Consider the following 72089-nt stretch of genomic DNA (forward strand, 5'->3'; position numbering starts at 1 on the left):
TAGTTGTTCAAATGACAATAACTACATTTTCCTTTGCTTTTAATTTTATTTATTTATTTATTTATTTATTTATTTATTTATTTAATATATTTTATTGATTTTTTACAGAGAGGAAGGGAGAGGGACAGAGAGTTAGAAATATCAATCAGCTGCCTCCTGCACACTCCCTAATGGGGATGTGCCCGCAACCAAGGTACATGCCCTTGACCAGAATCGAATCTGGGACCTTTCAGTCCGCAGGCTGTTGCTCTATCCACTTAGCCAAACCAGTTTTGGTTTTAATTTCTTTCTTTTTTAAAAAAATTATTGTTAAGTTCTTCCCCATGAAAGGTAAGGATTCTGTTAATACAGCCAAGAGAGTCCTCTGAACTCTGATAGGAACTCAATATCCTAAACCAAAGTTTTGCCTCCACTGACAGATTATTATACTACCTTATGTTTCTGTCCCCAAAAAGGACAACTATGAAAAAAAAAAAAAAAAAAAGGAAAGCTACTCCTCTGGTATACCCAGACATCCCTTTACTTTCAAAACCTTGCCATTAGAATGAGAGTTATTTGAGTGGTCCTCCCACTAATTTAGTGTTTGGGGCAAATCGCCTAATGGGAAAACATTCAATTTAGTGGCTAATGAGAAAAATCTACTTTAAAGCAATTCCTAAAGGGAAAGTTAAAGAAGAACAGCTAAAGTTGTGTTTGTTTTCTCTTCCCGTGGCAAAGCAACTACAGTCACTAATAACCCACTCTGCTTCATGTCTGAGTTCCATAACCCTCACACATTTCAAAGGGGGGAAAGTTCTTAATTTTCTATTAAGTCTCTTAACCTTTCCTTTTTTCCTATTCCCCACAGCACCTTCCCCTCCTGACATGGTAGATTATTTGCTTATTTAAGATACTCACTTGCTACCTGTACACACATAAAAACACTAAAACAAAGGTGAGGACATTTGTCTAGTTTATTCATTAACAAATCCTAAGCCCTTGCCGAAACCGGTTTGGCTCAGTGGATAGAGTCGGCCTGCAGACTGAAAGGTCCCAGGTTCAATTCTGGTCAAGGGCATGTACCTTGGTTGCAGGCACATTCCCAGTAGGAGGTATGCAGGAGGCAGCTGATCGATGTTTCTCTCTCATTGATGTTTCTGTCTCTCTGTTCCTCTCTCTTCCTCTCTGTAAAAAATCAATAAAATATATTTTAGAAAAACAAAAATAAGCAAACAAACAAACAAACAAAAAAATTCTAAACTTCTTGGCACATAGAAGGTGCTCAATTTGTGTTTCTTGAATTAATCAACCAAAACTTCTTGCCATTTTTATTTAAATTTAAAATTATATGGGACATTAACCAGTTTTTAGTTTCTGGGGGCCCTATCCTCTCTAATAAAAGAGAAACATGCAAATTGACTGTACCGTCACTATACCCACAAGCCACACCCACCAGCCAATCAGGATGAGTATGCAAATTAACCCAACCAAGATGGCGGTTAATTTGCATATCCAGGCCAGAGACTGAAGACAGGGTAGAAAGAAGCCAAGAGCTGCAGAAGGGAGTGAAACTGCAGAGAAGCACGGAAGCAGGGTGGGAGAGAAGGGAGAGAAGCCAGCAGGGCTGTGGAGAAGGGAGGAAACAGGGGGGAGGGGGGGCAGCGGAGACTGTAGTAGGAAGCCCTATTGCAGGAATCTTCCTGCAAGAAACCTCTAGTATTTAATAAATGTGAGTTCATAAAAGTGTCTGAAATCTAGATTATCATAGAGGTCCATCCATGCAAGCACAACTTAAATAAATGATTTCCTCCCCGAGGCCTAGCCAAATATGCAAAATAAGTCAAATGTTCAAGTTAAAATATACTCATTCTTAACTTGCTATTTGACTCAGTAGCTATGTAAGAGAGTAAATGATTCAAAAAATAGGGAGGATATAACCTGGGGTCCACTGCATTACTCCAACAAGGAAAGGAGATTTGGGGTTAGTCTCCTATATTTACAGATTTTCATGGCTTCGCATTATTTTTTATAAAGGAACTTTACCCAATACTTTTAGCTACTGGCTCTTTCAGTTTCTACAGGTTTATGCCCGTTTTAAACTCCCAGTACTTAAGAGTATTCAGACTTCTGAATACTGGAGAAGTACATCAGATCAAAAAACAATACAATGTGTTGGAAAGGACTTAAGAGACATTGAAGTTTAGAGAACTAATCTTACTGGCCTTGAAAAAGAGCAGGGGGAAACAATCTGAAGAAGTAGTTCTTTTCTGTATTTCTTTGTCTGCTTATTTCCTTTTAGAATTAATAATGTTTATATATCAGCTGGAGTGAATCAAATGATCCCAAAACAATTGGCCAGCATTAGTGTGAGCATTTGCAAGCAAGCATATCTATTTGAAAATTATAAGCTACATATGGGCCAAGAATTGCAAAGTAATTGAGTGCATTAAAACAAATAAACAAATTATGGTGGCGAACAGGACAAGGAAAGCAAACAAACAAAAAACCCACTCTGGCGAAAACAGAAATGCAGAATAAGGACTGCTTACTTACCAGTGGTAGTATTCTGTCATTGTCAGCCCCGCCCTGACAATTATCTACTTGACCCTGGGAGAGTGTCAGTATCTACTCAGTTCTCTATTTCTGCTCTACAGATGAATAATTTGAATTATATAAAAGGATTTCCATTTAAAAGTTCAATATATAAAACAAAACAACAGAAAAGCTGAGGGCACCAGAGTTGGACCTGCTTGCTTCTTGGACTCTCACTTCCGGCTCTCCCTGCACCACCTACGCGCCCCCCACGTCCGCCTTATGTCTCTGAGTAACCTTCAGAAAACCTTTGGATGCACTTTGTAAAATCCTCTGTAAAGAATGGTGTCATTGGACCGCCATGTTGCCTAATGCTCTTATTCTCCATGAAATGTCACAATACGGCTGGCTATTGATCATCAACTTAAGGTTTATCCTATTCTCTACATCATTTATAATCTATTATCCTGCATTTGCAGTGGATATCAGCCCTAAAGAATAGCAATTTTGTACTTAGCATTCTTTAGGATAGATATCACCCCTCAGGATAGTAAATCAAGAAAGCTTTGCATTTTTCACCACCAGGCAACCAAAACACATTTGCTTGTTGCTTTTGAAACAGAAAATCTAAACAGACAGAATAAAAAATCCTCTGTCTTGCGATGTAATTCTAAATTCCTTTCAGCTTTAAAATTCTGATTTTAATATTAAATCAGCTGTTTAGTCAATATTATACTCTTTCCAATACATCTTTATTTAATAACATGTAAACACACACACACACACACACACACACACACTTTCAGATACACATAACATTCAAAATACTTCCCAAGAGCAAGCTTTTACCTGAGGGAGTATATTTGATGTTTTTAGATTAAGAATAAAAAGGAGGGGTAAGTTTAGAACGGGGGCTAGAATGACAAAAAGCTTAAATATGAAACTGTTAACCAACTGAAATATCTTCTTTATACCTGCAATAAAATGTGGAATTTAGCTGTGTACACTGCCACCTATAATTCACCGAAATAAAACACGTTCTTCTGAGATATAGGAAAACGATTCACAAGTACTCACAAACACAGTGAAAATTCAGCAGAAACTGCATGAGCATCAACAATTTAAAATTGTCATACCATATTAAAAAGATAACCTTAAATTCCATAACCTAGTTTTTTTCTTTATCCATTTTATTCATAATTATTAGAGTTAAAATAAAACTAGAACATCAGTAACATTTCTTCCCGTATATGGAAAGCTCTGATTCACCTGTAGGTAGAAGGGGTTCACGTTTCTGCCTCTGCTGTATGAATCAGATCTCATGCTCCCATGCCTGTCCTTATTTTAAACATGTAAATATTATGAGAGCACTAAGCTAACCCCAAACCACTAACTTTAAGGAGGAGAAAGAGGAGCATTTTTGTGAAAGGGGCACTCATTTTAAAATCGCAACCAAATTTTCCCTTTCAGCATAGCTTAATTCTTATGTACTATGAAAAAGAATCATGGTAAAGACCTATAGATTTTTTTTAAAGTAAATACATTATATGCTCTAGGCTGATACCTATTCATTCTTTGCCATTTTAATTGTAAGAAAGATCCAGTAAATCGGGTAAGGAGCAATATGCTAAAACATAAATAAGCAACGAAGCAAAAAACTTTTTAAAAATGACTACACTCTATTTTTGTAAGAAATAACCATGAAACAACCAGTAAGAGAGTTTTCCAACTATCTGTGTGTGTTAGAAATAAACCTCACTGTTCCAAAAATCCCTCTCCAAATTGGAATCTGAAAAATGCGTTACTATGTAAGGACTCTCCAAGTAAAAGAAGTCTCTTTCTAGGGTTTATGGGACCTCAACACCAAGAAATTGGGGTTTTTTTGTTTTGTTTTGTTTTTTAATCCTATTAGTGAGGTACTTGTTGAAAGGCTAACGGTCTTACCTGCACCTCTTTCTACACCATGGTCAACGGGGACCACATTGCAAAACAGACAGGTGGGAAACTCTCAGGCCTGCTTTCCTCTCCTGGAATTTTCCTCCTTCCCCGAGGTTTCAGTGGCCAGGGGCTACCCAAGCAGCAGTCCCAGGAGCGGGTACTTGTGTCATGGGGAGAGCTTCCCACGTCTGCTGTCTCTCAAATATCTGTTTGGGAGCTGCTGTGGTGGTGGTGGTTGTCTTCATCTGCCTTCAGAAGTCTACCTGAATCGCTATTTTAGGCCCTTTTAAGAAATATATCTGGAGTGACAACATATTGGGTACAGGTAAGGATCTCAATCTAAAGCGGAACTAGAGGATAGGAAATGAAGAATCACACGCATTTGCTCTCAAACAACTGAGAGGCTGATTTCCCTCAGTTGCCTGATTTAGGGAAAGCTGGACATTTTCTCTTGATCAATAATCATGGCCCAAGTACCTCCCCCTATCCTCAAGCCAAGGAGCTCACTGTAATGCTCTGGCTGGACTTCCCCCTCTTTGCACTCCTTGCCCATAAATACGGCCCACCCCAATCTCTCAGCAGGCTCGCCTGAGCTTGCTACAGTTAGTATTGACAAATTAAATTCCTTTGCTTTTCCCAAATAAACACAATTTCTGGTCATCTGAGCTTGCCTCAGTTTATCTCTTCATTTAGGTTGCCAGATACTAGTATAAGTGTAGTTATCCTATAGCTTTATGTTTTTAAATAAAACATAGTCCACCTGGAATTCATTTTTTGTATAGTGTATAAAATTAACAACTAACCCTTGGCTTTCATGATATGAAACTTCTCCATTGTAGACCAAGCAAGTGTCTGCATACAGCATCTTAAGACTGTGTGAACTCTCCCTTGTTGCTGATAACATTTATATTTCCTATGCCAAAAACATAGTTTAACTACTTTGCCTTTTTCTTACATGTGTGTTCATGTATATACTTCACATTTATACTTAAACCTTTTTATTCTGGCCAATTAATCCCAACTTTACTAGCCTGTGAAAGTCACACAGGGGTACTCTAAACCTTGTATGTATAAAATAATTGCTATCTTAATTACTTAAGTATTTTCAAACTCCATAATATCTAAACCACACATTCCATGCGCCTGTTATGGAATAAGAAAGCTGGAGAATAAGAAGAGAAAAAGAAAATGTACTATGATGACCCAGAGCCCTTTTTTTGAACTGACAGACCTCCATTTCAGGAGATTTGAAGAACTGCTAGTAAGAAGACAGACAGTGTCCCATCTGGCTTGAAATTCAGGACAATGCTTTTAATCAACCAGGTCAATCAAGCTTTTGTATCTCTATATATAAAAGGTTAAGTGACCATCCATCCGAAACAACCAAAAGGACAACTGAACAGGCTGCATGGGGCGACCAGGCTGGCAGGGATTAGTGAGGGGCAACCAAACGACTGAGCAACAAGCTGCATGAGGCTACCAGACCCGCAGCGGGGGCAGTTGGGGGTGACCAGGCCTGCGGGAGTGGGAAGTTGGTAACTATGCCAGCGGGGGGGGGGGGGGGGGGCAGTTAGGTGTGATCATGCAGGCAGGCAGGTGAACAGTTAAAAGCCAGTAGTCCCAAATTGTGAGAGGGATGTCTCACTGCCGATTTAGACCCGATCCTGACAGGGGTCCTGGATTGGAGAGCGTGCTGGTTGGGCTGAGGGGACAAACCTCCCACCCCCATGCACAAATTTCATGTACCAGTCTCTAGTATATATATTATTTCAGAGAGGAAGGAGAGGGAAAGAGAGAGAGATAAAAACATCAACGATGGAAAAGAATCATTGGTCGGCTGCCTCCTGTCCACCCTACACTGGGCATTAAGCCCTCAACCGAGGCATGTGCCCTGACCAGAATTGACCAGGACCTCCTGGCTCATAGGTTGACACTCAACCACTGAGCCACACTGTCCAGGGTCTTTTTAACTTAACCCTCCAACATGCTTCCAAGTTACATCTTCTGATTCTAAGACAGCAGGTGTCCTATCACTGGAGCTATGTTTACTCAGATCATCTAATTTTCTAATCACAGAGGAATTCTTAGCTTGCCATTATGACCTCGTAAATGGGGGAAACAATTCAGAATACCTGTCAAGGTACAGCTGACCCTTGAACAACATGGGTTTGAGGATCCACTTATATTTTTTAATAAATATACAGTCTGCTTTCCGTCTCCCTGGGTTCTCATCCATAGACTTAACCAACCTGGCAGGTTGGGAATCCTCGGATGTGAAGGGACAATGGTTTGCATTGTTCTGCACTGTTCTGTGTAAGGGACTTGAGCAGCTGGATTTTGGTATCCGTGGGAGTCCTGGAGCCAATCCCCCGTGGATCCCGAGAGATTACTGTGCTTACTTTATCCATATTTATCTACTCAACCTAGTACCCAGGACATAAAATAAAAGTTAGAGAAAATCATGAGATGCTAGATCATAGTTGAGTATTTGTAGAGAAAAGGAATGCATTTCATTAGTTGTAAGAGATTAAAGTGTGTTTTTTTTAACACACTTGTCATGTACAGTGGATTTTCTATCTTAGGTAAGATTTCTTTGAAATAAGGAACTTAAGAAAAACTTTCTCAAATACAGATTACTAAAAACACATCTTCTGGAATTAAGTATAATGGAAATATGTTTTAAGGTGAATAATAATCCCTATAGATATGGGGGGAATCTTATAACTTATGTAAAAATGCTTGGTGCACGTTGGGTTTTTAAAAGACTTTAGTCATTTCTACCTAAAAAACAAACTGGAATTTCAATAAAACAAACATTTTACAGTGTAGCATTTCCGAGATATTTAAGTAAGTGATCATAAAAATCAAGTTTCTTATATAAATAGTTATATTAACCAGGCAGTTGAATTTAAAGAAAAACTTTTTTTATTGATGCACCTATTTATCTATTCTGTTTACTATTAAATTCTAAAGCTAGTTTGATATTCTTTTCATGGTCTGTCTGCAATAACAGTGTCAAACTCTTCATAAAATAACACTATGATTTGTAACCCTAGTTAGGATTTAGGTAATCTCATTATGTATTTTAGAAAGTCAAGGGGCTTCCTCTTAAGAATACAATTAGTACTAGGCTGCTACTATAAGAAACATACCCACTGAGGATGAAAAAAGAGAGTTCTAGACTCATTTTCTCTTACTCATATAAACTTATTAAGGGTTTACAATTAATTTGTGAAATTGTTCTACATCAACCTTAATTTCAAAGCTTCATTTCTACCTCATCAGTAACTTCACACATCATCTCTGTTAACAAAGCAACTGGCTTTTTAAATGTGATGTCTCATAGTTCTTATGTACAATCCTAATCACATCATTGATTTTAGTAATCTTTCAGTAAGAGTGATTATGAATGCTGTCAAAAACAGAAGCTGGGGTTCAATATTATTTTTTTTATAAACCTGTATAATTAGAGTAAGCCTAATAATGTGACTCTGGAGGCCTCTGGGTAATTAGTACTTTCCTGTGGTAGAGTATTAACACAGTAAAGACACTGTCTTCACTTAAAATTCCACACACACTCCAAAATGCTTAGTTATACAAGCCACAGATGGTTAAATAAAAATGATTAAAAAATGATATAAATATTCACTCATCACAGCACACAAGTGACTAGATTTTTAAAAGTTTTTCAGACTGCAAAAAGAACCATATAACATTTTACCTGATTGATTTTTCTTCTGTAATTTAACAGCCATCAGATGTATTTTGTCTATAAGGAAAAAAAAAACACAACTAAGGCTATCACCTTTTTACTAACTCAAGGGTGTCTTTAATACACTATGGAATTGAACAATGTTCTGAAAAGCAAAACAAAACAGGATAAAACAAATATGAAAAGGATAAAGACATTTTGGGAAATCAGATTTTTCAATATCCAAAGTAATGAAAGAAAAGTGTAAGATGAGGTAATGCATTTGGATTTAGAGAAAAAAAAGGCCATGATGTAATAAAGATTGTCATTCTTAATCAGATCTACTTATTTGATTCTGAAGGAAAGTGTGGAATAAAACATAAATCCAAAGGACTATTTATTTATCACTAATAGAGATAACAGGAATGTTAGTATGTTCAATGTTCATCACTACCATACCCATACTCAAGAAACACACACAGTTGCAAGCAGTATCAAACACCATTGCCTAATTTAAAAATATTCTTGGACCTCTTATTGATCAATATCTCTTATAGGAAGGGTGAGAGTTAGCATCTGAACTGAAACAGTACTATTAGAAAATGATACAATGAGCATTAGGATGTATAATTCATGTTGCTTTCATTTGCTCAGACCATTGTAAAAATCCATAAATCATCTTCTTGTTCATGTATTGCTTAAGTGCAATTTGTCATTTTGCATTAGAGGGCTGCTTCAGCTCATCAGTGTTTTTAATTCACTGTCTAGAGTTTAACAAAATGCTGGCTCTGTCTGATCACTTGGAAAGACACTGGAGCATGAAGCCACACCAGCATTAACTAGGTTAAACAAAATAGAGAACGTTTCTATTTTGAATATCAAATAAAACTTCATGGAATATCTAGTATTCTCAGTCCCTCAAAACATGGTTGGGTTCAAGCCTTAGAACACAGTCACTGAAGAATTATCCGAAAGCTTACAATAGCACAGGCTACACTCACTCTTTAGAATAAAAGCTAACAAAATCTATGGTGTTGGCTCCAAAGCTCTGCCTTCCCACCTCTTGTTAGGTTGCACTGCTACAAACAAACCTATTGCATGGCCACCCTTTCAAAGATGCAGTGCAGCCCAGGTCCTTTCCCTTTGCTCCCTGCACTCTCCTTGCTGGAAACGGCAAGTGCCCAGAACCATCTAGCTCAATCCTGGACTAGCCTGGAGTTTGAAATACTCTTTATTGACAATTTTAATTTTTTGTCTTCCATTTCTTTAAAAAAAAAAAAAAAAGTCTCCTCTCAAGGCTCTGGGCACACTGCAATAACAAGAGGATTTAGAAACAAATTGCTTTCAAGTCAAGTTAAGTCACTGCAAACACTCATTTATCCAAAGGCTGGTTCACAAACCTGTTTCCCTCCCGCCTTTTCTAGAAAAGGGTAGGGAGGAAGGCAACCTGGTTACCTAGTTCCAGAGTTTGCAACTAGGAATGTAAAACACATGTGCAGGATCTTAGCACCCCACCCCCACCCCCCACAAACACACACACACACACACACACACACACACACACACACACACACACATTGCTGCGGCACTTAGAGCCAATGAAAGAGAGGAAGGTGACTTATCGCTCTCATACACCAATAAATTGATTTTGATAACCTCCCTCCAAATAATAACTACTTCCCCCTTCTGTTTTAGAATGGAATTTGTTTTGATCCAGATGGTTGGCCCTCCTGGAGGGGCCCCGGGGCTTGGGGGACTAGAGATTGATTCTCCCTTTTCCTGCCCACTGATGGGGTGTCCAGGGACACAGCATTATATAAAATCCTGCGCTTCAAAGGTCGTCAGCTCACCACTGAGGCTTTTTATGTGCTCATGGCCTCACTAAATTCCGGGTCCACCAAAGAGAGTGAAAAAGGAAAAGGGAGGGGAGGGGGGATCTGCTTGATTGGCACAGCAAGAGGGAGAAGAAACCAGTTACCCTTAAGAAGCGTTTTTTACAAAAGGCGAATTGAAAGTGTTGTTTTGTTTGGTGGGTGGCAGGGCGGGGCTGTTTAACGGTTTGGGGTTTAGGAGGTAAAGAAAGCTATCCATGCCACTCTCTGAATCCTGGTCCCCAGCAAAATGCTCTTGAAATTGCCCTTGGCCAGAGGGAAGCGGGCGCCTCTGGCAGGAGACCCCGTCATCACCCCGCCGGTTCCGATGGTACCTCGGAGAGGACAAGTCAGAGAGGCGAGACCTCTTGCAGGTCCCGGACAGGGGTTACCCCCCCCCCCCCGCCCCCCGGCGCGGTCACAGGCCTTTGTGACCCAAGAAATCCTGCTGAGCCCCCAACAGGCGAAGCCCCCAACAGGCGAGAGAGAGCTCCGAGCGAATTTCTCCGGCTTGCCCTATGCTCCTTTGGCCGCTAGGAGGCGCTTGTAACCCACGTTTGCAGTGAGAGAGTCCTGATTCAAACACATCTGCTACTACAAAAAAAAAAATAAAAAGCGGTTCCAGCGTTCCAGTGGATGTAGTGGTTATTCACAGGCAAATCTGACCATCTCTCCACAGCCTCCTCTCCACCTCAGGAAGCCCTTGGGCTCTCAGCGAACGCCCCAAGTCTGCTCAAACTTCACCTGCATGTTGCAAACAAACAAAACAAAACAAACAAAACAAAACAAAACAAAACCCTTTTCCCCCAAATTCTGGATCTGCATTGTCATCCAGCCGCAGGGCGCTCACACGCAGACACGCACGCACACGCGCGCGCGCGCACACACACACACGTGTTCCCACACGTACATAGGAAAACATGAGAACATTACCGTCATTTAAAATAAAATTTAAAAACTGCACCGGGATTCTGATGAGTCAGCTTGAAGAGCTCAGAGCCTGTCCTTTCCATCCCGCAGTTGGAAAGCAAACGCAGGGGTGGGGCGTGTGAAAGTGCAGACTGCAGTGCCACATTCGCGTTCAGATAAAAACTATCACCTCCTTTCCATGGATCCACAGGTCCCTTCTCAGTGGCGGGACGTGACGCTCGCATCATTGCAACGGCAGCGGTTTGCACTTGGCTTCGGCCAGTCATCAATTTACTGCAGCTGGAAAGGGATTAGCCATGTTTGCTGGCATCCTTCCCTTCCAGCCGCTCAAAGGCAGGACCGACACCGCCACAGAGCTGGAGGGGGCGGGGGGGGGGGGGGAGACACACAGGGCAGCAGGCTCGCACTCCCGGGACAGGTAGGGGCATGGGCTCAACCTGCAATCCAGTCCTCGGACAATCGCCGTCCTTAGTCCTTCGTCCCCTGCTAGGCGGGAAAGGCAACAGCACAGCTTGAGGTCCAGGGGAAAGGAACCTCCTTTTCTGGAAGGTCGCGGCGGTGTTGCTCTAGGGTCATTCATGGCGAGGAAGCCCCCCAGGGACCCTTCTGTCTCGTGGTTTTGGAAGGAAATTGAACTGGGGCTGCTTTCGTGAATCCACAGCCCGCTGAACAGAGAACTGTGTGTGTGTGTGTGTGTGTGTGTGTGTGTGTGTGTGTGTGTGTGATGTTGGAGAATTGGCATGCCACCCTCTCTCTGGCGGGGATGCGTGCGCGCTGGATGGGAACTTCACAGGAGCTGGGCGTGTGGACGCCGCTGGGCCCCGCTCCGGCAGTGGGCACCGGAGCTCGCCAGGCGCCTCCTTGGGGACCCGGAGTGGGGGCGGCGGTCCTCTGGGACCCACACCGGGCTGTGGCGCCCTGGCTCAGGGGGGACGGCTGAGAGCTCCCGCAATGTGCCAGCGCCGGCCGGGACCGCACAGGCACACACACAAGCACGCACACACACACACACTCACTCACACACACAGCGCGCTCTCTCTCTCTCTCTCTCTCTCTCTCACACACACACACACACATACACACACAAGCGCTCTCTCTCTCTCTCTCTCTCTCTCTCTCACACACACACACACACACACACACACACACACAAGCGCTCTCGCTCCCTCTCTCTCACACACACACACGCGCTCTCTCTCTCTCTCTCTCTCTCTCTCTCTCTCTCTCTCTCTCTCTCTCACACACACACACACACACACACACACACACACACGGCCCCGCGTTTTCGCCCGGTCCACCCCGCCCCCCCCACCCCCCACCCGCGTCCCCCACTCCCAAGTTCCCAGCCGCCCCTGTCCCCATGCAGCGAGCGCGCCAGCATCGCCGGGCACAGAACGGGCGCCGGGTCTAGCCCCGGGGCCGGGGATGGGTGGGGCGGTGGGGGGGATGGGGGGGTGAGGGGTGGGCGGAGGAGGCGGGGGAATGTTGGGTTGTCAGAAATAAGGCGGAAAACACACAGCCTGTGCGCGCCGCCGCCGCCGCCGCGGAGCGCTCGGCGGGGAGAGGGAGGCGCGGGCTCCCCGGGCTCCTGGCAGCGCTCAGGGCGCTCGGCGCCCGCAGCCCGGAGGGGAGCGTTCTCTGGGCTGGAGGCAGGCAGAGCTCCGAGGAAACGAGCCCCTCAGCCCGTGCTCCCAGCGCTCCCAGCTCAACCCAGGTGCCCAGACGAATCCATCTGTGCAGTGCGAGTGTGCGGGTCTGCAAGGGAGACGGCGGGAGGCGAGTCCATAGAGGGTGCAGGCCCATCCGATCGGCCTGACCTCCTTGGGATGGGACTCACCCCACGGAGGTCAGGCCGATCGGATGGGCCTGCACCCTCTATAGCTTCTGCACCCTCTATAGCCCCTGCAGACCCCACGCTCCGTGTGACCCAGGCCACGTGAGATGCGGTGTCTACATGCCCTGCCCGCCTCTGCCGGAGCCCCTTTACTTAGGTAACACCCCTGCCGATGGCTGGCCGCCCTCTGCAACTTTGCCCCGTCCTCGGGGATGCATTTCCACCATCCGCAGCCTGGAAAATACCTTCCAGGGAACAGGAATGTGAGCGTCATTGGAAACCCCGCTCCTGGGAGAGGATACCGCTGCCGCGGTTGCTATTGTGGTTTCGCAGTTGCTGATGCAAACGGGGGAACCTCTCTATTCCCTCCCCGCGGCCTGCGGCTGGGGACCGGGAACTTTCCGCGGCAGAGTCCCCGGCGGCGCCTCGGGACCCGCGGGCCCGGCTCCCTCTCACACTCACACTCACCGCGCCCGCCAGCCAGCCCGGCCGCGGGCTCGGCCCCGCCCCGCCCGGCTGCCGGGTGACGCGCCTACTTGACGGCCGGCGCAGCCAATCCGCGGGGGCGCGGGGGGTGGTGCTCCTCGGGGATTGGTTGGCAGAAGGAGGGCGCTGCGCAAAAACAGAGAAGCGCTGCGCTCCGAGCTCAGAAACTGCCAGCGGAGATCGCGGGCTCCGAGGCTGAGCCGGAGGAGGGACAGGACTGGAAGGAAGAGAGACTGACGGCTTAGAGGGAGAGAGGCTTGGGAAGACAACAGCGGGAAAGAGACTGCTCATCACACCTACGGAGAGGCAGAAAGGCCGGCGGGAGTGAGGACGGAGAGAGAGGAGACTGGGAAAGCCAAAAAATACAAATAGGTCGGAAGAAGAAGAAGAAGAAAAAGGAAAAAAAAAAAAAAAATGCCTAGAACAGCCACCCGGAGAAATGAAGAGAATGAAAGTTTCATGCTGCAGAGCCGTGAGATGCTTTTCCGGCACAGAATCCTCTCCCTGCTCTTGAGCCCTTTGGCATTTGCCCGCCGTTGACATTAAGAGGCATGTTCAGCGGTGCCGGCAGCATCTCCTCTTCCTTCTCCTCTTCATCCTCCTCCTCCTTCTCCTCCTTCTTTCCCTCCTCCTCCTTCTCCTCCCATCAGCAGGAAGACAAACCGAGGACAGTCTTGAAATATCGAAATTGCCTCCTTGGGATTTGCCAGCGTCGCGCTGCGCCAAGACGGTGGGAATAAAAGGACGCGGACTGTTGTATTATTATTTTATTAATCGGTCACTGGGAAGATTACAGATGAGGCAAGGGGACGCCTGCCACTCTTCCTGCGCTAAGATTGAAAAATGAGGCTGGACTGGGGGAAGCCCTGACATGAAGCAAAAAGAATAAGGTTTTTTTTTTTTTAAGGACAGAAAAGCCACAAGACCCCCGCTCCCCCTTCCCCCCCCACACACACATACACAGAGAGAACACTTTTATTTGTATTTAATTTTTTTTTCTCTCGTGCTGGTGGGGGAGGCGATTGGCTGGCTGCGGGGCGCTGCTTCCTTTCCCTTTTGGAGATGGTTGTGCTATTCCTTTTTGCCTGGCTCTGGATGGTGCGGGGAGTCCTTTCCCAGCTTCACTACACGGTGCAGGAGGAGCAGGAGCATGGCACGTTCGTGGGCAACATCGCGGAAGACCTGGGCCTGGACATCACCAAACTTTCGGCTCGCAGGTTCCAGACGGTGCCCAACTCCCGGACCCCCTACCTGGACCTCAACCTGGAGACCGGGGTGCTGTACGTGAACGAGAAGATCGACCGCGAGCAGATCTGCAAGCAGAGTCCCTCCTGCGTGCTGCACCTGGAGGTGTTCCTGGAGAACCCGCTGGAGCTGTTCCGGGTGGAGATCGAGGTGCTGGACATCAACGACAACCCGCCTTCCTTCCCGGAGCCCGACCTCACGGTGGAGATCTCCGAGAGCGCCACGCCGGGCACCCGCTTCCCCCTGGAGAGCGCCTTCGACCCGGACGTGGGCACCAACTCCCTGCGCGACTACCAGATCACCCCCAACAGCTACTTCTCCCTGGACGTGCAGACCCAGGGCGATGGCACCCGCTTCGCCGAGCTGGTGCTGGAGAAGCCGCTGGACCGGGAGCAGCAGGCGGTGCACCGCTACGTGCTGACCGCGGTGGACGGGGGAGGAGGGGGAGGAGGAGGAGGAGAAGGGGGAGGAGGAGGCGGCGGCGAAGGAGGAGGAGGAGGAGGAGGCGGAGGGGGCCTGCCCCCCCAGCAGCAGCGCACCGGCACGGCCCTCCTCACCATCCGAGTCCTCGACTCCAACGACAACGTGCCCGCCTTCGACCAGCCCGTCTACACGGTGTCCCTGCCCGAGAACTCGCCCCCGGGCACGCTGGTGATCCAGCTGAACGCCACGGACCCGGACGAGGGCCCGAACGGCGAGGTGGTGTACTCGTTCAGCAGCCACCTGTCGCCGCGGGCGCGGGAGCTGTTCGCGCTGGCGCCGCGCACGGGCCGCCTGGAGGTGAGCGGGGAGCTGGACTACGAGGAGAGCGCGGCGCACCAGGTGTACGTGCAGGCCAAGGACCTGGGCCCCAACGCCGTGCCGGCGCACTGCAAGGTGCTGGTGCGGGTGCTGGACGCCAACGACAACGCGCCCGAGATCAGCTTCAGCACGGTGAAGGAGGCGGTGAGCGAGGCGGCGGCGCCCGGCACGGTGGTGGCCCTGTTCAGCGTGGCCGACCGCGACTCGGAGCAGAACGGGCAGGTGCAGTGCGAGCTGCTGGGCGACGTGCCGTTCCGCCTCAAGTCGTCCTTCAAGAACTACTACACCATCGTCACCGAGGCGCCGCTGGACCGCGAGGCCGGCGACTCCTACACCCTCACCGTGGTGGCCCGGGACCGCGGCGAGCCGCCGCTCGCCACCAGCAAGTCCATCCAGGTGCGGGTGTCGGACGTGAACGACAACGCGCCCCGCTTCGCCCAGCCCGTCTACGACGTGGCCGTGACCGAGAACAACGTGCCGGGCGCCTACATCTACGCCGTGAGCGCCACGGACCGCGACGAGGGCGCCAACGCGCGGCTCGCCTACGCCATCCTCGAGTGCCAGATCCAGGGCATGAGCGTCTTCACCTACGTGAGCATCAACGCCGAGAACGGCTACCTCTACGCCCTGCGCTCCTTCGACTACGAGCAGCTCAAGGACTTCAGCTTCCAGGTGGAGGCGCGGGACTCCGGCAGCCCCGAGGCGCTGGCGGGCAACGCCACGGTGCACATCGTGGTGCTGGACCAGAACGACAACGCGCCCTCCATCGTGGCGCCCCTGCCCGGCCGCAACGGGACGCCGGCCCGCGAGGCGCTGCCCCGCTCGGCCGAGCCGGGCTACCTGCTCACCCGCGTGGCCGCCGTGGACGCGGACGACGGCGAGAACGCGCGCCTCACCTACAGCCTCGTGCGGGGCAACGAGGCCAACCTGTTCCGCATGGACTGGCGCACCGGGGAGCTCCGCACGGCGCGCCGCGTGCCGGCCAAGCGCGACCCCCAGCGGCCCTACGAGCTGGTGATCGAGGTGCGCGACCACGGCCAGCCGCCCCTGTCGTCCACGGCCACACTGCTGGTGCAGCTGGTGGACGGCGCCGCGGAGCCCCCGGGCGGGGGCGGGGGCGGGCCCGGGGGCCCCGGGGAGCACCAGCGCCCCCCCAACCGCTCCGGCGGCGCGGGAGGAGGAGGAGGAGGAGGCGGGGAGACCTCGCTGGACCTCACCCTCATCCTCATCATAGCCCTGGGCTCCGTGTCCTTCATCTTCCTGCTGGCCATGATCGTGCTGGCCGTGCGCTGCCAGAAGGAGAAGAAGCTCAACATCTACACGTGCCTGGCCGCCGGCGACTGCTGCCTGTGCTGCTGCTGCTGCTGCGGCGGCGGCGGCGGCGGCGGCCACGGGGGCTCCGCCTGCTGCGGCCGCCAGGCCCGGGCGCGCAAGAAGAAACTCAGCAAGTCGGACATCATGCTGGTGCAGAGCTCCAACGTGGCCAGCAACCCCGCGCAGGTGCCCGTGGTGGAGGAGGCCGGGGGCTTCGGCGGCTCCCATCACCACAACCAGAATTACTGCTACCAGGTCTGCCTGACCCCGGAGTCCGCCAAGACCGACCTGATGTTCCTGAAGCCCTGCAGCCCCTCCCGGAGCACGGACACTGAGCACAACCCCTGCGGGGCCATCGTCACCGGCTATGCTGACCAGCAGCCAGACATCATCTCCAACGGGAGCATTTTGTCCAACGAGGTAAGGCTGAAGCGCAAGGACCACCATCTCTCATCTCCTCCATCCGAAAGCCTCCTCTAACCTGGCCCCCCTGTTGTTTCTGGGGGCACTGTGTATTTATCTTTTAGGCTTTTAGCTTATTTGTATCTTTGGGGGGGGGGGAGGGTGACAAGGGGTGAGGGATCCCTCTCTCTTCCACCCCTCTGTGTGTAATCTAAACTCAGTGTTGTCCCTTAGGTTTTTGCGCTCCACCCCCCTGCACACAGTTTATTTTCACTTCCCACCCTTGGTGCCTTGCCTCCTTGGACTTCCTTTTTTCCCTCTGGCATCTTTGCTTTAAAATCCCCACCCCTTCTTCTCAGTCCTTTCCCTTCTCAGAAACCTGGGAATGAATGGGCAAGTGGGCGGGGACAGAGGGAAATGGGGTGGAGGCACTTGCTGGCACTGGCAAAGGTCTCTCTCTCTCTCTCTTTTTTTTTTCCTCTCTGCGTCTGTCTCAGGCGTTAATAAAGTTCATTGTTTTGCCCTGTTTAATCGATGCTTTCAGTCGCGTGTAAAAGTAAGCTATAGATTGTCTTAACGCTGCACAGTTGTCTAAACTCAAATGCATGTCGTAGTGAACGAGTTATCAGATTCCTGTCCCCTGAACTCGGGTTGCAGAAAAGCCTTCAGTTCTGTCCTGGACAGCGTTTACAGAAGCTCTTGAAGCCCAAGGCCCACACAGTGTGAATTTGAATGAAGTTGCTTTTGGCACTAGCCCCTGTAAGCATAAACTAAACGGAAGGCTTAAACAATTGTTGTCTTAAACTATATCTCCTAGCTAATAATCACCTTCTTGCCACTGTTTTTGATAAATCACTGCTGTTGGCTTTCTTCACCAAAGGATGTGGCTTGTCAGTTCTGATTTATTCTTAAAAGATGGAGAAGTGGCAAAGTTGGAGGGAAGGGGAGGGGAAGAGGGAGAAGGGAGTTGATTTATTTAAAAGAAAGTTTGGCCAGAAGAGGTGTATGGGTGGTGGAGGTGGGAGGAGGATGCAGAGAGCCTTTGGAAGGGGAAAGATTTTGGCGGGAGGGAAAACTATGAACTCCTTTCTTGACAGGTTATTTTATTTATTTGAGTCTTAGATATTATTAATTGACTTTCATGGATATTTGTACAGCTCATTTGTATCTTAAGCACATTTTGAAAATAAACAACAAAATAATTCCATAAAACATCCAAACTTTTGCTTATTGAGCGTGCTGTCTTTCTTGTGTCAACCAGTATACACCTAAAACACTTTTTTAGGCCATTGTAAGAAAGACTACAGAGCATAACTAGGTTGACTCTGTCCTAGATGATCATTTATGAGCCCCAGCTATGAGGTGATTTGCATTTTCTCCTTAAAAAGCACTCACACATGTAACATTGGCCTTTTATACCTGCGTTTGTTTGTTTTTTAAACCTTTCCTGGAAATCTAGACTCAGGTGTCTTTTCATATCTCCGTGCCCTTACCCAGCAATTGGGCTGAGGTCTTAGGACAGCATAGAAATTCATAAAAATGTACACCATTACTTAAGCTGGAATTAGTTTCTAACCTCGAAAGCAGACTATTAGTTAACCCTTAGCATTCAAAGGCTCTTGATTTATTTATTTTTTTTCTAGACTAAACATCAGAGAGCAGAGCTCAGCTATCTAGTTGACAGACCTCGCCGAGTGAACAGGTATGGACTCATGTTTTACTTCCTAGCTATGTGTGTGGACAATCTACTACCTATTGCAAGCAAGAATTAGGTATATTACTCAATAATATAACATAAAACATATAAAGTATTTCCAATTCAGGCAGGACATAAATGCTAATTAAGTTGGGTTTCCTACTTAATACATTAAAATATGGGCATCTTATTATATACAAGGTTCTAAATATTTTTGGATAGTTTTGTCAGTTTTCACCCCTACACTGTTTCTGATGGTCTCCCTAAGGGTTCCAGGTATATATGCACACCTGCCGTATAAAATGATATAAACATATGCTTAGCCCCAATCATAGAATTTCTATTGCCTAAGCTTTCGGTGCCTTCCAGGGCTCAAACTGACTGCTGATGCTCAATTTTTAAAGAGTTAGGGTTCGGCTTATGAGAACAAGCTTTATGCAGAAAGATAGCCAGCTCAGAGGTCTCCGAATCTGCAGCGCCACCGGCGGCCATGTGGTGGCAGAAGAATGTTTTGTGTGTCACTTCACCTTTTTTTATTCTAATGTTCACATTCTTGTGCTTCTAGTTCTGCATTCCAGGAAGCCGACATAGTAAGCTCTAAGGACAGTGGTCATGGAGACAGTGAACAGGGAGATAGCGACCACGATGCCACCAACCGTGGCCAGTCAGCTGGTAAGTGTGATCCAGAGAGCAATCTAAATGCTGGCTTTTAGAGTTAAAAAAAAAAAAAAAAATACTAATCTAGAAAAGATGATGTCCTAGGTAATTTTCTTTTTCTTTTTGTAAATTAAATGTTGCTACCTCTAGGGAAAAGGTCTGTGTCATCCTAGGTTGATAAATATATACTCAAAGAGGATTATAAGAATCCAGTGTTCCTTTGGAGAGTTAACGTTGGAAATGCATTGTGGGATATATCAGCATTTGAACTATTTCTTCCTTATGGAATGTGCTTTAATGAAATTATAATGCATGCAAAAAGCCATGGATCTCTCACCTGGGCCAGTCCCCAGCCTTCAGTCAATTAAGATATGATTAGACCTGTTTGTGGATGAGGTAAGTGAAGATGGATGAAATTGATTGACCTGTACAAGGTCAGGAGAGGCTAAGTGGATAACCGGGGCTAGAACCCACAGTTCTTGCCATACAATGCATTTTGCATGCCACCAAGTAGTGAATGTGGGAACAGATGGTGATTAAAAGACAAATAGGTTTGAAAGCAGGATTTCCAACCCTGGGTTTTTAGGCTTCAGAGCGTTAGCAAACATTTGATAGTGTGTATTCCCTGAAGTGTGTTAGGTTTCCTTGTATTTTCAACAGGGCCCATGACCTGTCAAAGTGTTGGACGCCTTATATAGTTATACGTGGGCTTAATGGTAGTCACTGATATGGTCGCCATGGGCTACCATATGTTTTATTTTATTTTGCTTCATCTATTTTGCTCTAGTTTTTCCATGTGAATTTATTCTTGAAATTTTATAGGACCCTGATAACTCTAATTACTATTTCATAAAGGAAACACTTAAGAGGAATACAATGTGTACCATAACCTAATGAAAATAACCTCATAACGTTTGGATTTCCTTTCCCTTTCATTTGCACTTCAACTAAAAGGGCGCTTGTTAATTTTGCTTTCTCTTACTTTTTATTTTCTGATCAAGTTTTGTGTTTATCTGACACGTAAGAAAATGGAAAGTCAACTTTTGTAACTTCTAACAACACCCATCCTTGGAGATCATGCCTGGGTTCAAACTTCTTTGGCTTGCGATTTGAGCTTTATTCTGATTGATGGTGTAAGCATGGAGTGATGGGTCCTTGTCTTCAAGGCAGCGTTGGTCCTCGAGAGCACCCATTCCTCAACGCACTCGGTGCCCCTCTGAATGGGGCTGAGGCAGCGGGTCAGAGGGCGGGACACGCCCCACGGTCGCCTGGCAGCCCTGGTCTCTGCCAGCCAGAGACTGGGCTAATGTGTGCTGTGTCTGAGGCTGCCTCAGGCTTGGGAAACACAGGCGGGAGGAGGTGGGAAAAGGCTGCTCAAGGGTCTCTTTATTTGGCTGCAAGTCATTAATATGCAGACCTAATGAGACTTGAGAACTGCCAAGAATCCCCGGAGGTCCCTGCCCCTTGCAGGCCTTCACGCTAAGTGAACAGAGCATCTATTTAGTGTCTGGGAACCTGACAACAAACCAGATCTTGCCAGAAGTTTATATTGGAGTACAAAGTTCCCTTTCATTTTTGGCCTATATGTGGCATATGATTTATTGTTATCTTTAAGAAGCTGTACATTTAGAATCATGCATTCCTATTCTTCCCTCGGAGTGTCTGATTTTAACAGTCAGCCTTTTAAAACTTTTAAAACAAAATCTTTAGCATGAAAAACTGAGTGTCTGCTGAATGCTCCCTGGGGTGCATTTTATACCTTTCCAACTCTTTTGTTTTGTTTTTGTTGTTGTTTTTGTTTTGTTCCTTTTTTCCCCCCTGTGGTTCTCCAATCTCAATAAACATTTCAATTAGTTTAGTCCCTTAGACATAATGAGCTGTAATCACCTAACCAAAGAAAGAGAAATGAATAAACACCTGCAAAAAGCACTGAATTTGGAAGGTGGACGGGAATATATTCCTGCCCATGCAACTTCCAGTAGCTGTTTGATTTCACAGGCACTCAGTGTTGCCATTTTGGGATGTGTCTTCCCACTGTTTGAGATGTCAAAGCATTAAAATGAAAATGAAAATACTCAACTGTGTTCTGAAAAACACTTTTTAAAAGTAAGGCACTTTTTCTTTTTCTTTATCAAAATGGCCATCCCCCCCCCCCCCACATCCTTATGTTTTTAAACATGTAAAAGTAGCACAGAATCTACAATCTGTATGTGTCATTAACAGTTTATAGGGCAGCCACTACCTACTGGGCACATGAATAGCTGTTTCAGAATTGGAACTGCACACTTTTATTAAGAAGCAATCACACCTTTGTGTGAGGAATTGCAGTCCATTTTAATATGTCTCATTTCACTGTAAGAATGATTTTGAATGTTTTCCTTTTAAGTATACAATCCTAAGTGCAGAGAATTAGAATGCATTTACTTAATGCTTTTTTCCCAGTCAAACTGATATTGTGTATTATAAACCCACATAAAAAAAGGCTAAAATATTTTCTATAAGTTGAGCCCATTTCAGTATATCCATTTCATTTCATTGAAAAGCCAGGTATTATGTTGTAATATTTAGGAAACATTCAAAGCACATGCATTTTCAAGTTTCTGTTATTAACACATTTCATACTAATAAGCAAATCTCACTCAGCTGGATTTCAAGGGGGAAGAGGTTAGATTAGCAAGGGAAAATAACTCTGGAAAGATACAGAAATCTGAATTTTCTCCTTTAGTTTGCACTACATTCCATACTCCATTTCATACACTTTTTGGCTTCACCTATTTAAACTTCCTAACTTCTTCTTTATTCTCACGTTCTTTTTCTATGTTAACATTGCTTTATATGCACTTATTTAAATATGCCTTCTATTTATTCTCCTATGAATAGTTTTCCTTTTTGATTCCCCCCCTCCCCCCACTTGTCCTCTTTCTAAGCCATTTGAAGTCACAATCTTGTTTATAGAAGGGCTTTAAATACGGAGGCAGCTGCACAGAGAACCACATAAGCTTTTGCAGCTTTCCACTGCACTTGGATCCCTGTGTAAAACTGCTCGGATTGACCACTGCTCTGTGGAACTATTTTTTTCCTCCCCTATAGCCTTATCAAGGTGCTTTCCATGTCTTTTTTCAGTGCACTATTGATGTATTGGTCAGATATGGCAAAAGTCCAAGGAGATGTGGTAAATGCATGCATAAGTCATCACAAGAAGCAAAACTGATTAATCACAGCTGAACTAGCCAAAGGAAGTCAAGGTGGATTTTAAAATAAATATATTTTCAATTTTGTTCATTTTATCATTAGATTAAAAGATAGGCTTTTTTTTTTCTCTCCTCATTTATACTACTAGTATAATATTTTTTGTTGTATATCCTCAAACATTTTAATATTATTGGAGGTACAATTAAGTTGTAAGAAGTTGGTTTTGAATTTAAAATTCAATGTGCATAATACTAGAATTAACTTCTGAAAAAAAATATATTGAAGAGGAGAACCCTAATAAATGATTCTGTTCTTGTTACTTGTTATGGTTTATCTCAAAATGTCAAATGGTTCTTAATTTTTTCAGTTATGAGGGAACTTAGCATCTAAATGCATTTATTTCTTAACTAATTATTATGAGATTGGTACATAATACATGGTCAAATTTTGGCTATAAATTTTTAAAAAATGATTTGAATTATCATTATAAACTAGTAAATAAATTATATCATGAACTGTATTAACATTAATAAGAGAATCCTTAAATTACCATAGATGTAAATTTCCCTTTCCAAAAATTCCAAGAATTTAGAGACTGGAAAAATTTGTGGCTTTATAAGTAAATTGAATTACACCATTGTTTGCAAAAACCCACTAAGGTTTGTAGGGAAAGTCTGAGCTACAAAGATTTGTAATTAGAAAAATGCATGACAAAATATGGAGAGAAGATGGAAAAAAATAAACATTTTGAAAAATAGGTAGAGAAAAATTATGATAGACATGTTTTGAATTTTATGTTTGAATTATGTTAATAAATATCTGCCTCCAAACCACATTATCCTAAAAATTATAGCAATTTTTTATGGTCATAATTAAAATCTCTTAGTTTCCAGTATTATGTGGTCAAAGGAAGACTAGAAATTTCCTAAAAAAAATTAAGTGTTGATTTTCTTTAAAATTAACTTATCATGTTTGAAAATAATAAACTTTTTTTTTTATGAAGGTTTGGTGCATGAGAAATGTACACATAGTTTTGTATTATTACATTCATCAGGAAGCTGTACAAGTTAAATACAAATCTAAAATCTTTGAAATTATAATTTGTTCTCAGTGTTAATAGCACTGTCTCCAACTATAAGGGACAAATTACTTGCCAGTTATAAAAGACATATTTTAAAATTTGTCTAAATATATCTGTGCATAACAGGCAGTCTATCACATCAGCTGTTAGGCCTTGTAGAACAGATTATTTCTGAGAAGTGAAGAAAATAAATAAGTAGAAGAAGAAATTGCAAGGGAAAAAAAGACACAAATATATGTATGGAAAGAGATTTCTTAGAAACTACCATAAATTCAAAACTGAGGCTTATTCTGCACTTTTCTGCAATACAAGTCCTATAGGTACTACAGTAATGGCATTTGAATGAGGACAAAAACAAAAACAAAAAAAAATCAAGTTAAATTTACTTTCCCTTGGGACTTCGATTTGAGCCATTAAAAATTTCCCCAGGCAATGTGAATGTCACTATGTCATTTTACCCTGTCATATGGTAAACACCTGGCATTCCTTGCATCATATTGTCATTTATCACAACAAAACTTAAATATACCTCTGCCTACTTGGCCATTAAAATAATATTTAATAGAGCTAGTGGTAAATGAAAAAATATAAAATAATGTTAGTCTTTCAATGGCTCCCTAAGATGAGGACTGGTTATGAGGAAATTTTGCTTCTCAAACTATATATAAAAAAAGAAAAAAAATTCATTTTCAATAAATATTTTATTAGTTATTTTTAATTTATTGATGTACTATTTGTGTTATTAAAATTATGACATTTTTCTTATAATGTGTACACTTGCTTTACCAGTAAAACTGGTAGAACATATTCGTGCATAGTTTGTGACACCTTGTCTTTCCTTCTAGCTATAGAAAGCTATGTGTTATTACTATGGTAGTTCTACTTGAAAGGATTAGTTCACAAATTTCTCAAGAACAGTATCTACAAGTTGTTTTCTTTCCCCTTCAGTCAAGTAAGATTCTTCCAACAAAAAAACTTTATCTTATTCCACCACTGTTCTTTTTATGCTTATGTTGTATTATCTGTACAGGTTCTCAACTCATGGAAACTTATTATATCGTCTTAGAGACTTTTAACTACCTTCTAATAGTTGAAAGAGGCAGAACAGCATACACTTCAAGAGAACAAAATGGGCACAGTGGAGTATAAACTACCCGTAAAAACAAATTCTACTGAAAGGACCTCCTAATATCATCATCTGCATAGTGATGTTGAGAGACCAGTTTATTCAAATTCCTCTGTGTAAGATTATTATATGCATAATTATAGGAATACTTGGGTCCAGGCCTTCAAAATAGGTGAAAGATTGTTAATAGTCTCATCGTATGTTTAAAACGGTATTTTCAGTCATGTGATGAAAAATTGTATTAATTCTAAATTTTGCATAAGGTATCCAACTTGATCAGGATCCAATAATACAATTCTATCTTAATATTTGAATAATTTTATCAACTTCCAATTCCATATAACTTGAATTTATTTTTAAAAATAAATAATTTCTGCTAATAATATAATAATTTTAGTCTTAATGGCAGTTCCATCTATTATAAATAAAGCGCCCCCACCACCATGCACATTATTAATAGGGAGCATTTATAGTTTAGTCTGTCAATATACAAGTCTCTCTGGTTCTCTAGCTTCCACCTACTTGGTATTTCAATGCACCAGGGGCATTCTTTTCCCTCTTCTCTTTTTCTCTGTACATAGCTGCTTGCAGAAATAGGATTAAAAAAAAACTGACCTCTGATGTCTAGGGAAACACTGGCATGTCTTACATGTGGAACTTATCCTGGCTTCAGCTCACGTTTTTGTTCCTCAACAGTTGACTGATCGGTAATTTACTTGCAGGCTTATGCACAATAACTGTCAATGGGATGCTATAATTGAAGTTAGACTTTGCATTATGTTTAATTTAAATTTAAAAAGTCATTATAAAGTGAGATTCACATGTGATAAGAAGCTTGTTGTTATTTCCTTCAACATAGTTTATGTAATCAATTACTTATAATTCATAGATAACCTATAGGGTTAGTAATTTTAACTATTTATTCTCTTTATTTTACATATACAGATGTTAACATGTACATGCAGACAAGTAAATCAGTCTGTGACAGAATGCCATCAGGAATTTAAAACCTAAAACTTGCTCAAGAACTTGAATCACTTATGGTGTTTATGAAAGAAACTATCAAGTGTGTTCATTAAATACATATTACTCTGTTGGTTAAACAAACAAGAAAAACCCCATGCAGACCAGGCATGCATTTGAGTTTCTTAAGTACAGACCAATTCTACTTTGGTTATTCTCAAATTGGCCGTGTTTAAAGATATATTCAATAAATGTGTTACTATGTTTAGCAAAACATTAAAATGCTATCTTGGTTTATGACTTGCTTTTCTGCATTAGTGCTAATTATAAAACTGAATATCAAATAGTATTCTATAAGGCTCAAAATCATTATGCTTTATTTAAGAAACTGAATGAGATTTCTCAAGCCATAATCAGGTAATATGTAATAGTCTTGTCAATCTATAGAGTACAACGAAACTTGAAATTGAAATTTGAAATCTTGATACAGCAAATCCTCACTTAACATCATTGATATTTCTGTGAAGTGACTTATAATGAACCAGTTATAGCATAGGCCAATTGATTAGGGAAAAAAAGGGTTACGTTCCTATGACATTTCATTGACATTACAATGAAATGATGAGACATTATCCGAGGACCTGCTATGTATTCTAGGATTAGTAAGCAAACTGTGTGTTGACAAGGACCAGTTTTTTCCAATATAGAACAAGTAATAAGGTACTTGTCAATAGTATCGGCAGTTGACTCCCATTGCGCTTGGTTACCTTGGTTTCACTAATTACAGTCATTTGTCCTGAATTGGTCTACGCTGGTAAATGATAAGCGTTTGCAGTAACATGGGCTACTGGAGTGTCATGGAGAATTACCTTTTAGGGCGTAATTTCCTGGGAAACTTGGGAAGCATGTTCTTGGCCGCTCATGAAATCTTATTTCATTCTTGTTATGTCCTGGTTTATCAATATGCACGCCGGTTTTCTGTTGAATTTCTCTCTTTTGTTTCATGTTCGGATTTCAAAATCCAAGTATCAACCTTCGTGCTTTGCATATTTCCTCCCCCCCCACCCCCTCCCATGTTACCTCTAAGAAAGAAATGCCAGATATTTATCATCATGAGAGATTGTGGGTTATGAAAACCGAACACAATTTTTTTTTCTGTTATGCACGTCACCAGAGATTTTTTTTTTAAAGCATTCATTTTCTTTCTACTCCCCATTTCCAAATTATTTTTAAAAAATTGGAACAAAAAAAAAAATTTGGAGCCAGTGTATTTACCCCAATACCGTGAGTAGTTGAGAAACATCTGCTCCCGACACCTCTTTGCCAAAAGCGTTATCCTTCACAATGTAGTCCGAAGAGATGTGGGGCCCATGGTAGGTGGAGACGGGAAAACTGGGAGGACCAGACATCACTGACATCACTCTGGGTGCTGCTGCCTGGAACCTCCCAGGGCTCAGCAGCGGGGCCCGCTGGGGATTCCTACATCTGCGGTCTCTCTCTCTCTTCCCCTGCTCACAGGCATGGATCTCTTCTCCAACTGCACCGAGGAGTGCAAAGCCCTGGGCCACTCGGACAGGTGCTGGATGCCTTCCTTTGTCCCCTCGGATGGACGCCAGGCTGCCGACTACCGCAGCAACCTGCACGTGCCCGGCATGGACTCCGTCCCGGACACCGAGGTGTTCGAGGCCCCGGAGGCGCAGCCCGCGGCAGAGCGGTCCTTCTCCACCTTCGGCAAAGAGAAGACCCTGCACAGCACCCTGGAGAGGAAGGAGCTGGACGGACTGCTGTCCAGTACACGAGCGCCTTACAAACCACCGTATTTGAGTAAGTATTCTGTCAAAGGCTGTATCAAGTTGTTCCCTTTGAGGGAATAAAGCTCACCACGCCGTTCTGCTTAGTCACCGCAGAGGCCAGGTGGTCCTCGGAAACAAGGCTAGCCATTACTCCAGGATGCAGGCAGCGCTTTGCTCTGGGAAACGGATGCTGGACAGGCAGGCAGGGGGCTGTGCTAGGACATGGCTGTTGACAGCAATCCAAGGCCACAGTTTTGAGGTTGTTGAAAACATTTTTTTTTTTTTTTCAAACGCTTCTTCGTATTTCCTTTGGATAGTCCTCTCTTGCTTACTTGGTTTCCATGCTGTGTGAGGGGCTTCATCAAGGTAGAAAGACATCTTCTTCACCCTGGAGTCTCTGAGGGATCTCATTTCTTACGGATGGCAGCATTAGTGCCTAATCACCCTTTACCACAGTAGCATCGGACACATCACCCCAAATTCAGAAACCAGTGCAGCCTTTCCTTTGACCATTCAGCATGGGTGACAAAGCAGTAGGTTGGTGTGGATTCAAGTCTGATTCGAACCAGAGGCACCACGTGATGAGCACATATCAGTATAGAGATGTTCTTCATTTATTTAAAATAATAGATTCTTCTAACCCTGAAACTTAGATAATTTCACTCATCTCTTTCAATTTTGGGACCATGTTCTCTCTAAGTGGTTTATTTTATGCAGCCACTTTGAAAAATAAAAATGCTTTGAGATTCTCTGCAGTTTATTTCCTTTGAGGATCTTAGAAATGCAATTATACTATTTATTGTCTACCACATAGGAGTCTTTTAGTTAGTGGATAATTGCTACTGATAACAATATTTTGGTCAAACCATATGAACTAATATTTCATGAGGATGCAATTCATAACAAGTCAATCAAAAGATGATGTTTAGCTTGTATAGCAAAGCCATCATACATGATGTCTTCTTACTGTCTGTTTTTATTTATGGTTAAAATAAAAATAAATGGATCCTGGAACCATAAGTTAAAAACATAAGATGAGATAGATTGCAGATGACTTTTATTACTTATGAAATGGGAGGAAAAAAGAAAAAGTACTTAAAGATAGAAGAACGCTTATGTTAGTCCTGATTAATATAAATGTGAAAGGCATGGATTGAATGCACCCAGGATTTGGCTACTATTCTGGCCGTTGATAATAAGAATACACAAGTGTCATATAACTAAAGATCTGCCATTGAATACATGCATTGTGATGGCAACAATCAAATGTTGTTTAATGAAGGATCATGCTCAGCTTTTCAAATTATTTAGAGATGCAATTACCCTAGTATGATATAGCAATTTTGGATTTCAGAACCAAAGAATTGTGCCTCCTACAAATAATTGATAACTGTTTTGATTTATTTTTTATAGTTATAAAATACAAGGAAACACAAGTACTTAAGGAAAGTATTGAAACATCTAATCGAATAATGAAGATGCAATTTGAATGCTAGCGTACTAAAGTTTAACTCACATACCGTGTTTCCCCAAAAATAAGACATCCCCTGAAAATAAGACCTAGCGCAACTTTGGGAGAAAAAATTAATATAAGACACTGTCTTATTTTCGGGGAAACAGGGTATCTACACACACTAGTGATTGAAAGTAGCCTAAAATTAAATTTTAACAAAGTAGGACTATTACGCAGTCTTTTGCCCCTCAAATTGAATTCTGGATTTTAAATTTTGTTATCAAAGAACAAGCTTTTCCAAATTTTAATCAATGTATTCTCAATTTAAATTAATAACTCACACTATAGAGATACAGTATCAATGATTTCAACACAAAAAGTCAAAGAGCATATGATTCATAGTAATTCAAATTTGTATTTCTAAATAAATACATGTATTTACTTTTGCTATATATCGATTGGTAAGTCTGCATCAAATATAGTGAAAAAAATAAATGCACCTTCTTTTGTTCTTAATGAGTACAGATTTTGAAGTTTTACATTCAGAAGTGAAAATTTAAGCATTTACAAATGTCTTTCTCCACTGACTAGTTTTTCTTTTTAATTTCAAGTACCACAGTAACAATTTTATTAATGCAAATGTTAATGCTACTTATATTTTAATGAAAATTTCTCTAATTCCTAAGAATCTAGTGTTTCTGTTTAGAAATCTGATTTTAGGGATTATGAAATATGTTAACTGTTATGTGTGTTGCTAGAAATCAATGACTGTGTCTATTATATTATCAAGAAAATTGCATTTGTTTGCATATTATCCAAATATGTATTAGGATAAATTAGTTTTCAATAACAATTTATTTTTTTCTGTTTAGCCAGCTCACATTATTCAAAATTTAGGGGATAGGATGAATTGTGACCTTGATGAAAAATAAGTTGAACAATAGCTATTTTGCTCTTACTTATATTGTCCTTAGTTCTTCATATAATTTTAATCATGTCTGAATACTTTTAAAACTTCTAGTGTTTCATGTCATCTTAGACTCACACAATTATCTTTAAAATTACATCATGGCTCTGATTTAATAGGCATAGTCAATTTTAACCTAATAATGCAAACTATAATCCAAAACCATTCCTGACCACTTTGCCCTCCAAAGTCACATGATAATAGTTGTTAAAAGATGTATCATTTATCATTGGCGATGGAAATGCCCTGATCTTATAAATTGAAAAGCACATCCCTTATGGAATTAAAGAAGCTAAAAATTGACACTAATCATTTGCCTTTAATCAGAATGTTTAAATAATTATTGAGGTAGCAGTTTTTTCTTTTGCTAAACTTGCATTTAGTTTTATGATGAACATAATATACATTTTGATGTTAAGAGCAGTAGCTGTATAATTAAAGCTCTAAAAAAAAAAGCTCAATGAGGCTACTGCTGTCATTTGTGAAATGATGACATGAAAATAGTGACATGCTTAATACAAATGAGATCATTTTCTGTGTCTATACCTCTGATTGCTAAGGTTAATACTGAAAATGGCAGGAAACCAATTTCTACCCAAAAGTATGCATTAAAAATTGTATTTTGTGTTTATAACAGCATACCTAAACACAGTCATGTTTCCTTTTGTTTAAAGAAAAGGTTCATGAGAGTATGCATGATGTATTTAATGAGAAAGAACCCATTTTTTTTTTTTTTTAACTAGGAGTAATTTTGAAAACACATCTCTTAATACTTGCTCTTTTAGTCATGAGTGCTTTGTGAACATGCTCTTATTTTTGTTACAACGTTGGCATTTGCTAATATTCTGATAAGGATCAAAGGGACACACTTAAAAATTGAGAAAGGAAATTTAAACATGTAGAGTATATTTCTCATGAAATAAAGTCGACACAGTGTTTAGATTTATCTTAAAATGCTAATGAACTTTAGTTTAACCTCACCTTAAATTTTTATTAGAGTAATAAAAATACTAAAATCTTACTTTAACTTTTCTTTTCAGAAGATATCTTTTTTATGAGCTGTCTCCTATGTCACTTTATGATATTTCTTCTACTTGACTGTATGATTTTTTTTTTTTACATCCCCAGCATTTAAAAAAAAATTATATTGTTGAAAGTATTATAGAGTCTCCTTTTTTCCCCGTTGACCCCCTAACCAGAACCCATGGTTAGACTCTTAGGTTTAAAAATATCCTATTTTTATGATGATGAATTGAAGAATTAGATTATAGTCATCTTTTTAAAAATAACTTAGTCTTTCAAATGACACAATAAGTTATACATAAAACAATCTGGATTGTCTCTGCAAATAAGAACAAAAATAATTTTAGAATATAATTGGTAAAGTTATTAATATAACTTAGAAAAAACAATAGTTTTTATACAACATCTTTAACATTATTTTTCAATTATTCTTCCTTATAATTTTGGCTTCAGATTTTGATCAGATCTTATAAGACTTTTGTCAGTAAATAAACATGTCTTTCAGTAAATAATCAGCCTAAACAATACAGAACTAATGCTGTAAGTTTTAGAAAAATTTTTGATGTTTTTGGTCAATAAACATAGTCCCAAAGAAGTGAATAATTAAAGACAATCATAAGATAAACAATCAAATAAATTTTATCTAAAATATATTTGTGAAAATCTTTCATTTATTAAAATCATATAATAGATTAAAAAGAATAAAGTGAGAAAAATATACATTGATATACTAATTTTTAAAATTCTAAATCCATGACATTTCCTGCCTCAAAGCATACCACATTTAGACTAGTCCATGTGTGCCAAAATATCATGCTAGCTGCTTCCTGACCTCACTTTATTTTTGCCTACTTTTGAGCCTTTTTGAAATTTCAATGCTACTCATCCATATCATAGCATAAGAAAATATGTAGAAGTTCAAAACATTGCATTTAAAATATTGTTGACATTTTATTTAGACTTTGTTTTTAGTAAGCCTTCGATTGGGAAATCTACTTTGGGCATCTATGTTAATTCTAAAGAGCACTTGAAGTTTTTATTTGATTGAAATTGTAGAGTATGTTTTGTTTAGTCACATCTCTTCCGATCCCTTCATGACTTCAGGCTTCCTTCTGTACGTTTTCATGAATTCTTGAACTCAATAGTGTGACAAGAACATATGTAGAATTCAAAATAAAATGTCTTATTGATACACATTATCCTCATATTTACGTACTCTTTTGTAGGGTTTTCTCTGAGATTTGTATATTCCTCTAATGTCATAAAGATAATACGACTTTATCAAATATTGAAGTCCACAAATACGTATTTTTATACACAATCTTTTCAATATTTCTGTCTCATAGACTCATACATTACTAAATGGATGGACACCTTTTCTGGATTTTTGTCTTTTTTCCAGCAGATATGTTTATTTCTGTTCACTTTTTCTCCAAGATTTGCTACTCATTTTATAATTACCTGCTTCTGATATTTTTGTTCTCTCTTCTTTATAAGTATATATCTAGATTCATAAACAACTGTATTTCTCACTTTTTTAGTGTATCTCATTGTGACAAATCTTTGGTCTTTGAATAATACCAGTCTTTTGATTTTTCTATTGAATTCCTTTTCTCCTGAATTAGCAATTAATCTCACATAATCAAAATCATTTTCTCTCCTCACCTTTGTAAGCAAGAATAAATGATAATTAAAGATAAAAAAGTACCCAACTCCAATTTATATTCTCTATGTATCTACTGTATAATTTAATGATCCCTGAATTTTATGATATTTTACCTTTTTTGGAATAGTTCACCTATTCATATTTCATATAATTACTCCAGTTAACTGATTCAGCAGCTGACTGAAACCTCCCTAAAACTTTAGATAAATGAGATATAATAATGTTACCTCATTTCTTATTCATTAGTTGTTGGTTAATGGTTTATCTCAACTAGTATGATTTAAAGTGAAAGCTATAAAAGTCTTTTCTAAGGTGCAAATGTGAAACAGAATTTTGCACTTCTGGCAATGTCTGTAGGCACATGTTTTACTTATTCAGACATCAGTGCTTTTGTGACATTAGTTCACTAAAAATTTGTGCCTTTGAGTAAGTCAGAACTAGTAGTAATCAATACTCTCTTGGTGTATTGAGACTGATTACCCAGTTATATATATCATAAGTGCTAAATAATTATTGATGAGAAACGAATGAAGGATAAATTAATGAGTGCTTTTGAAGTGCCCAAAATTTACTTAATGCTGTCCTCATACTTCCCTTGACACACACACTTTTTGATATGTCAAGGGATACTTTTTTTTTCCTTCAAATTAAAACATGTTTTAAATTAGTTGTTTTTATCTCCAGCTAATTCCTATTTTTTTTTTTTTGTGAGAAGAAGTAGCATTTGAACACATTCAAAATATTAAAATGCACCTAACTAGGGTATTTTGTAAAATATGAAGTTAATATGAAGTTTTTGAATACTTTGAGATTTTAAATTTCCTTTGATTTGTTCTAAGAACTTATTTTAATCCTAAGAAAGAGTTAAATTTGTTTTGTATTTCTTGACATTCTTAGAATTGTAACTAATCCCTTTTTTACAAGGTCTATGAGACAATCTTTTTTTTTTTTTTTAACATATCTTATTTACCAGGTACGTTCGTATTTTAGCTTCCATTTTTCATTAAACCAATAATTATATACTTCCCCCTCAATTAGTCACTTATTTTTTTTTAATTTAATACCCATGCAGTTCATATTTACTTGCATATTCCTAGTTACATTATTGAGTTTTCATTGAGATACTTACCGTTAAATACACTATTGTACATTTTTTAAGGGAATATAGAGAAGACCATTGATAAAGGTAATTTATATCTTTATTCACTAGTTTACACTTACTGGTATGTGAGTCTTCATCTATTATTTAAAGCAGTTTATTTATGCATACTTTGCATATTTTTGAGTTAACATTTCACATATTAATTATATACCTCATTTTATATTACAGATCATTTTCATCCTCTTTCTTATTTTGCACATTGGAAATAACTTCATTTAAGCATTTGTCCATCATGTGAGCCTAACAAAGGAAGATTTAGCAATTTAATATAAGTAGAATTATTCACTGAAAAGGAATATTTACTTGGGAATTTTTCCTGCCTCATCAAACTGAAGATTTATGGGCCTAAATTCATTAAGTTATAAAGATATTGTAAATAGTCTGGAATATAAAGATTCAATTGCTTATAAATATCATTAAACATCGTTTAATACTCATTGTGCCAGACTTTCTTTGGATGAGTATGCGTCTTCTGAAATTATTTTAATAGAAATTAGATGGTGTCATTTAGACAAGATAGCTTGAAAACTGCTTTGGTCTTCGAGGTTCAAGATTGAATAATACTACTGAATAAAGATTTACTAAGCATAATGAGTCAATTAAATGTTTCCCAAAGTATAATAAAAACCAGGGTAGTTTTATATGAATATCCAATAAGAACCTCTAATTGGTGATCCCTAATTATCTACATCAGTTTACATGGGGAGAATAGAGGAGATTTGAAAGAAAAAATCCCCAAATGTAATTACATACAAATGGATAAAGATAAAAGCAAACGGTAAAATAGAAATTTTGTGAATAAAAATAGGAAGTTTGTTTCTGATCCCTATAATTGGTACGTTACATTTGACATTATAACACTTGATATTTATATATTATGCCTAGACGCATAACTGTATATTTTGTCCTAGAAATACATTTTTTAACTCTAAGAATTGAAAAGATTATATATGAACTTCATTTCAATAAAGTTTCTATAATCTGTACAACCGACTTTTCTAAATTACCAATGACATCCTTTTTGTCATTGAGTTCAACAAGTGTTTATAAATGTTTTCTGCGTTCTATTTTTGGATTCCATCATATGGACACATTTGCACATATTTGCATCATGTATAAAGGCATTATGTTTTTAATTTAATTTAATTACATTTATTCATTACCAGAGAAAGATGATTATGTTTACCACAAGAGTTAGTTTATTTAACTAATTTCATTATCTGAAGCTGTTAACATGACAATATGGTGCTTGATGATAAACAGATAAGAAATAGAATTTTAGTCTGTTCCTTTTATATTTAAGGTACTGGTTCTATTTTTGAGGAACCATTAACAATGCAAATTAGGCATGACACTAGAAGAAACAGAGGCTCAGTTCCAGTGTTTATGTATTATGAGGAAGACATTATTTTTGCTACTTATAAAAATGTTGCAATCACTAGGGCTTTTTTCTTCTTTTAATGTTGTCATTAGCCAAAATTCTATACTAGATCCCAATATTGTAGGTAATATTGTTGGATATACTATGGTATAGGTATACATACTGGAAATATGACTTCAATTTGTTATTAAATATTTCAAGTCTAATAACTATATTGCAGCTGAAAATTAGATAATGACTACATTATTTCATAAAAAACATATTTACAAATGTTTTTGTCAAAAATTTTAAGCACATGTTTTAAAAAAGAAAAGACCTAAACATAGAAGTAATATATTAATCAAGTCAATATCAAACATATATTTCCTGGATTAAATTTTGAATCACCTCAATTAAAGAAATAGCCAAAGTTGAGGAGTTTCTCTTATCTTATTAAACATATCATTGGGTTTTGACACAAAGTGCAGCACATAATAGAAAGAAAATATTGATTCAACAATGACAACAGTAGATAAAATGCATATAATAGGTTGTTTTGATGATGTATACTTGATGATATTTGTAAGATAAAATATTTCACATGTAGGTTTAATAAAAATGGTGGTAGGAATAGATATGAGAGTAAATGTTACAGTTTGACCGTTGCTATTATTTTATTCTTTAAAAATGTGTAGAAAACTTGGAGTTTAAATTGGTATTAAATTCTTGGCCTGGCCAGTGTGATTCACTTAGTTGGGCATGATTCCGGGCATGGAAAGATGAAAGGTGGCCAGCTGGATGCCAGGTCAGGGCACAAGTCCTGATTTCAGGCTCGATCCCCAGTAGGGAGTGTGCATGAGGCAGCTCTCACACTGACCTTTCTCCCTTTCTTTTCCTCTGTCTCTAAAAATGAATAACAATATTTTAAAAAATAAAAACCAAAATAAAATTAGCATAAAATTCTTGTTACCCCCCCCCCCCACCACTAATTAACATGATGCCAAACCTAATCCCTTTGCAAGGCACAAATAGTGATATTTTAAAGGTTTATTTGCTACAGAACTAATTACTCGGCAGATGATTATATTGACATCATGAAATCTAGATATATTTTGGTAGATATATTTTGACTTATCTCAACTTTTTTATTAGAACAATGACAATAGAGAACAATATTAGAATGATATTTATTTCTGAATTATACTTTTTAAACAGTTTGAAAATAATTGAAAAATTTAAGGATGTACAAAACAAGAAGAGAAACTCCATTTTCTCCAGTTTAAACAATGATCAGTTCTTCGCAAATTTGTTTCATCCAAATGTTAATACAACTCCCACTTCACTGAGATTTTAAAGTAAATTCAGAGATCCCACTGTTTAATTATTCATATTTCAGTATATGTTTATTAAAGATAAAGTTTATTTTTAGCATAACCACAATACTTTTCTTATTTTTTTCTATCCTTATTATTCACATTACCATAATTTTCTTATAAATAATATTTATATACTTACAGTTAAGTTGTTGACTCATGATTAAAATAAGGTTCATAGATAGCAACTAACTTTTAAACTTTTTATTAAAGATAATATTATGTAGAAAAATACAAAAGCATAGAAGCATAACTCAAGAAATTTTTACAAAATGAGAATGCCTGAATAATCACTGACCAAAATATCACCTAGGCGCTATGTTCAGTTGCACAAACAGTACTAAATATCTCATTAAGTCCAGAATTTCACCCCCTTCTACTCGGCTACTGCTACCCAAGCAATTACCACTATTCTAGCCTCTAACCAAAAATAGTTTTTTGTGTGGTTTTAAAATTTATATAATTTGACTAAATGAAATAGTGAGTATATTTGAGTCTCATTAAATTTTATTAGCCATTTATTCTCTCTAGTAATATAAGGAAGCAGTGAGCAGAGCCCATATGTACCAGCACATAAACTAAGGACACCTTAGTACAGATGAGTTCTCCTTGGATCTAATTTTTCTTATTATCTTTGGAGTTCTCAAGTCTAGTTTTTTAGAAGTGTTTGATAATTGTCTTTACATCTTTCTTACTGCTTGAAACATAATATGATATTTAGTGCTGTTTTATAGAAACAAATATTTCAATATGTTAACTTGAATACCAGATTATAACAAAAGAGTAGAGAAATTCAAATGTCTGTGTTTCACATTTCTTTCAGCCTAGATTAGAGGATTGTGAGAAATTGGAGGCTCTGAGGCTTAAAAGAGACTGAATAAAGTAAAGAGATTAACATTTCGGAAAAGAGCTTATCTGAAGAGAGTTTAAAAGGATCGAGGAAGGGGAAATTGAGAAGAAAAGGGGGAGGGGACATAACAAATCTTAAGAGGTTAAACCAATACTACACAGGCAGATAGTGATTCATCTGTCTTTATTGAGAGCAGAGAAAAGAGGAAATGGATCTAAACTGCCTCCTGAGAGACTGAAAGTACGCATTATAGAAAATGTACCGCCCCCAGCACTGGGATTTGCTCCTGAGATGAGGAAACACTTCACTTGGAAGCATAATGTTACAAACCGGGGGCCTACACCTGTGCCCTGTGATGCGGAGGAAGAGCGCTCACCAGCCCTGTGATGTATTTCCCACAGGATGCTCTTCCCAACCAGGGCCTGATAACAGAGTGAGGCTTCATTTTACCGGAGGACGAAGGAAAGGCAATTAAGAAAGCCTGGTGGAATTTTTTTTTTAATAAATTAGTTATTTTTAATAGTTTGCATTCAAACATTTTTTTGGTGTTAGTTTCAGGTGTACATCACAGCGGACAGACATTCATATGGGTTACAAATGATCCCTCCCATAACTTAAGAGCCCACCTGGCACCATACATAGTTGTTATATTAACTATATTCCCTATGCCATGGTTCACATCCTGCAAGCTTAATTTTGTAACTAACAATTAGTATTTCTTAATCCCACCACCAAGAAAGCTGTGGTTTTTATATATTTCCTTTCCTTTATGTGCATGACTTATCTTTCCTACTTTGGAATTTTGAAGATTAAAAAATTTGGTTTCTTAAACCCTTATTCCCCTTCACACATTGAATTGCAGAGGATGATGAATGTCTAGGAACAAAAATGAAGAAATCATAGTTTTTGGAGAAACTTGGGGAAATGTGTAGAGTGCAAAAGTTGGGTATGAAATTGCCTTTTGCATGTATAAGTAACAGATTTTGTCTATTAAAAGCATAGATTACAACTTGGAGGTGTAAGACTTCTTATCCATGATAACATGTATAAGAGAAAGACAGATGATTATAGATTTAAAAAGTGTAATTTTATTTGTTAAGTATTGCATCGTCCCTTTACTGTGTTGATTTATTTCTTTTATAATAAGAATTTTCTACTTCTGTTATTATATAATCCTCTGTGGAATTTTGAGGAAAATTTTCGGTTTTTCTCAGATACTGTGAAATGGCTTACAATTAAGCAAAAATGAAATAGCCATCATTAATAATTCAAGGCCAATTTGCTTACTTTCCTTAAGCCTAAAAGTAATAGATGCTTTCTTAATTATTTTGGAGGATATAATAAGCAGGATATAGATGATTATTATGTTTTGGTTGAAATTTTGGAGAGTAAATTAAAATGTAATTAGTATTATTTTGGTAATGTGGAAGTTTAAATTAATCATACAGCTAAAAATATAATGAAAGGGAAAATAATTTTTAGCTAAACATTAATGCTAAATTTAATAATAATAATATTCTACTACCGAGTGCCCATTTCATAGGCATGAGAAAATGAAATAAGACATAAACAGTTTCAAAAATACACAACTACTGTTACAAAGTGAGAATTATTCTCATCTTTCAAGGATCATGAAATAAACCCTATGAATTTTAGGCTAGGCTACAGTAAATAATTTTAGAGTTAGATACATTAATTTTTTATTGTAAAATAAATATATCTAATTTTATATAGGCAAAGGGGTTGTTTAGAATTAGACAACATAGTACATTCTAACTTTTTTGAACCTGAATTAAGCTAAGGGTTTATCTAATTTATATTATGGAATGGTGTGGAAATAATTGTTTCTCAAATTATAACAGCAAAATATTGTTTCTTTTTTTCAATTTTTTCGATTCTCAATTTACAATCAGGAATGAGGTGGCATATTTTCATTCCATAAAAATCTATTATTCTCATGCAGCATTTACAGTATTAATTTAGAAGTATATTTTAAATTTTTAACTACAGATATCTTGTTTAGCTGACTCAAAAATATTGTTTATGATTGAAATTACTAGAAAAGATAATTTTTTAAAAATGCAGGTTTACATTAGAATTTTTTTTTTTTTTTAGGAAATACCTGACATTGAAATTTTTAATTTTCATCTCTCACACTTAAACTTGACCTTGAGTTCTGGAACATAATCTTTGAGAACTTTTAAATTTATGTTCTTTTTTAATCTTTAAAAATTAATACATTTAAGTAACTTTCTAATTTCAGAGGGATATCAATAGGTTCTATTACTTGTATTACTAATGTTTATTGCAAAGCAGCGACATAGTAATTCAGAACTGAAAGTTTTTATTTTATTTATTTATTTATTTATTTATTTTTTAAAATATTTTATTAATATTTCACAGAGAGGAAAGGAGAGAGATAGAGAGCTAGAAACGTCGATGAGAGAGAAACATCAATCAGCTGCCTCTTGCACACCCCCTACCGGGGATGTGCCTGCAACCAAGGTACATGCCCTTGACCGGAATCGAACCTGGGACCTTTCAGTCCACAGACCGATGCTGTACCACTGAGCCAAACCGGTTTCTGCTGAAAGAAAGTTTTTAACCAGCTGCCTTCAGTGGTTAAAAACTACTGACAGTGTGATCCATATTAAAGTATACTCACGGTTGAGCATGCACAGTGGTCTTCAGTGTTGTTTGCCCTGGAACTTGGGTATGTAATTGCTCTCAAGGCTCACTGTATAGGAAAATAATTATGGCTCATGAACATATCGCAGACCGAGGTGAAAATACGATCAACATCCCTCAAGAGCATCAAAATGCCTCTGAGAGATATCCACAAGGAAATGAGAAATACCGGTTGAGCATAATAAAAAGGGCATGCAACCAACTTCATTATTAGAGATCACCAATAGCCTCAGTCACCCTCATTTAATCAAAGGATATTGTACTTCCTACACAGATGAAAATACTCATCAGGTCATTTCAGTGTAACCTGCCCTCATTGTCATAGAAACACGCAAAAGCATTTTTAATTCTTAATATCCTCTGCCTCAAACCTCATGCAAACCACGAGCCCTCCTTTAAGATAATTTTGAAAAATATGAATAAAACAACCGCAGGCATATTGCAGTACTAGTGAACAGTTTTCAACCCTCTTGCTGATGTACATGGAACACAACCTGCTTCTCTGTTGGATTGTGATGTCCTTAGTAAATACTTGAAAAAACACTCTAGTCATTATTTTCAGGATAAGTTCTCCTAAGCATCACTAATGGCACTTGTTTTTGACCTAAAGACAGCTTGGAACTTTTAGAAGAAAATATCATTTACTTTCACTTGGACTTGTAACCTACTACAGAATTACAGCAATGGGCTTCGTAATGGCCCTCATGTCAGAGAAGTGATGTAGTGTAGTATGGGCCAGTCTACCAGGGTTCAAATACCAAGCCATTCTGTTACCAGCTGCTTGACGTCGGTCATTTCTTTAACCATCCTGTAACTCATTTTCCTCATCTGCGACATACATCTTCAAAGGCTCATTGTGGAACTTAAATTATTTAATGTATTTAAGTTTGTGAGTATCTGGACCGAAGGAAGCACCCATTAAGTGTTCAAGGCAACCATATATTCAGTTAAAATTGGAACAATGACATCAGCCTGATACGGAGAAAATTTAAATTCTGGGCTAAAAGAGAACTAATCACGCTCTCTTTTACTCTCAGGGAGAAAGAAAGAAAGAAAAAAAAAAAGACTCCAAATGTTCATTTCAAAATATATCACTGTTTTACATCTGCAGTATATATTCTTTCATATAATACGTGTTTTAAAAGAACAGTATCCCTAGTCTACCTTCTCCCCCCCCTTTTTTATTATCAGTGAAACAAATGGAATAGACACAATACAATCAAAGGTGTAATGCCTAGAAATATTGTTTTATTTATGATGATGTTAGTCACAAAGCCTGTGACACATTTTTAATTTTATATTTTCATTATTTTACTTCTGCATTTACAATGAGTGATGATACTTGATTATGTACAATAAACGGTAAATGTAAGCTGACAAAAATACTCTTTTTTTTTGAAACAACAGGCTTTTATGTTAGTATAGGAAGCAGCACATTGTATGATGATTGAAGAAAAATTTTAAAAAGTTATTCTTCAGACTAACTAAAATGTTTAAAGTGAGACACATGGCCATATTTAATTTGATTTAATCTATATTTTTCCAATTGTCCTGGCCTATTAGTGGACATTCTGGCCTTGGACAGGATCTTGTTACCTCAGAGTTCCGATATCCTTAACTGAGGGTTGCTGATGCCCTCAAATCATCACACAAAGTAAGTAAAAACAGTCTGTGAGTGTAGAAAATTGGGCCTCTCCATATTTTGTATTTTATACGAAATATATATGTCTGCCATAAATCAGTATTTGAGCAGAAGCTCAGATATCTTCTTCTTTCTTTTTCTTCAATAAAATTATATTATCTGATAAGCATGACTGTCACAGTCAGCCTTATATTTATATTTTTGAACCATTGTCTTTCAAAGTCAGATAAAACTAGTAAATGACGTCAAAAGAGCCCATTTAAGAAATGCCTAAAAAACTGCCCGAATTTAACTTTCTGATACCGTTTATTCACTAGACTCTCTGTGCAATTCCCATGGTGTTTTGATTCTGCGTGTCTTCTATATTCTGCCTTTTCATGTCAGTTTCTTCCAACTATGAAAGAAATTAAGTTTTAAAACAAACTTGTTGTTTTTGTATTTAACATATCTGTGAATAAAATTACACTTTCTTTTTGCCTTTTTTAGCTTTTCAAAAGGTATTTTTATTGAGGGCTTACCATGTCCCCAGCATATTCTTTACAGGTTCACATTTAATTTTCACAAAAAATTTTTTTTTCAGGGAGTTATTGGTATCTCCATTTTATAAAGGAGAAAGCTAACTAAGGGAAGTTAGGATAAGTAGCCAGGAAATGGTGAAATTGAGATATAAACCAATCTCTATTCTTCTCCCCTGTCAGTCTGCCTATTGCAACATAACTTTTAAAATGGAGATTATGTTGTCTTATATTCTGCTATTTTAAATTAACACTATGTGATAGAATTATCATTTTTAAATTTTTAATTACTACTACACTTACTGAGGTAATACTGGTCCATAAGATTATATAGATTTCAAGTGTACTTATTGCATTGTGTGCCACCACCCAAAGTCAAGTCATCTTTTGTCAACTGTATGAAGCATTTTCTCTGTTTATCAAAATATGCAGGTTTTCAATGATTCCTTGTACTTTTAAGTTCTTCTATCCCATTCAATGAATATTTACTTTACTAGAATAAGATGTCTCTAGTTATCTTTAGGAAGGATCCATTAGAGGGCAATCAAGGTAGAATTTTTAAAAGTCGACTTTGAAGCCAAAATCGGAGCACGGCCACAGGGTTTTAAGTGATGGAGAAGAAGGGCCCCTATGGGTATAGCATTGCCTGAACAGAATTGTGGAATCAGAGAGAAAATTAACATGGAGAGGTGAAGATTATAGGTTGCCAAATCTATAAGACAAATTTAAGAGGAATACTGGAGCTTTATGTTTGAAAGTTATGTTTTGGATAGATTAAGACATATTTTGAATAATAATACCAACAGTAAATAGTTGGTATTACCAAAAATTAAGAACTTGTTATGAATCTGGCAATATTTAAGAACTTTTCAGACATGAATCATTTAAACCTTACAATAATCAAACAAAATAGGTATTCTTACTATCTAAATTTTAAAGATTATAGAATTAAGAAAATAGATAACTTGCCCATGGCCTCATGACTAGTAAGGGAGAGCCAGGCTTTCATTTGAAGCCATCAGATTCTAGAGTAAGCATTTGTAACCAATCCACTACTTGAATCCCAGGCTAAACAAATTTGGGCGCTATTCAGAAAGAATTGGTAAGTATTAGTTGTATGGCGTTGTAATTTTGTTTTTGTTTTACTAGTATGGTATTTCAGTTGGCAAGCTTTGTGGTCATAAAGACCTGTGTACCCAATAAAACTGAAAGGGTTATTATTAAAGAAATTTTGAAAAAAATATCTATAGTATTAAAAATCTAAGCAAAGCAAAAAAAAAAAAAAAAAAAAAAAAAAAAAAAAAGGTGGAGAAAGCAGTTACTATCAGGAATGGTTCTCAGATCCAGAGACTGGATGATTGGGAGAAGATTGTATTCTCAACACTATTACTATCACTTCTACTACTATTATTACTACTAACAACAATGATAAAGTTTATGTGCTGAGAGGAAATTAGTTTTGAAAGGAAAAAATGTACTTTCTTTTTTAAATTAAGAAGTTAATTTAAGTAAAAGGAGGTATGAAGATAACTGAAAATACTAGTAGATTGAGACAGATGATAGACAGATAGATGATAGATGATAGATAGATAGATAGATAGGTAGATAGATACATAGCAAGGATTATTCATTTTGAGATAGGAAAGTTTTGATCAAATATACCTGATCTAATCATTCAAAATATGTTCTTTTGAATGCCATAATTAAAATCATCCATGTGTCTTAACTATTTCTGTGAGTTGCAGACCAGATGTTTCATAGGGTGAGATTTATTTGTATGTCTATCTATGAAAGAATTAACAGAAAAACAATATTTTATTGTTTTAAGGAGTTTCGGTTTCACAGTTATACAATGAATTTAATATTAATTTATGATCAATATCTGCCTTATTTTTTCTTTGTTAAAATTTGTAGGGAAAATCCTACCGTGTTTTTCTCCAGGTTTTTATTATTGTTTTTAATGCTGTTGACACTCCCCAGGGCTTGAGATAATGGGATAGAATCACTCACTTCCCTGAGCAGCTCATTTTACCCTTTTTTTTCTTTCCTTTCACAATTATCTTTAGAATTGAATTATCAGCCACAAACACCCAGGCAATCATTTTGAGTGAAAAGGTTTTGTTAAATTTGGAAGCTTTAGGGTGTTGAAATGCAAACTATTTCCAGATATGTAAAGTATAAACCCTGGAGCCACTCTGGGCTCTGTCAGAAGACCAACTTGCATTATCCCTTGTGTTCCCCTGTCTGGCTTAGCACCAAATCAGCAAAGACCCCACTCCTTTGGCACCGGGCTTTTCTGTCAGATAATTAGAGTATTTATTTGTATCTATAGACACTTGACTTCATTATTCCCTTTAAAATTTTTGAGAGGAATTCTTAAAATTATGTGCCACCGTCATGTTTACATTTTTACTTGTTTTAAAAGTTTTGGCTCATTTTTTAATTTAAAATCTGCTTACAAGTTTTGCTCTATGTCATTCAGTAATTGCCAGCTTCTTGAAACACAGGTGTTCCAGGCCCTGGCACTTGGCCACATTCTATGATATTCTCTCTGGGAATACTCCTCACCACTCTCCATTCAAGGCTTTACCTTTTACCTTTGAGATCCTCCCCACACAAAGATAATATGCATTCTTCTGGTAACTTCTTTTAGATGTCTTTATACAGGATTGCTGTTTTATTATTTTTTTAAAAAAATTCTTTATTGATTAAGGTATCACATATTTGTTCTCATCCCCCCATTCCCATCCCAAACTCCTCCCCACGCATGCCCCCACCTCCCTGTTGTCCTTGACCACTGGTTAGGTTTATATGGATGCACACAAGTCCTTTGGTTGATCTCTCCCCCTTATACTCACCCTCTTCTACCTTCCTTCTGAGGTTTGACAGTCTGATCAATGCTTCCCTGTCTCCAGGTCTGTTTTTGTTCATCAGTTTATGTTGTTGATTATTTCCCCTAGATGAGTGAGATCATGTGATACTAGAAATACACAGGAGATTGCTGTTTTAAAGTATCTTGTAAAACAACTGTTTGCTTAGTGGACTGTTAAATCTTTTAGAGAGAATACCTGTGTATTCATTTTAGAGTCTCAAGTCCCAGAACACTGCTGGAGCAAAGTATACACCCATAAACGCTTATAGATAGCATCAATGAATCAGTAAATGAAACATCCTGAAACTAAGGAAGCAAGTGCGTTTTTTCCCCCCTTTTTTGTAATATAAGCATATTTCTGACTTTTATAAACTAATATAATTATATCAATCTCTGAATGATACAACAAAACAAAGAACACCCAAAACCTAGCCATCTCTACTCCTAACATACTCCACACTGATCTCATCATCTTTCAACCTTCCATGACTTTTACGTTCTTTTTATTCTGACCTTGGCCTTAGTTCTTTTATTCTTCTAATTGATCACTTTTACTTTAACAAGTCCGTAAGCCTCATATTTCACCATCACTGACTGCTAATTTTACTAATCAATGTCTTTTGAATTGTCTGTCATGTATAACTTACAAACATATATGTAAACATTAAGTATAAGGTAATCTTAACCATGAATATAAAGAGGATCATTGTAGATACTGATTATGGGCAGGAGGTTTTTGATAAGGGTAACTATGGCGAGAGGCAGTTTATCTGATTTTTCCTTTAGGTTTCTGGGCTTTTCATGTAACAGTTTTTAAGAATAGGAGTTTTTTTACTCATCATGATTATCCAATATGTTATTTTCAATGTTTTTTTTTCCCCTTAGATATGTATGTGTTTTTATGGCTTCATGGTACCTAATGAGAATCTCATACTTTAAAAAAATAATGATACGAAATGTTTATTATTTTGGTGATAACTTTATGATAATATATGTAGGTGGGTTTATATTTTGTCATATTTTGATAGTGACATAGATATTTTACATATAAAAAATACACTGCAAATACTATTTAACCAGAATCTTTTACTACTCCCAACAAAGGTTGATTACTTAAAATTTTAACTTTTTCCTAGATTGATTATATTTTTCATAGATAGTTCATATCTAACATAACAAATATTCTTATTTTATTATATGATTAAGTGTTTATAGTAATTAAGATGAACCCAATCAAAAACAAAGTTTAAAATTCTGGAATGTAATAGAAATATTTAAGGATCTAAATCTCGCCATTTAATTAGAACATAACTAAAGTAATTTTAAACCTTAACAAGCATGATATAATCTTATTTCAACAATTTAGCATTTTTTGATGGTTTTTAAAACTGAGTTTGATTCACTGCCTATCCATGCTCAATCTCTAATTATCAGATGTTATATTAAATTGAAAAGTAAGAATTTTCTAGGATATTACTAAAATTTATATATATATATATATATATATATATATATATATATATATAATATATATGGTTAGAGTTTAGAATAAATAATTTAAAATTATGTTCACTATGCAAAAAGAGTGAACATTTCATCTAGTATGTCATATTTATCTCATAAAATCAAATAGCTCACTCCAAACAAGGTTGAAATTTTTAAAAATAATTTAAATGACAATTTAAATGTATTCATGTATGATATATAAGCAATAAGTCATTGAATATAAATTTATATTTTAGGCAATTTTATTTCTTTATCTCCTTTTGAATTCTGACATTTTAGTATTTTAAAATATTTTTGGTAGAAATATGCATGACATTTATTATAGGAACTATGGTGTTACAAAATAATTAGAAAATATAGTGCCACATTTTTCTAGAAAAAAGTAACATTTGCCTTAGTGGTGACTAGCCTGTCACCTATGGGGCTGCCTTGAGGACAGGTGGCCAGTTTTAACAATATAGTACATGACACCTAACTATTGCATGGGGCATATGTATACTAACAAATCAGTCCTTATTTACCTGAAATTCAAATGCAGCTGGCCATCCTGCTTTTTATCAGGCAACCTTTCTCAAGGAGTTATTGCAGCCTGTATAGTCACGGTTTCTAACCTGCTGTAGTGTGGGAGTGTTTTTCTCAAAACAGAAAACAGTGGTCAGCTTTTACTTCTCAGTGTGTCAGCATGTCAGCATACACTGAGCCAGCGATTCCTGTTTTAAATCTGTTTGTTTTGACACATGAAGTGACTGTAGTACATTCGGGGAAATCAAATCAAGTATATGAAATAAACAGCCATGCTTTTGCACACAGTTTCTAAGTTGTTTATGTTGCATGTTTTTTAATAAACATATAAATTATAAGTATTTTATTTAACAACCAAATAGATTTTCCATTTGTTTCCATGGCTTTATTATCTAAGCTTTTGTTTAAATTATTTTGAAACGTTATCCCTGTTTAAATAGGCTATTAGTAGTTAATAAATTCGATTCATGGCTATGTAGTTTTTAAATGAAGGTTTTACATATTTATTCTTGTTTTTTATCTTTCCATGACAGAATTCATGCTTGGTTTTCATACTAGTTAACTAGGAGTTGGTCTAATATTGCGATATGATGATGTCATTTGTTCCAAATAGATCTTTATATGCAACATTCCTATACTTATCGGAATAATCAATCCCATTCAGGAATCTTCCTTGCCTTCTGCTTTGAAAACTAATGTTACTTTCATCATTACAGGAAGTAAATAATTTGATCTCCTTATAATGTTGTTTTGAAGTAAAATACTTGAAATACAAGTATCTAAATGTCAGTAAATATTATCTGTTCCATAATTATCAAAGGAAAAAATAAGGACCAATTATAAGGAACAGATGGCTATCTTCTTAGAATCTTAGATACTAACTTAAGTAAAAGTATCTTTGTCATTATCAAAGTAACATATATTTACAATGAATTGTCTCCAAACAAAATTATAAGGGTACTTATTTGCTATGTGAAATATATGATTTCAGTGGTTTTGGTACAAATCAGAGCTTAGTGGATTATGGTATAGAATCTCAGAAATTTTTTCTATGGCATTATAAATACATAGAGCAATATATATTAAAGTTTCATTTCCTAAATATATGCCAAATTAGGAGTGGAGCATCTACAAATTAATCCAGTCTCCAATTTTCATTTTAAGATACTAGGAGGAAAGGAGGTTATGTTTATCAAGGAGAACTTGGTATAGTGGCAAAAGTGTTCTAGAGAGGGCTACATCCTATTATTTATTTTTTCCCTTAGGGAAAAAAATGTTAAGCTTCTAAAGCACAATCTAGAAATGTTTAGAATAGATCCCTTCAATATATAGAATTCTTTATAAGTGAAATATCATAACAGGTTTTGTAAACCAATAATTTAAGAGTTTAACATTTTTAGTGTTTAGGAAAGATATTGCCAATTCTTATGCCTCAATGAAAAAGTAATACACGATTACTGTGCCTTTGGAAATCTTACTCAAATCAATTCAGATAATGATAATCAAAATGTATTGTTTCATTAAAGGCATTGATACACTATCACTGGTTTTTGTGGTAGAGTTCAAAGCATTCTGAATTAACATAATTATTTAGAGAGAAATAATTTTAAACTGAACAAAATTGAGTTACTATAATTACACTATCCTGTTTTAAATATTGGTGGCAGTCTACATGGCCACAGTAATTCAAAATAGATATTCCCTTTCAAACCAGTTGCAAATGTTCCATTGCTTTTGTGAAAAGGTAGTTTTACATCACACACACACACACACACACACACACACACACACACACACACAGGGATTTATAAGAACCTTTGGCTCTTCTCTTTAGAAGGAACCCCGTGATGCTTCTGTCAGTTGTGATCTGCTTTTTCACAGGGAACAGAGAGCAGGTGTTTCTGACTTCTCCAAGGGGTAATGGGCTTAAACTCGTGCATGCCAGATTCGCCTTAGATATAAAGCACGGTCCTGGTGTGAGGCTCATTAAAATGTGGACGAGCTCCGGAGTCCGTTACTGATCTCAGCCCCTGATGTGTTTCACTGTAGTGGAGAGCCTCCGTTTGAAGGCCGTTCTTTCTTTCAGTTGCAGAAATTGATTAGATCATCTCACGAGCTTTATTTATTGCTTTAGCTTCTATAGTTTACACTGTCAAAAAGTATAAAGGCTCTTTTGCTTCCTGCTATGCAAGCATAGGAATATGAATATTCAAATTATTAAATTGTCATCTCAATATACTTTTCCAGGCTATTATGTTACTATACATGATATAAATAGGATATCAACATTTAAAATTGTACAATTGTTTTGCAACCTACAGTATTTACAGAGTCATTCTCTTGTCATTCATCTGAATGTTTAAAAGTTCCATAATTTAACATCATACTTTACAAAGTGTTCTATAGATATTATCAAAGGCATAAGAGGATTCCATAATATAAGGCAACACAATGCATCATGAAACTTTCTTAAAAATTATATATAATGTTAGATGTATATGTAATATATACACTAAATATACACATATATATGCTAAATTATAAGAAGGTATATATTTGAATATCTCTTTTCCACAAAGAATGATTTTTATCTGCAGTTCAGATAGTAAGATAAACATCTTAAATGTAGCGTTTATATGACTCACTATGAGGAGTAAATGCAATGAATGAATAATCAGAGGTAAAAATAAATACTAACAGTCTCTTTCTTATTTCTTTGGATTTAACCAAAAAGAAAATCTTTCATCCACATCAAGTGACCAATTCCCCACATATGTTAATAGCTAGGGGAAAATGCATTTGTGAATTCTCCAAGTAGACTTTGTTAATTCGAAAACATATAGAATATATTAGAAAGCAGAGAGACTCAACATATTTGACCCACTCTTTGCAGCCTGAAATGCTTCAGCAAATGCAGTCATCGTAGCTAACACTGTAGAATAACTGTCAGAGGCATGAACTCTAAAATGTAATAACACTGATTTAAAAAAATATATATTTGTGTGTCCATTATTAACTCATACAGTCCCAAAACAATAATGATTACTCAATATTCAAACTATTCCTTAAAAACCTTGAAAGAAAATGTGTGTGAATATGACTTTAGTAATATTATCACATTTCATTTTCTCTAGTTTATCTGACAGTACTTCATATTTGGCAAATCAGCTTCTGTAATGAAGAAAATCACCTTCCCCATTCTAATTTGTACTGACCTGTTTAGATTTAGACTTTATTAAATTACATATACAACAAGTTGTCCATAGATATTCTATTGTAGTATAAGAGCCACCCATTTTTTAATATTCTGATTGTGTGTGAATAGTGAAATGGGGGTTGATTCATACAGGATTTTAAAAAGTTAATCTCATGTAATTGGTGGCTGGATAATAAACTATATATTTCCCATGCAAAACTAGTTTGTAAAATTGTTAAAACTGTCATCTGCAGAAAGCCCAACAACAGAAAGACTAGAATCATTAGAAAACCAAGGTAACACTGAAAGATTTTGACATGGGGGGGGCGGTTTGCCGATGGCGATACAAGTCATTTCCATTGTATTAGCGTCTGTTACACTTAATGCTCAATTTTAAACACCCAAAGTCAGGCTCATTTTCTTAGAGTATTTTCTTTTTCTTTTTCGCAGCACGGAAAAGGATATGCTAGTCAATTCTACAGGACTTCCCTGAAGCAGCATGATTTGCACAAAGTCGACCAACAAAAGCATCAACTTTTCAACTTCATTATCTTGGCCATCCAGTTAGTTGTGTGTAACTGAGTATTAGATTGCCTCCGCAGTCATCATGGCCAATCGTAGGACCTACTTGCTCTCAGCAGGCCTGAGAAATGAGTTGAAATGTGCAGAACTGTAGAAACTTTAGGCAACTGATTTTGCCTCTCCGATCAGTGTGTGCCTGTTTACAGCACTATATATCTTACTCTCTCCAAATGTCACTGAGCCCTTTAGATGTTTATATTCACCATGAGAAGCCAGTCATAAGGATAAAGGAAATTTGTGCATTATAAATGCAATATCACTGTTTTAAAGTCGACTGTTTTATATTATTTTTGTGTGATCAAGTGTTCCCCAAGCTATTCCAACTTTACAAGAAAAATTGTGATCATGTTCTTTTCACCTGTGGGTTACAAAAAAAAAAAAAAAAAAGTTGTATTCTGAAGACCCACAAATTATCAAAGACATTCTGTAGTTTATACACCGTGTTGCAAAGTGTTTACTGTACTATTTCAAAGCTTCTAAATAAATATAAAATATATATATTATATTATATAATTTTCCTAAAATGTGGTACAACTCAGCTGGTTTTTAAATGGATTCATACAGTCCACATCATACAATAAAGTAAGAGAAAAAAAAAAAGGGTAATTCAGGGTCCCAAAGATGAACTTACTAAGAAAAAAATAAGCATTAATAGCTTCCTCCCGGTTTTCATCTAATTCAACCCTGTTTTTCCTTGTTTAAAAGAAAAAGAAGCTCTAAGCTACAAAAATTTTGTCTCGAACTTGTACTGAATTTTCAATGCCAAAGATATAGCTGTCGATGTTATCAGAGAAGCACTGAACATGTACTATCAAAATACCTAACAATCTACATTATTTCGATTCTATTTCTATGGCTTTGAATTTAGAATCATTTAAAACTTTTATAAAGACTCTATATATTCATCTGTATTGGTTGTTAGAAGAAAAACACTGGGTGTCTGTACATTTTGTGGTGTAAAATATGTTACTGAAGATTACTATTTTAAGAAGTCCTCAATCATAGAACTCACGCAGAATTTTATTTTACATAGTTTTGCATAGTTTTGTGACTTCAAATAACACATGCATATAAAATCTATTTATAACTCTATATGAACATATAGAGATATATAAATCTCTGAACTGGTAATGAATAGCTATAACATATAAAGAATCTCTAAATTTAAAGCAAATTTAATAAATTTGGAGATAGAAACATGGTACATTATTGTTTCAGTATTATCCTACGTGTGAAAATTTTATAGCTTAAGTGTAGTCAGTGTTGTATTAATGAGAAAATTCTTCATGTGTCAGCCTTGAAAACTGAAGCTTGCCTTTTACTTTATGTCAAAAGGGTTAATTACTAAATTCAGTAGGATACATTTTGTCTCTATATATATCACTTTTTTCTACTGTTTATTGCTTATTAAAATATAATTGAGAAAGAGAAAAATTAGAGGATGTGAGATAATCTTCTAAACAGGGAACAGAATTTGTCACAGATTCTCATTAAACACACACACACACACACACACACACACACACACACACACAACCTTCACCATTATAACTAAAGCTTTGCCCAATCTAAATTACAGACCCACTTTGAAACATTTCCCTTAACTTTTAATTGATCTTATTTTCAATGGTAGTTTGAACTATGCTATGTTATTGTATACATAAATGTTTTCCAACTCATTTTATGTCATTTAAATGGGAATAGTTTCATTAGATTTAACATTAAAAAGCATACATATGTTCATAGGTCCTTGATGTGAAGAGTTGAGTGATATCTTAGTATCACTTATTTGTCTGTCATTGAATTAGATATTTATGTCAAAATCATAACCAGTTTATATAACAAAATAATGTGTGCATTGTTCCAGTCTTTTGGGGACCCTTTAAAAATATAAAGTTATTTCATCATATATGACACAAAAAGCACATATATTCACTAAGTGCAGCAGTAAAAATTTATAAAAAATTTGGCATTACTACATTAATATTTGGAATGATGGACTATTATAGTAAGACTATGTTTCTATATAATTTAACTTTTAAAAGTGTGTTTGTTATAATTACTTTTTTAAGGAGAAAATGAATTTTTTGTTGTTGTTGAACCACCTCGTTTAAATTAAAATTTTTCATTTATCATTTTACAATTATGGGGGAAAACCCAAATCCATCTGCCTTATTATGTGCATTGAAAATAAGGTTATACTCACTTTATATATAATGGCTATATAATTCATTTGACTTATTTTTTCTTTAATTATTTAGCCCTTTCTATCATTGTATGTAATCTCTTTTGAACTAGCTTTTTATATCTGATATTTGTGCATTAGTTTTTAAATATATCATATTAATCAGTAATACTAATTTTCATTTTATTATAATGCTACAGAAACAAAAACAACAAAACTTTTACCTAATTGTGAGACAAATAGAATTATTTAAACATGACATTCTAACTGACTAGGTTATTAATCAACTACTACATCCGGAGTAAGTCAGAAATTGCAACAGAATAAGGTATGATTTTAGTACATTTGGCTAAAATGTCACATTAATGAAGGGGACTACTTAATAGAAAATGCAACCAACCAATAATTTAAGGTTTCCAAGTAAGCATTTCTTAAATTCACATGCAAAGAATTGTACAATAGTTTTCTATTTACTCTAGTCATCCTAATATCAAATTTTCATAATTTTATATATATCACATAAACAACATTCAAATTATAACACAGTATTTCATCAATAATTTATTTCAGAAAAGAAAAGTATGATATTTACTCCTTGTTAACATAGTTTTAGAGTAGTAAAAAGTCAAAACATTTTCCTGTGGAAACAGTGTCTTAATGTTTCAATGGTATGTCAAATGACAATTTCTAGAAATATTTCAGCCATATGTAAAATTCTAATTTTTAACTGTGAATATAATTATATGAAATCATTTTAAGTTAAATATTTAAATATCACAATGGAATTACTTTACAGATACAGTGATGTCTGTTTCATTAAAAGTGAATCATCTCTTCGGGAAAGTGTTAAGGAAATATGTATATTTTATTTTATGAAGATATTAAATGCAATGCCTTTATCAAACATTGCAAATTAAGTAATAGAGAAGAGTTCAATATCTTAATTACTTGTTTTCCTGTTTTATTTCTTAGTAGTTTTATAATTTACTGTCAGATTTTTTATAACAGAAATATCCTCCTGCTTCTCCAATAAGAAATTGAGAAAAAAACAAAACACCTTCAATAACTGCATTATATTGAACCTTTTTACCTTGCAAAAGTTACTTACTGGAGTAAAGTTCATCCTTAATACAATTACTCAGTCCAAATTTCTCAAATGATACTAAGCAGGATATAAAAAATTATTTAAGTTACTGACTACAAATAACACAAATATTTGTCACTGCACGTGATTTTTCTCTCCCCTCATATATCTATGTTTCCTTTAATATCCGAGGAACTAAAAAAATACTTCAAACATTGGTATACTTGATGATTTTTCTGAAAATTTTATATAGTTCATATTGCAATTTCTTTACTTTTTTCAACTCCAATTTTGTAGTGATAAAGGCTTTGCACTTGACATCATGTTTATGTTCATTTTTAACAAGGAAAAACAGAAAATGACAAAATTTCATATTTTTATTTTCCATGGAGTAGTCAAATTATTTTATATATTGTTAACACTTAAGGAATAGCCCTCTGCCAAGTCAAACAAAAACCTTAGACAGTAATTTGTGAAAGTACTGTTCAGTAGAGTATTTTATTTATTTTTTTTTTTATTCTAAAAATTGGAGTAGATTTTAGAGGGTAGCATTCTGTGAGAACGCAGGTAGATGGGTGCCGCTAGAGTATTGCAGGCAATAATATGACTTAAATTCTAATACCTTCAGTGTGCATGCATGTATTTCTAATCACTGTTATTTTTAAGTATTTGTAAAGTTAGAAAACTGGCTTTTATTTCTTGAAAACTTGTCACATGCGTAGTTTGAAGTTTTACACTCCAGATGTTTTTGAGTTGCGTGAAAAGACTGCATTAACGATGCAAAACGTTTTTAAATTTTCACATGAGACTCAAAAGCTTCTGAACGATGGGACGCAGACGTCCAATCCATCTATTCATCCTTGAGCTGAAAGTATGCAGGGAATTTCTGCTCTAAACACATTTTTGAGACAGTTATCTGTGAGTGAAAACAGGGTATTATAACAAAAGATGAGTTTAAATCTTAACTATAGTGTTTGTTACTGTGAATGCTATAATAATACATAAGTAAAATGAGTGTAAATGTAATATATTATTTTATACTGCTGTATACATATGAAATAAATAAAACTAGGATACATATTATACCAATTTTCCATGCATGGATCTTCCACTGACGTCTTAGAATAAAAATCAGTGGCAAAATATGCCCTAACGTTTAAAAACAACTTATGCCGATACAGTAACTTTAGCTTTAATAAACAGGTCTAAGGGGACATCTGTTCAAAACTGAGTCTCGTTTGAAGCAACATATGCTAGGTTTAAAGGATTCCACTGTATTTATAGTTTCGAAAGTAGGCATTTAGTTCCATATGGTTCTCATGATACCCACAATGAATATTTTAAACATATATATCACACTTGATGCTATAGTTTCTTTTTAGCTTTTTTTGACTTATAGACAGAGGGTCTACAAGGATTAATGCAGAAGTTGTACCTAGAATATGAGTGCCTTCAAGAAATAAAGGGAACCGAGACCGGTTTAGCTCAGTGGTAGAGCACCGGTCTGCGAACTGAAAGGTCCCAGGTTCGATTCCGGTCAAGGGCATATACATTGGTTGTGGGCGCATATCCCTGGTAGGGGGTGTGCAAGAGGCAACTGGTGGATGTTTCTCTCTCATCGACATTTCTAGCTCTCGATCTCTCTCCCTTCCTCTCTGTAAAAAAATCAATAAAATATTTAAAAAAAAAGAAAGGGAAAAAAAACATTCTATCTAATATTTTAGAAACAAGTTATTTCATACTTAGTTGATGGGAACATAAAAATATATAAATATATTATTTTCCTGAGGAAAAAATATAAATTAAGGTATACTGTAGGTTTTTTTAAATGTAAAGATAATTTGAATGAACTTATATTAATTTGCATTCTGAAATAGCTTACAGGCAACAGAAGAAATATTGTGCTTTTCAATCCCACAAGTGTTTTGTAAAACTGACTTTCTTAAATTCAAGCTACACATATCTGGATAGAAGTTAACTTTATAAAGCAACAAAGGAGAGGACAAGGTATTGCTCTTGCTTTGGACAACTAATACCAGTAAAGCTAACAGGAAGGTGGAAAACAACGATCAGATATGATAGTTCTCAATGACACATTAATGGTTATAATTGTCAGTCGCTTCGGTTCCCCTGTAGATCTGTACCTCTTGCCCCTTACATTTACTCTTATTGGGAATCATCGTGAACTCTTCTAATTAACCAAGATTTTGAATTTTCAAAGGTGCAATTAAATTTTACGAGATTACAAATGTATTAAAGTCCAATAGTGATGGGATGTAATAATGAATAATAATCTCTTCCTTCAGGAAAATTCTAGTTTGCTTTGGGAACTAAAGAAATTATAGAAAAATATTAAATGACACATTATAAAATAATTAAGTGATTAAAATTTCTGGTCAAACCCAAAAGGAGGGTCATGAGGACAAATTAACTTCTCAAGAAAATAACATAAAATCAAAAGAAAAAATGTAGAATAAAATATTCCTAAAACATAATTTATGGTGGAAGCAAATAAAGCTTTTTTTCAGATACATGTGTCAAATAGGTCACAACGTGAAATATATTTCTTACTGTGAATCATTTCCCCGAATGTTTGAAAAGCATGGCACCATATTATCTCTATTTCAAATTAAACTTAATGCTGTGGAAAGACAGGAAAGATCTTTTCAAAATGTCACTTCTCTTCTGAATGTGAATCTTTACCTTTGTAAAATATGGAAAAGTGCACTTGTAGAATGCTGTGGGAATTAGGTGAACTGATTCCCATGAAATGCATAGCATAATGCTAACACACAATAAGTGGTATATTATATTATTAATATTATTAGCCATGACTTTACCACTAGCCTTGGTTACCAGAAGTATAGGAAATGGTCTATAAATAGAAAAAATTATTTTTCAAAATTGCAGACTGCTTTCGAGTTTATGTAAGCAGTGCTGATCCGAAAATGATAGGTTTGACATTGGTATGCACTGACCAGCTCAGTTCACCTTTGCTTCTCCACTTATTATTGGTGTGGAGTCCAGGAAATAAAACTCACAGTCACTGAGTTCTAGTCATCTCCCTCCTCTCCCCTCTTTCTCTACTATTGAAACATATACACATATTATTGCACTAGACATATTGATCTGAATTTTTCCTTTGACCCCAATGTGCTTTCTGAATATCTTCCCATTCCCATGCAAATAAACGTTAGCTGGAATCAGTGCATATTTGACAGAATCATATTTTTTTTTTGCATATGGCTTATTATAAAATTCAGTTTGGGCAGTATTCCATATTTGCTCAATAGAATTGAATTTTAAAAATATGATTCTAATTTCAGAATTCTTGATGTTCCCATTTCTTAGCTCAGCAGATCAGACCTCGTTCTCTCGAGTCATCCCTTCGGCTGATCAAAAATTTTAAATGTTTTTATCTTTTCTCTTCAATTAATTGCAAGTTTTATTTCTTTATCTCGAAGTCTAAATTTTAAATTCATTAGCTAAAATGAGTTAGTTCATATGAATCTGTGACTAAGTTAATGTTTCCGGGAGCATTTATATTTTAAAGGGCATTTATTAATTCATGTAAAATCTTCTATTGAGAATATTGGATGGGTAAAGATACTTTTTGTTTTATTTCTTTTTACTTCTGTCCTTTTTGAAAGCTGTTGGTAATCATTAGGTAATTCCTTAAACAATCTTCCCGGGAGTAAGGGGCATTTCATTAGCATTGCTATCCCCTGAACCAGAACACAACCACCAGCCCTTCCCTCCTCTTATCAGTGAGACTAACTCCTCTCCTAAAAACGACAAAGGGGAAAATCAATTGCTATTTGAATTGCTTATACATGAAACTCTGAATTTTATTCTAAAATAGTTATCTTATTCTTAGTTGTTTCCTAATTAATAATGAAGTAAATAATCAATTTCAAAGTTTTCTGGAAATATGTTCTTTCAAAATTGATGAGAGAGTGAGAGAGAAAGAGAGATGGTGAGATGGTGACAGATATTAATTAACACAAAAAAGAGTCCTGTGGAGAAATAATTGAAGGGAAAGAATAGTCTCATAGGTAAATAGATTCTGTGGCTTTCTATTAATTAGTGTTTAGAATATCAAAGTGCCTGGATGGAAGGTAATAATACTTGATCATCAACAAGCTGGCTTGGGCTTTTCTACACTTAGATAATCAGTGATCAATTTCTTTTGACATGGTGTGAAAACTATCCTCATTTATTACTGGGCTGCATAGACTACAGAGAGACAACATAATTGCTATAATAAAATATTCCAAGTGAAGTCATATTAGAGTGAGGAATAAGAGAGAGAAAAGAATAAAATTACTGTCTTCCTTCATACTTCAATAAGTTTTAAAAGACTGAGAAGCAGTTTTGATTTTTGAGGTCCATGAAGTCATAACCCTATGTAAGTTAAAGTAAGGAGAAAATTAATAAAAATAAAAGAAATTAGGTAATTCTAGTTGGAATATGAAGAATGAAGTAAATGATACATTATGTCCTAGAAAGGAGTGAAAAAGAAAAGAGATATGTGCATTTCACTTAAAAATATAGTAATACCAAACTCATTCATTGGGTGTCTTCACAGAAATTTGCTTTATTTGTAATATTTCTTTGATCAAGATATATGGATTCATATGCTAGTGTTTGCAAATATTCATTTCAGTGATCCTAAGATAATGTATTTGCAATTATAGGGATCAGAAAGTCGAGGGGGGGGATTGGCAGTATCATTAACAGATCATGTGGAATTACCTGACATTAGCATAACATGTCATCACGCTTTATGACAAGGTCACAGTATTGTTATGATTGATGAAGGGCATTGTTACTGAGGTGGGAAGCAAGATCCCGATTGCAAATCAGTTACATGGAGTGAACAAGTTGTATTAGGTATTTTTAAAGTTTAAACATTAGCACAGTTTAAATGTAATATCTATTTTAACACTCTTTCTAGAAGAGTCTTTTCCAGTGTTAGATATAACGATCAAAATGTGAAAATACATGTTGCAAATATTTATGCATTATCTAATATAGATTTAGTAAGATATCTCATAAACTTAAAAAATGGAAGAAGATAAATTGGCATAAGGAAAGATACCAAGTTGCTGTACATCTCTAGCTAGGTAGCAAAGGAGCACAATGAACTTACAGATTGGATTAGTAACAAAAGAGGAGGTGAGGAAGAAGGGAGAGACATTTCAGAAGACAAATAGAATACACTTCCTCTCCCCAGGGGTAGGGAACCTTTTTATTGCCTAAGGCCATTTGGATATTTATAATATCGTTTGAAGGTCGTACAAAAGTATCAACTTAAAAATTAGCCTGCTATCTTTGGTCAGACTTTTCACTAAGTCACCTCTAAGGCCTTGGCTGGGCCGGACCAAATGATTCTGGAGGCTCTCCACAGGCCAGTGAGCCAGACATTCCCCACCCCGGTATCAGACGGAGGACAAAGACAGACAGAAGCTACCATGGCTGGGATTTTTGGTTTGTCTGAGTGGACCCTGTTGCCTTGAATAAGGCAACATTAAAAAAAAGGGGGGGGGGGGGGAAAGTTTGTGAGGAAGGTAACTTTATTTGTAGAAGGGCTTGCTAATTTTCTCTTTATCACTCAAGTTTACTATGTTTGTTATCCAAGAGGGACATGAACTTCATTATACATATCTTAACATTTACAGAGAATTTTAGAATTTTTTTCTTATGTTAATTAAGAGTCTCTCCACTGTATTCCACTTTATTCTCTGTAATAATAGATGGTTATTACCATTTAATTTTTATTAATTATTTATTTGGAATTAATTTTATAAATATGTATTATGTAAATTATAAATATTTTAAAAGTGTTTTTTTTTTTCTTGTGAAACTTTCACTAGTCTATATGCCAAAATTGGTCTTCACCAATTTAGAAAGGACATATTAAGTCAAACCCTCTACCTTTTTACATGACACATACATGGTACTACATAATGACGAAGAGAAAGAAATGTAAATAAAAATAATTAAAAGATATAAGTTGTAAAAAAAAATTATTTACCTTCCCTTTCCAACTAAGTTCAAAATATGTTTTCAGCAAATAAATTTGAAAAAAATCCTAACACCTTCATGTTGTTAGTCCTGTATCTATCAACTACTATCTAAACTCTATTGGCAACAAATCTTATTTCTATGTTGTTGCCTTTAAGGTGGACCCACAGAATAATGGGAATTTAGTGCAGAACAGGGCTTTGAAAATATCTTGTTCCTAATCTTACCTGTGAAGAATTAGATGAAGACAGATAGACTGATGGAAGAACCTAAACATAAACCTAACATTTACCCAAACCCTTTCTCTTGACTCTGAATTTTCAACTTGTCCCAGGCTCACATTTCTAGTCTCTGTATCTTAAAGAGTAACGCTATCTAAAAATATACAAATAAGTTATAGCACCTAGAACTTAGCTTTATATTTTAAATTTCAGTGCTCTCTCTATGCCACATGCTTGTCTGTAAGAATAATTCTCATGTGTGGGCACCCTCAAATTTGGCCTGAGATGTTAATGACAGCTCTGAATGTCCTTCCATACTTTAAATTTAGAATGAAATGTTGTTGTAATGTTTACCCTTCTTAACAACATTTTAGGTTGGCAGTGAATAAGCAAAACGATAGCCAAACAAATATGAGTATATTTCTCAGAGAAAATGTACCGGTACTTAACCTGCTGCTTCACCAAGAATAGGTCTGAGTTACCTGACTTCACAAAATCATCTTACCATCACCATCTTACCTAATAATAGAGAAACATGTAAATTGACCATGCCTCTGCTACACCCACAGCCAATCAGAGTAAGCATGCAAATTAACCCAACAAAGACGGTGGTTAATTTGTATACATACCTGGGTCCCAGGAACATTCTCTGCACCCAGGTCACTTGGAGCTGGCCATCAGGCTGAGACTTTAGGCTTGGGCAGTGGTTGAGCTTGGGATCAGAGGGAAGGAGATAAAATCAATGGAAACATATCCTCAGGTGAGGATAAAAAAAAAGGAAATGTCATATCCTATGAAAAACACCTCAGGAAAATGTTAAAGAAAGTTGTCATTTTTTTCATGGTGAAGGGACTGGAGTCCATGTTGATGAAAACATCGTGGCTGCTGTGGTGACTGGCAATGGCTGCAGCAGTGGGGTGATGGGGCTGGCACCTTCCCCTGATCAGCCCGGTGACCTCCCGAAAAGGGAGGCCAGACTGTGGCTTAGGTCTGCTCCCAATGGGGAGCAGGCCTACACCATCATTAAGACATTTCCTGAGGGCTCCCAGTATGTGAGAGGGAACAGGCTGGGCTGAGGGACCCCCTCCCCAGTGCATGACTTCCATGCACTGGGCCCCTAGTGTGTGTGTGTGTGTGTGTGTGTGTGTGTGTGTGTGTGTGTGTGTGTGTATACCAAGCAACCGAAATGACTGGAACAATAAGCTGCTATGACGCGCACTGCAGGGCTGGCCAGGCAACCTCCCAGGCCCCCTCTCTCCTGCCAGCCTGCCCCAATCACTCCTATTTAGGGCAGGCCTGTCAGACCCCATTCATGCACAAATTTGTGTACCAGGCCTCTAGTTAAATAAATAAAATGAAAAAAATATATGTAGTTCCAATTTCCTCAAGTGCAACTATTACAATAATTTATTCACTTTTGTTTTGTAACAACTTTATCCTTATCTTGATAGTAAAAAATATTTGTTTATTTTTTTTCTAATCCTTATCCAAGGATATGTTTATTGCTTTTATAAAGAGAGGAAGAGAGAGAGAGAGAGAGAGAGAGAGAGAGAGAGAGAGAGAGAGAGATATCAATCAGTTACTTCCCATATGCACTCTGACCCTGGCATTAATCTTGTACTCTGGGTATTTGCCCTGGTCGAGAATCGAACCCACAACCTTTTGGGGTCTAAGGGGCAACACTCCAACCAACTGAGCCACCTGGCCAGGGTGAGACTAATAAAATTTTGGATCAATGATGTTAAAATCAAATATGTGCACTTTTGTATTTCATGTAGATTAGAATTGTGATTATTCAATTGTCTTTAAGTTTATAATTATAAATGCAAACATAATTTAAAACCTGATAGAGCTTTTCTCTCATTGCATTGGTTTATTCATCATATTACTCTATTTTGAACAGTGCCTGAAATTAGTGTCCAAATAGTATCAAGCAACTTGCAAGCTTTAGTACTTGAGGTCAATTTAATTACACTGTGCATGACAGAAACTGGGCCATTTGGGTATTGCCTTTGCCACCAGCAATTGACACCTGAGTGTTAATGATCTGGTAATTAAGAACTGGCACACACAGACACATTTTTCTGTTTGGGACTAGGATAACCATATGCTACATAACTTCAGTGCTAAGTATTTCATTAGCTCCAGAATTTACACAGTTGTGTTTCTCAGATTCTTTTTTTTTTTTTTTTTTAACCTCAATTTTTCCATGGCAAAAATGATAAAAATAGTTACTATAAAAATTTAAGTAATTATACTCATTATTTTCAATTTAAGAAACTTTCTAAAGCTAGTGAGAATATATAGTTGAAGGACATATATTTGTAAAAGATAAAACTGCAGAATATGCGTGGTAGCCATTACTTTCAGTTTAAAATCGTAATTAAATGACATTTCAAAAGTCTTTTGTAATACAGAAAGTACCCAAAGCAATGTAACATGAATGAGAATACCTGGGATTAGGGTTAGGTACCCTCTGGGATGGTCCATAATGATTTCCATCTCCTGTTATTCACAACCTTGAGTAACCAGTTTCTATTGAAGGAAAGTGGGAGCTGGAGCAGCCAGTGTCCGGAGCTTCCTTTCCAGGTCACGGTCAGGAGTAGTTTAGTATCCAAGCTACTGAAAGTCTAATGGTCCATGTGTGGAGGTCCGCATGGTCATAAGCCATGGGCACAGGGCTGTGCTCCTGGCCACAGGCAGGAACATCAGGAACCCACTGTGTCAGGGAGAAGCCAGAGAGTGAGAGAAAGTGCGTGCCTTTCAATCTGTGGGGTGGGTAGTCTTGCTAGCTCCCCTGCATTGGTCTCTCACTAATTAGTCTTTTCAAAGAGTTCTGCCTTAACAACATCCTTTGGACTGTTTTATGTGCTTTCATGCCTTGTTATCTGCATGCTGCCTGTCTTAGCAATATCCATTCATTTTCAAGTTCATGCTTCTCTCCGGAGTGCCCTTCCTTCCCCACCCAGTTGGAACGCCTTAATCACTCTATCTATGTAGTTGGGTTCCTGGTTCTACTTCCTTTCCTCATGTTCCCGCCCCTAAGTACCTAGCTTCCTTCTGTCTCCTCATTTTCACAGACAATAGTTGCAATGCACAGGCACTATTTCTTTCCTTTCCAATCTTTCATTCATCTTTCTGTGGCTTCATCTCCCTACCTCACAAAAAGAGTTCCCCTATTTTCTGAGTTAATCTCCCATTGGCTAAAACAACAATAAAAAGGTTCCCATCAGACGAAAAATGTATTGAATCCTGTGAGTTTTAGTTGTGGGAGTTACTTTTAATTTCCTCATTTGAAGGAGTTTGCTTTTCCATGGACATACAGCTTTTTATATGCAGATTGGTGTAATTAGGCTTTGAAATAGCTTTGAATTCCCTGTAGCTTAAACAGGAAACATAAAAGGCCAAATGTTATACCTAACTGAAAGGTATAAAAGTCCGTCTACCTCAATCCAAAAAGAGATATATAAGTGAACAGCTTTTACACAGAGACGCCAGTTTTTGACACATAATAGAAGGATCTTTCTAACTGCAGACACTGCCCTGGGGTGGCTGGGGGGGTGGGGTTGAGGGTGGAGGGAAAACTCTGCCTGGGAAAACCTGATCAGTTGTATTTTTCATGCTTTGAACACCAAAAGGTGAGTAAATGTTAAGTGAAACAAGAGACATGCTGTTTGACAAAAACTTTGACTGTCTTCCCTGCTCTGGCCCTGCCCTGTAAAACACAGTGTGGTCCAACGATGGAATCATCTGCCCAGTCGGGGCTAGAGGAGGCAGGCCTTGATGGGGAGGTTTCCTTTAAGAAAGTCAACAGAAACCCACATGGCACTCCTCACCCCAAGACCCCAGTGACAGACAGGAGGGCACATCACAGTTCCAGTGATAGACGCGTCCAGGGGATTTAAAGGGCCACATGCTTTCTTACCACCAGCAGAGAGAAGAAACACCGTGGATTTTTGAATATTCAAGCCTTGAAATCCACATCATATTTATTTAAAAACAGACTCTAAAAAAAACTTAACTTTATGTTAAAAGACTAAGTACTGTTACCTTTTAAGATCCCAACTGCTTTGAGTTAAGTACATCTTAGAATTGTTCTTTTGTTTCCGCCCTGAATAACGAGTGTTGTTGTTTTACACTTAAAGAGCATATCTTTTCCTGAAATTATAATAGAAACAGCAGAAAAATATATCCACCTTATCTGGATCTGTTAAGTAAAGGAAAATATGGCTTAAAATTGAAAACAATGACATCCTAAATTCTGATGATTTTAGAATGTGCGTATATTAAGCACAATTGAGACCAGAACAAGTGGGGTGGGGGGGAGGTAAAACTTTTGGAACAAAATACAGATTTTGAAACTGTCACTGGTACAAGCAGAATTGAGTAGGGGATGCATGTAATACTTATGTATTTAATCTAGGCCAGGTCATTTTACTGTCTGGCTCTTTGCAAAGCTTACCACTCATTAAACTTCAAAGCATGTGAGGAAAAACAAACAAACAAAAAACAACAAAGAAAATAAAAATAAATAAATAAATAAATAAATAAATAAATAAATAAACGAAGGTATATGAGAAAGGACATAACTCAAGAGGGAGTTGAAAAACACATCATTGTTAATTGGCTCTGACACTGCATTTAAAAAAATACAAATGTTCTGCCTTTCTTCTGAAAGAATTTTCATTCATGAATCCCCTGTTTAGAGTTGAAAACATTTGAAATGTGGGGTTCTGGTTGCAGACTTTTCTTCCTATGGGTTCTTGTCCTTACGAAGTTTGAAGAATAAATTCATAGACAGAAAGACTTCTAGAATAATCCTATCTAATAAAGAGGGAATATGCTAATTGACCCTCAGGCTGCCACAAAGATAGTGGCGTTCACAGCCAGTAAGAAGGGAATATGCTAATTGACTGCCACACCTCAAAGATGGCAGTGCCCACAGCCAGTCCCCTCAGCCCAGCCTTGCTGCACACCTGCCTCCAGAGTTCCCCAGTCCCCTCAGCCCCCCAGCCGCCCAGCAGGTCTGATGTGTAGGCAAGCCTGGGTGGCAGCTGCCCAGCATCCCAGGGTGGGCCCAAGGTGCAGGTAACCAGGGCCAGCCGAGGCTTGCTCTGCTTCAGTGGCAGCAGCAGAGGTGTGATGGGGGCATCGCCTTCCCCTGATGGTGGTGTCCCCTCCTGCCCCTGAGGTTTCCCAGACTGTGATAGGGGGCAGGCCAAGCTGAGGGACCTCCATCTCCAGTGCATGAATTTCCATGTACTGGGCCTCTAATAAAAGCATAATATGCTAATTAGACCAGACATCCTTCCGGACGACCTTCTGGGTGAAGCTGCAGCAGCGGGCCCTGAGGCTGCAGCTTCATTTAATTAAATTTTAATTTCATTTAATTAAAAAAATAAATAAATAAAATAGAAGTTTATTGGAAGCAGATAGAAACTCCATCTGGGCAGGGATCCCCAATGGGAAAAGCCTGCTCTCTCTCTCTCTCTCTCTCTCTAATGGGAAAATAAAAAAATAATCCTGCCTTGTGTCCCTTTGTCTCTGGTTTATGTTTGCTGCAGTTTTATGTTGGAATCTGACCTTTTCTTACTGGCCCCTTTCCTTAATTTGGAGCCCCCACGTTTCCCTCATTGGTCATTCTGCTACATAGAATTAGCTTCAAAGCTCAAAGCTCACACGGTGCTCCCCACTCCCCCTGCCCTTTATCTTGCTGGTTGGAGTCATTTGATTTATCTTATAGTTTTCTCCCAGTTGTGCTGGCAGGGAAGGCCTTATCTTATAGCTCTCCCAGCTACTCAGGTCAGGGCTACTTTTGGTCTAACTTATGATCATTGTAATTGCTTAGGCCAGAAATATTGCCATCTGCCTGTAACTCTCCTCTATCCTTTGTACACGATAAACATGTTGGCATCTTCAAGTCTCCATCTATGCATTCCTCTCCCACGGATCCTCTTTATTCCTAAAACTCCCTAAACCTGCCTATTTTGTCCCTAAAACTAGTTTCACATTCAATGGCTGTAAACATATAACTCAGATGTATATATTAGGTTAGTAGCAGTTTCTGTTAACATTGATATTATAGGAAATATATTGACAATCTGTGATGGATAGCATGGTAACTGTAATTATTCTAAACAGAATTCTCTTAAGCTCTACTACTGAAAATTGTGTGGCCTTGATAAAGTTTTGCAGTTAATTTGGAGACTAATTTAGGATCATACATTAAGTTTTACTTGAGAATGATGTTAGATAAAACACTCTCCATTTTACAGAGAGAATCTTGTGTGGTCTGGAGTGGGGGAGGGGAGCATACTCAGACCATACATAGACATGAAATCCCCTGTTCAGAGAAAGTTCTGGGTAGAAACCCACCACACTTACCCACCTATTAAAATGCTTCCCATTATTAGTGACGGGGAATAGTAATTCTAGGTTGTTACAAGTAATTTTTCCTTTCTTGATAAGGACAATAAAAGAGCATTTGTCATCTGTACCATGATTTCTTTTTGTGGCACAAACCAAATTATAGCCTACCCCAGTCCCCAATCCCAGGCCTCCACCACCCGATTGTCTGTGTTCATGGGTTATACATACATGCATATAAGTTCTCTTTGGTTGATCTCTTCCCACCCACACCTTATTTTTTAAAAATATATTTTTATTGATTTCATAGAGGAAGGGAGAAGGAGAGAGAGATAGAAAGATCAATGATAAGAGAGAATCTATCTCCTACATGGGATTGAGCATGCAATCTGAGCATGTGCCTGACGGGGAATCGAACCATGAGTGACCTCCTGGTTCATAGGTCTACGCTAAACCACTGAGCTACAGTGGCTGGACTACAACTCTTTATAATTGTGTCTTCGTAGTGTATCTTAATTGTCCTTATTTAAATGATGTGTCTTAAATAATTGGCATATTCTATAGAGGAAATCATATATACATAAAATAGTATTTTAAAAGTACATTATTTTTATGTTATATTTTAATGTTTAAAAAAACAATATATGTAAAATTTTTGTCCTTTCTGCTAGCGGTTCTGTAGTATTGATTTAGATACATTCTACTCCTTTTGGCATTTCTTTGTATCTTTATACAGTGTCATTTTTCTAAGAACAACTATTTAACATAATCACAGGGAGAAAATTGGCTTCAAGCAGGAAATTCTTTTTTTCTGTAAGGCAGGAGAAGCCCAAACAGACACAACAGCTTTTGTTGTAGACACATGAGGATCAGTAAATCCCCATTGTACTCAGTTGATAAAAATGATATTTTAAAGGCAAATAGTGGCAGCATCTCTGGAATGCCATAGTAGAATCAATATTTCATACTAAAGTAAATTTCAATTATTTATTCATTGAAATTTTTTAGAAAAACCAGTGTTCACTGCTTGGGTTTGCCACTTTTTATCTGTGTAACAGCAGGTAGTCTCACTGAGCCTCAGGGGCCTGATGGGTAAATTTGAGTGTAAATTCACTCAAGCATTTTTATATGAAAAAACTGTAAAGAGACAGTGATTGGCAGAATGTCGTTGTTGGTGTGATGACAAGGATGGTGATTTTTAAATGAGATACCATAGCAGACCCTGAGCTAATATCAAAAAATATAATGACCAGTAAGACCGTCAGGTGGCCTAGAACCTCATATTTTAATGTTTCAATTATGCACACATTTCTCATAATTGTGAAAAATACTGTGGTGCAAGCTAAGACTGAACTGCCATCATGTGGTGGGAAGATTTCACTTTCTCCTTATGGCAGATGGAGCAGAGCGACATTCTTTTAACTTGAAATATTTAGATACGCAATCTTGGATTAGATCCAAGAAACCTTGTGTCCTTCATTCAACATCAAGTATATCTTATGTTCCAGATTCTGTGTCCAGGTGAGCGATGATAAATGAATGTTGTATTGTCTCTGACTTATAACCGAGGCAGAATGGCATTGGAATCTTCAGCTATGAAGGAAACAATAAGGTCAATATCCCCAAATTAAAGTAAAATGTAATTGACAATAAAGATGCATTGTAAACGACTTTCGGAGATTTACTTTCAACTTTGTGTAAAAGTGCATTTCATCTATAATTGCTTAGGCACAGTTTCTACTTGTATGGATTTGAGGGCTTCTCTGTAATTATAATCCCCACCAACATTTGTTGAACATTGACTATGCTAATCACTGTGATACACAATTTATATTCCATTTTATTCTTACAACACACACTATTGGTCCACATACCATTATCAAGAGGAAAAAAAAAATTCCCTTTGGCGATTTTAAGCAAGAAGGTATTTATTACAGATTATTAAATGTCTCACATATCCGTGGCGAGGGTTAAAGAGAGAGAGGTCTTTGAGACTGTAGGAAGTCCTTCCCAAGCGATTTGGCAGGGCCTAGTCTCTAAGGGAGCTACCGTCTTGTCTGTGACCAGCTGATGTATCCCCACTGCCACTGCCATAGTCAGAAAACTGGCCCTGGTCAGGGAGGCACCACTTGGAACCAATTCTCTTGGTTACTGCCTTTTTGTGCCCAGGATGAAATTTATTCCCACAACAGATTCATCCTACAGAGATTACACACACACACACACACACACACACACACACACACACCACAACACAACAGAGCATGACATACATATAAAGTGGAGGCACAAATTCAGCTGTCCCCATGTAACTCTGAGTTAGAAACATCTCTCATTAAATAGCAGGACATTTTCTCTCATATTGAGAGAATTATTTGTGTCTCTGCTCCCAGCTCAATAGCATTCACTACTTAGGTGTCATTTTAGATTTTTGAAATAACTGCAAATAGTAAGTTAAGAATGCATGGGTTGTTCATGGTGAGTTATATGCATTGACAAGCTGTATTCTATTTATTTTCCACTAGGTAGTCCCGTTTAGATGTGCTGTTGGCTTGAATGACGAAGGAATAATATGCTCCAGGACAGGTGTGCCAGAAGCAGTTCATTTCCCAATTTCCTAAATTAAATTGTATTTAGTGCTACTGTTACGCTTTTCAGAATGTAGAGATGCCCAACTAATGTGGACCCTTCCTCTTTTCTTGAAGTTCTTCTCTAGAAAAAGAGAGTTGTGCATGAATATTCTGTTTTCTAACTTGATTTATTGGTGGCATTTAAAGTAATTTCTCATCAGACAGCTACCTGTCCTTTTAATTGCATTCTGAAGAAATCTTTTCTGATTTTCTTAGGTATTTAACTATAACTTGTAGTTATATAAGTTATATGTATATATAGATATGATTTTCATTCTTTCCAATTCAGTATTAGTTTCCCTAAAGTTCCCTCCTGGATCTTTTTATTTTCCTCTGTCTACGTGCTCTGTCTGAAAAGTATCTATCCACCTCCATGTTTTTATCTAATGCATATATGTTTATGTCTTCAGACCTGACTATTTATCTTAGTTCACAGGCAAGATTAACTACTACCTACTGTTCATCATTACACATCACATCTTACTGTTCCAGAGACACTTTACAAACAAGAGGGAAAAACACACCTACTTTTCTTATCACACTAAAAGTGTTCCCCTTCTGAAATACTTGGTTGAAATTACAAATCCTTTCCTATAATTTGTCACTACCACTTAGGTTGTAGCCCCAAATCCCTTCCAAATGTCTGTCCTCTTCCATCCCAACCCATTTAACTTGACTGAAGCTCTCTTCACTTTTTTGGCATAACTTACTGACATAGATATATAAATATACAGATATACTTTTTTTTTTTTTACTAGTTTTCCACATCTTATCTCCTTCCCTACTAATCACGGGCATCAAACTTACCTTACAAAAGTTCAAAACCCTCACAGTATTTGCTTTACTAAAATCAACCAGGGATGCCCAATGCTGGGAAGTGAAGTGTACACTCCCTCCAACGTGACACACCAGTCAGCCCCTCCTGTGCCGCTTCCCACCAGGCAGGATGCTCTTCTCAGGGAGAACCCTTCATGCCTCCTCATCATTTCCCATACTACGTTTTCTTGCCTAGAACCCCCTCCCCCCGCCCCCCATATGTACATGGAGATTTTTCTCCTCTATCCTCGATCAGGCAGTTATTACTTGCCCTGTGTGGTCTTTGAGAGACTTAAGTTATGAGAAAAAGGCTGTACTAAAAGACAAAGCCCCTGACCTCAGGGAGGTTGCCTTCCACCCAGAACTGCAGACAGACAATAGACCAGTGAACAAATCAACGAATAAGAAAAACACTTGTCATTCTACGTGCTTGAGAATAAATAGAAAGGCTTATGCACTTGAACATGACTGGTTGGGAAGGAATTTTAGAGAACACGCTTTATGTTTGAGCTGAGAAGGTGAGCGGGTGTTTTGTACCAGTCAGTAATGGCATTTAAGGACAGTCGCATAGAAATTGGCTTTTTTTTTTTTTCCCCCCCCAGAGAATTCCAGAAGTAGGCTGTTGTTACAGGGGTTTAGCTATTTCACGATGAAAGCAGTGGCTTCTTTACCCTCAGCTATTGGCTTTCTCCTTCAAGCTTGTTGCCTTCTGTCACCCCATGGTTGCTGAATCTCTACTCATCTCTCCTCTGTTCAAAGGAGAAGTAAGTAAGGAATAGTCACATCTGTCCTCTGTTTTTAGGGAAGCAGCAGATACCCCAGAAAAGTGTCCAACAGATATTTGCTTACATTGGGTTGCCACTCTGGGAAATTCATAGAGTTTAAGAAACTTGAGACTATTTTTGTTATATTTGATTGGAATAAACATGATCTCTTCTTTCTGACAAAATTTTTAAAAAAGAGACAGGAAATAGGCATATCGAGCAGGAAACTATTAGTAACTGCCAAATATTTTAAGGTTGAGAAATAGTTGGTGCTTGGCCTGCATGGCTCAGTGGTTGAGTATCAACCTATGACTCAAGAGGTCATGGTTCAATTCCCATTTAGGGCACATGCACTGGTTGGGGGTTCGATTCCCAGTGGGAGGCGTGCTGGAGGCAGTGGATCCATGATACTCCCTCATTATTGATGTTTCTATTCCTCCCTCTCCCATCCTCTCTGAAGTCAATTTATATATATATAAATTTTTTAAAGGAATAGTTGGTCATGTTAAGCATCTCAGGTAAAAGGAACTTCAAGTGTAAGCACTGGAGGTGGAAAAGCCTCTTGTAAACCTGAGGAACAGAGATTGGTGACTGTGACCTGAAGGGAGTGACAAAGAGAGGGAATGGTTGGTGACAGATTCAGAAGTACAAAGGCCAGAATGTAATGTCCAGCTCTTGCATGGAATCCTTAATTACTCAAATTGAGGAACCACTTTTTATGCATTTCTCTATTTTAGCACTTTGCACAGTTCTAGACTAACATAAGCACCATTTTTTTAAATGAGTGAATTTAGGATAACACTTTATATAAATATATCAAAGAGCTCTGTGATTTCCTTTTTTTTTTTTTTATAAAAAGCTTAAACTGTATTCACAGGAACATATGTTAATAGGTCAAAATAATCTCATGACCAGAAGTCTTCATTTTTAGCATAGATTTTTCTAGAATTAATCATACTGTTTAAAACCATAAAGGCCTACTTTTAATTGTCAATTGCATCAATGCCATAATTTCTCCTTACATTTTTGCTTTGTTTGGAAAAAGAAGTCATATGAAAAAATATAATTTCATAAATGCTTATTTCTGT

The 72089-nt window shown here is 37.5% G+C and overlaps 1 protein-coding gene across 2 annotated transcripts; it reads left to right on the forward strand.

Annotated features, from left to right (window-relative positions):
- Window positions 1–13412: 13412 nt before the first annotated feature.
- Window positions 13413–54021, forward strand: PCDH10 (protocadherin 10). 2 transcript variants are annotated; one of them, XM_084885471.1, is made up of 5 exons: window positions 13413–17041; window positions 18667–18725; window positions 19285–19391; window positions 27257–27562; window positions 50777–54021. In XM_084885471.1, the coding sequence occupies exons 1-5, from the start codon at window positions 14324–14326 to the stop codon at window positions 50794–50796; spliced, it is 3210 nt and encodes a 1069-aa protein (XP_084741597.1). In that variant the 5' UTR covers window positions 13413–14323; the 3' UTR covers window positions 50797–54021. The 2 variants fall into 2 exon arrangements, with proteins under 2 accessions (XP_084741597.1, XP_084741596.1); XM_084885470.1 differs by lacking the exon at window positions 50777–54021 and adding an exon at window positions 33971–34242.
- The last annotated feature ends 18068 nt before the right edge of the window (window positions 54022–72089 follow it).

Source organism: Pipistrellus hanaki (assembly GCF_964339955.1).
Source record: "Pipistrellus hanaki genome assembly, chromosome: 5".
In the NCBI taxonomy this organism is placed as follows: domain Eukaryota; kingdom Metazoa; phylum Chordata; class Mammalia; order Chiroptera; family Vespertilionidae; genus Pipistrellus; species Pipistrellus hanaki.

Bases quoted from the DNA above. Each gene is read 5' to 3' on its own strand.
- PCDH10 (XM_084885470.1), top strand. From the start codon at position 14,324: ATGGTTGTGCTATTCCTTTTTGCCTGGCTCTGGATGGTGCGGGGAGTC. The intron at 17,042-18,666 runs GTAAGGCTGAAG...TTTTTTTTCTAG, and splicing joins GGAGCATTTTGTCCAACGAG to ACTAAACATCAGAGAGCAGA. The intron at 18,726-19,284 runs GTATGGACTCAT...TTGTGCTTCTAG, and splicing joins AGACCTCGCCGAGTGAACAG to TTCTGCATTCCAGGAAGCCG.